This window comes from Benincasa hispida, chromosome 1 (assembly GCF_009727055.1).
Source record: "Benincasa hispida cultivar B227 chromosome 1, ASM972705v1, whole genome shotgun sequence".
In the NCBI taxonomy this organism is placed as follows: domain Eukaryota; kingdom Viridiplantae; phylum Streptophyta; class Magnoliopsida; order Cucurbitales; family Cucurbitaceae; genus Benincasa; species Benincasa hispida.
Window position 1 is genome coordinate 33,172,364 of NC_052349.1, and position 72,089 is coordinate 33,244,452.

The window sequence follows — 72,089 nt, forward strand, 5'->3', positions numbered from 1 at the left end:
AACTTATATAGAAGATATCATGCATGTATATACTTTAGGAATTAACCTAAAATTTAATTATAACAATTATATTTAAATACGATGCATGATCTTGCTTAACCTATGATGAGATTTTAAACTATATGACATACCATATGCAATATATAAGCAACACAATTTAAACATACATCTCATGCACATTAAACTATATTAGCAACAATAATATACCAAAATGTGGCACCCTATTTAGGATTAACTAAATCGATACCATCAAATTATATTAATTTAATTATTAAAACAAAAAACAACAGGAAAACAAAGGAAAACAGCTGAGCTGCTCTAACCCACAACTCGAATAGGCGCACCTCACGATCTTTATATTATACTTTATATTAATCACATTAATATAAAATTTCCTTTAATAATTTGAACCATTCAAATTATTCCAAAAATTAATTGATCCTTATTTTAACCTTAATGAGCTAGTAGGGGATCTAATGGACCTACATATTATGTAACAATACGACCCCCCTAGGACTCAAGTTAGGCCGTTACTAAACACATGCATGCATCGAACTTAAAATGATACCCTTTTATAGGGAAATAAATGCTAAATAAATAAGGTAAATTCAAAAGACCTTCATTAAATTAAAATATTAAAAACAAACAATAGGGTACCCATAAATCATAAATGATAATAAATACGTTTGAAAACAAATCTTAATAGTAAGTTTCAAACATCAAAACTGAAAGTTGAAAAACATGAAAAGAAATCTAAATATCATGAACGGAAGAATAAAACTAGTCCCAGTGGCTCGATCACGGATTCCACTTGTCAATCGTCAGTGTATCTCTACCTTTACCTGAAAACAACAACATGTGAAAGGATGAGTATAAAATACTCAGTAAGTAACCCCACTATTGGGGTCAAGCTAGGTATCTATGTCCTCTAGATGCCTACCTCTGGTGGAAACATATAAACTTCTCTAGTTCTTATGGGACACATACATACATAAAAACTTATTTTTATTCTACTGTAGTTAAATATGCCCACTACCTTCAGTAAGTCTCGTAGGATCCACAACCTCTGGTGAATCCCAAAGGAAACACAACCTTTGGTGGATCCCAAAGGAAACACAACCTCTGGTGAATCCCGAAGGAAACACAACCTCTGGTGAATCCCAAAGGATAATACCACCTCTAGTGAATCTCGAAGGAGACACAATCTCTGGTGAATCCCGAAGGAAACACAACCTATGGTGAATCCCGAAGGATAACACCACCTCTAGTGAATCTCGAAGGAAACACAACATCTAGTGGGCATCTAACTAATCAATGAGGACACTATCACAATCTCAATATCACAAGTATCATAACATGGTTTTATAACATGCATATACACCTCAACATCATAGCTCTACAACATACATATACGCCTTAATATCCTTAAATCAAATACAACCTCATGGAATCAAATATCATCTCATGCTAGCATTCAAGTATCTATGTGCACAATTAATTTTTCAGATCCTCATACAAGAACATACATGGGTTATACTAAACTATCAGTCTATCATGCTACCGTTCTGTCATAATATTAATCTATACATCTAGTGTCTGACCCATGGGCAGTTTCAGTAGTAAGATTACTTACCTCAAATTTGGTCATAAATTAATCCAAGTAATTAACCTTCTTACAATTCTTGGAAGATTTTGAATCTACCCTATAACATACATTACAAATATTAATTTAGCACCCTTAGTCCAAAAATAATAAATCCAAAGTTTTAAACTCATCTTTGGGGTTTAAATCCAATTAGCCAAATTAAACTCTATATCCCTAAATTTAACTTACCGAAGTTCTGGCTTGACCCTAAAATAAATTCCAAAACTCAAACCAAAAGGCTAACCTGAACATAATTTGAGTAAAAAATTAATAATTTAATTTTTTTTCATAAGTACTTTTAACCCAAAAGACACCCAACCCAACTACTCACTCAAACTTAACCATTTCTGTCGAAAATTGGTTTCTTCCTCGATGAGCAATGTCCCACAATTTTCTGAATCTCGCTTATGAAAGTCCAATCATAATGGATTTTAACCAACATGATTTCAAAACAAAACAACATCCAAAACTTCAAGGAAAACACCTAAAACTAAAGTCTTACCCAAAAAAGATCTGATGGTAACCACGACAACGGTAAAGGTTGGGCGGCGCGCGGTGAAGATCGAACCGACGGCTGGCCGGAGGGAGAAGTGGCAGCGAGCAACGGCGGAGGTCTTGGACGAGCAGCTCGGCCTCAACAAAACAAAACTAGACGGCGTCGGGCAGCTGCTGAAGGTGCGGTCGAACCTTCAGATCCGACGCAGGTGACCTCGGGGAGGTGCGACGGCTCACGAGGGTGAGCGGCACACTACTTCGGATGGATGCGCCGCTGGGTCTGAGGCGTCGATTGGGTGCGATACGACGTCGACCGGCTGGTGAGATCCGACACGAGCGAACAGGCGATGCAGCTAGAAGAGACGAACGACGCTAGGGCGAGGTTTGTGGCTGGCGACAGGAGTTAAGGCGGCTGTTAGGGCACATGAACAGGAAGGGGAAAAATTGGGGGGAGAGGGGGGTATCTGCATGAGGAAGAAGAAGGGAAGGGAGGGAGAAAAAGAAAAAGAAATAGAAAAGGAAATGAAAGAATAAAAATAAAATAAAATTTATTCTTTTCTTAATCCATATAAATTCTTTAAATTCCCTTCCTTTAAAAAAGAATTAACTTCTACTATTCATTTCTAACATAAATAATTTCTAACGTCAATAATTAAATTCCCACAATTACACTTAAAGTCCAACATTCCAAAAATGCCTTAAATTAATAAATAATTACTGAAATTACATTAATAATAAAAATTCGGGGTGTTACATTCTTCCCTCCTCAAACAACTTTCGTCCTTAAAAGTTCATTCTTGAAAAAGCTCCAGGCACTAGGCCCTCATCTCATCCTCTCGCTCCTAGGTAGCCTCCTTGAATTGGTGATTCTGCCACAGGACTTTCACAAATGCAATCTCCATGCGACCAATGTTTTTACCTCTCTGCGAGAATCTCTACAGGTTTCTCCTTGTAGCTCAAGTTGTCATTCAACTGCAAAGGCTCAAAGTCAACTACATGGGACGGGTCTATCACATACTTTCTCAGCATCAAAACATGGAAGACATTATGAAGTGAAGACAGTGCTGGAGGCAATGCCAATCGGTAAGCTACGGGGCCAATTCGTTCCAAGACCTCGAAAGGTCCAATGAATCTTGAACCCAACTTCCCTTTCCTACTAAACCTCAAAATACCTTTTATAGGCACCACTTTTAAGAACGTTTTATCACCAGTCTCAAATTTCAGGTCCTTACGTCTCACATCGACATAGCTCTTCTGTCTGCTTCAAGCTGTTTGCATACGAGCCTTGATCTTTTGTATTGCCTCATTCGTGGTCTGCACTAGTTCAGGTCCTAGCAATTTCCTCTTTCCTACCTCATCCCAACACACAGAAGACCTACAATTCTTTCCATATAGGGCCTTAAATTGTGACATCCCAATAGTGGATTGGTAACTGTTATTATAAGCAAACTCCAATAAATGCAATTGAGCATCCCAGCTTCCTAAAAACTCTATGGCATAGGCATGTAACATATTTTCCAATATCTGATTCAATCGCTCTGTCTGCCCATCAGTCTGTGGGTGAAAAGTTGTACTGAAATCCAACCGGGTCCTCAAAACTGCTTGAAGAATCTTCCAGAAGTTAGACGTGAAACGAGGGTCTCTGTCCGACACAATGGACACAGGCACTCCGTGCAATCTCACTACCTCCTTCATGTATATTTGTGCCTACTTATTTACTGAAAAGGTGGACTTTCCAGGTATGAAATGTGCTAATTTAGTAAGTATGTCTACCATAACCCAAATCACAGTGAAACATTTGACTGTACGTGGCAACCACACAATGAAGTCTATAGACACATGCTCTCACTTCCATTATGGCGCTCAATGGCTGTAATAAGCCCCCTGGCTTCTGTCTCGGGGCTTTCACCTTCTGGCACACCAAGCACTTACTGACAAACTCCACAATCTCTCTTTTCCAATCATTCCACCATTAATAACGTTTCAAGTCATGATAAATCTTAGTGCTGTCGGGATGAATCGAAAATAAGGAACTATGAGCCTCTGACAATAACTCATTCTTAACATTATTATCTGCTGGCATGAACAAATTTCCTTGATAGAGGAGACCACCTTCTGCTGATACCGAGAATTCTCCATCCTAATTTGACTCCACCTTACGAACTCTCTCCTCCAGATAAGGGTCACATCGCTGCGCATCAATAATTCTCTGCCTTAGACTCAGTTGCACTAACAACTGCGCTAACCGTGTCGTGACCTTCCCCTCTGCCACTGCAATCTCTGCCTGCTCTAGCCTTTTGCACAAATGAGTCTGTTTAGTAATGAGGGCTGCTGAATGAGCCACCTTTCTACTTAGGGCATCTGCCACTAGGTGGTAAAAAACTTCACAGTTATAATCCTTCACCAGCTCTGACCACATTTTTTGCCTCGTGTTCAACTTCTTCTGAGTGAAAAAGTACTTTAAACTCTTGTGGTCGATGAAAATCTGAATCTTCTCTCCATATAAGTAGTGCCTCTAGATCTTGAGAGCGAAAACCACTGTTGCTAATTCTAATTCGTGTGTAGGATAATTCTGTTCACGCTTCTTTAACTGACGTGAAGTGTAAGTAACTACTCTGCCTTGTTGCATCAATACGTATCCCAACCCATTCTTGGACGCATCACTATAAATGACAAAACCACCTTATCCATCTGGTACTATAAGAAATGGGGCTAAAACCAACCTCTACTTGAAATCTTGGAAACTGCTCTCACAAGCTTCATTCCAAACGAAAGGGGCTCCCTTCTGGGTCAACTGAGTCAATGGTGCGGCTATGAGAGATAAGTCCTTTACAAATCGTCTATAGTAGCCTGTTAACCCCAGGAAACTGCACACCTCACTGATTTTGATTTGACGAGCTCAACTCGTAACTGCCTCAATCTTTGCAGAATCTACAGAGACTTATTCCTTCGATACTACATGCCCTAGAAATGATACCTGCCTCAACCAAAACTCACATTTAGAAAAATTAACATACAACTTATTGGCCCTCAATGCCTCCAAAACTTTTTGCAAATGCTCCTCATGTTCGACCTCTGTCTTGGAATATACCAAGATGTCATCAATAAAAACAATCACAAAGGTATTGAGAAATTCCTTGAACACCCTATTCATTAGATCCATGAACACTGTTGAGGCATTCGTCAGACCGAACGACATCACTATGAACTCATAATGCCCATACCTCGAACAAAAAGTTGTCTTGGGTATGTCACTGTCCTTTATTCTCANCACTATGAACTCATAATGCCCATACCTCGAACAAAAAGTTGTCTTGGGTATGTCACTGTCCTTTATTCTCAGCTGATGGTATCCTAATCGGAGATCAATCTTTGAGAACACCGTAGCTCCCTGCAACTTGTCAAACAATTCATTAATCCTGGGGAGTGAATATTTATTTTTTACGGTCACCTTGTTCAGCTCTTTGTAATCAATGCACAGATGTAACGATCCATCATTCTTTTTCACAAACAAAACGGGTGCACCCCATGGTGACATACTAGGGCGTATAAAACCCTTGTCCAACAACTCCTGCAACTGGACCTTAAGTTCCCTAAACTCTGTTGGTGCCATCTTATATGGAGCTTTCGAAATTGAGGTTGTGCCTGGCTCCAACTTAATAACAAAATCTATCTCTCGCTGTGGGATAGTCTGGGAAGATTCTCTAGAAAAACGTCTGGAAAATCTCTTACTACTGGTTCTGAAGTCAATGCAACTTTAGCCTCTCTAGTGTTAACCACACTAGCCATAAAGCCCCAGGATCCTTGGTCAAACAGTCTACTGGCCTTCAATGCTGAAATCACTTTGGGTAGAACCACGATCCCAACCCCTTTAAACTTAAAACTAGCTCCTGTAGGAGGGTTAAGATGGCCTCCTTACAAAAGCAATCTATGCTGGCATGATTAGCAGCTAACCAATCCATGTCGTGTATCACATCAAAGTCACGCATATTTAGAATTATGAAGGTTACATCTAATGCATGATTTGCTATCTCTACCTGACATGCCTTTATATTTTTAGTAACTAACATGATATCTCCGATGAAGTGAAAATAGACAGTGCAAAGAGCAAAGGTTCTGACTCTAACATGGCATGCCTTACAAATATGGAGGATATAAACGAGTGCGATGAGCCAAAATGAAACAAAATTAAAGCATGGTGCCCCGAAATAGGAAGCGTACCTTCACAACTATGCCTGACTTCTCGGCTTCATGCCGAGTGGTAGAAAACACTCTACCTTGCTACTGCTGAAGACTCGGGCCTCCCTAAAACGAGCTTACGAGCTGACCCTTAGGTTCAGACATGTTCTTCCTTGAGCATTTCTCTGACATATGCCCCTTCTGACCACATCGAAAACAAACCCCAGAGCCGTCTAAGCAACGTCCCCAGTGACGCCTACCACAAGTAGTACAGATCGACTTATCTTCGTTGACAGTCACAACTTATGAGTTCTACTGCCCCCACTAACGTGGAGCATTAACTGTGTTCTGGTTCCTTTGCTGATGCTCAGGAGCCCTTGGCTTAGCCTTCCTTTTCTAACCTACAGAGGTCCCAATCCTGAGCAATTTTTTGTACTCCTTTTCCTGCCTGGGAGTCAGCATCAATCCTCACGGTGGCCCGCATTGCTGCAGCATACATCTTGAGGTCCAAGGCATGTACCATACCTCACAGTCCTCTCCTTAGACTCGGGATGAACCTCTTTGTCCTTGTTGCCTCAGTGGCTACTAGCTCAGGAGCAAAGTGGGACAACTTATCAAATTCCTGCTCATATTCCTCTATCGACATAACTCTTTGTTTCATGTTCAAGAACTCTGTCTGCTTGTTGTACCAGGTGTTGGCCAAAAAATACTTCTCATAAAAACGCTCCTTGAATTGCTCTTAGGTTGTAAGTTCCCTGCCAGTATCAATCATTTTCTTTGTTGAATGCCACAAAATCTCTATGTTGCCAGTCAACATGAAAACTGCATATTGGAACTTGTGCTCTTCTGAGCACCTCATATAATGGAAAATCGTCTCAATTGATGACAACCATATCTTTGCTTTAGTGGGATTCCCCAACGATCCATCAAATGAGTGGGGGTTAAACTTCCTGAAATCCCTCAAATGCTTAGCCTCAAGAGACAGGCTCTGCATGTCTTTATTCTGCGGCCAGGTCTACTGCAACTACTCAGGTGGCATCTGTTCTTTCTGAGCCTAGATCTGGGCAGTCTATCCTGCCATCGTGTTACGGATCAACTCCTGCAGTCTTTCCATTAGGGAGGATGCAACGACTTCACTAATTCTTACTTCCATTGCCTTCTCATCAACTTGGGTCATAGGTGGATTCGGAGCTGTCGGGACAGTCTGGCTACCGTTGGCTCCTTCATCCTGCACCCATGGAAAGGGAGGATCCTGAACTCGTGAATGTTGCACTTGGGGGTCTTGAACCCCTCTTCTAGCAGTCTTTCTTGCTCTAAGTTTAGGTGTCATGTCCTGTCATAAACTCATAATTTAGCTTTCTACCTCTGGGTCTTTCTCAGAAAACTGCTACAGAAACATTACATCACTAATCTCATATTTATACTTAAAACTTTCATTAGTAGGACATACCTGGCGATGATGAGGAATCCATTACGGGACTACCTAGACTTACATGGTAAGTCAGTCTTCAGAACCCAAAACATGGGCTCTAATACCAACTGTAACGACCCGACCCTTTAGGACTCGAGTTAGGCCGTTACTAAATACATGCATGCATGGAACTTAAAACGACACCTTTTAATAGGGAAATAAATGCTAAATAAATAATGTAAATTCAAAAGACGTTCATTAAATTCAAATATTAAAAACAAATAATAGTGTACCCATAAATCATAGATGCTAATAAATAGGTCTTAAAACAAATCTTGATAGTAAGTTTCAAACATCAAAACTGAAAGTTGAAAAATATGAAAAAAAAATCTAAATATCATGAGCGGAAGCATAAAATTGGTCCCAGTGGCTCGATCATGGATTCCGCTTGTCAATCATCGGTGCATCTCTACCTTTACCTGAAAACAACAACATGAGAAAGGATGAGTATAAAATACTCAGTAAGTAACTTCACTACTGGGGTCAGGATAGGTATCTATGTCATCTAGATGCCTACCTCTGATGGAAACATATAAACTTCTCTAGTCCTCGTGGGACACATATATACATGAAAAACTGATTTTTATCCTAGTATGCCCACTACCTCTAGTAAGTCCCATAGGATCCACAACCTCTTGTGAATCCTGAAGGAAAGCACTACCTCTAGTGAATCTCGAAGGAAACACAACCTCTGGTGGATCCCGAAGGAAACCACCACCTCTAGTGAATCCCGAAGGAAACACAACCTTTGGTGAATTTTGAAGGAAACACAATCTCTGGTGAATCCCGAAGGAGACCCAACCTATGGTGAATCCCGAAGGAAACACAACCTCTGGTGAATCCCGAAGGATAACATCACCTCTAGTGAATCTCAAAGGAAACACAACATCTAGAGGGCATCTAACTAATCAGCGAGGACACTATCACAATCTCAACATCACAAGTATCACAATATGGTTCTATAACATGCATATACACCACAACATCATGTCTCTACAACATACATATACGCCTCAATATCCTCAGATTAAATACAACATCATGGAATCAAATATCATCTCATGCTAGCATTCAAGTATCTATGTGCACAATTAATCTTTCAGATCCTCATACAAGAACATACATGGGTTATACTAAATTATTAATCTATCATACTATCGTTTTGTCATAATATTAATCTGTCACGCTAGCATACATCTAGTGTCTGGCCTGTGAGCAGTTCTAGTAGTAAGATTACTTACCTCAAATTTGGTAACAAATTAATCCAAGTAATTAACCTTCTTACAACTCTTGGAAGACTTTGAATCCACCCTATAACATACATTACAAATATTAATTTAGCACCCCTAGTCCAAAAATAATAAATCCAAAATTTTAAATTCATCTTTGGGGTTTAAATCCAATTAACCAAGTTAAACCAAATGTCCCCAAATTTAACTTACTGAATTCCTGGCTCGACTCTAAAACAAATTCCAAAACTCAAACCAAAAGGCCAACCTGAACATAATTTGAGTCCAAAATTAACAATTTAATTTTTTTCTATAAGTACTTTTAAACCAAAAGACACCCAGCTCAACTACTCACCCAAACTTAACAATTTTTGTCGAAAATCGATCTCTTCCTCGATGAGCAACATCCCACAATCTTCTGAATCTTGCTTTTGAAAGTCCAATCATAATGGATTTTAACCAATATGATTTCAAAACAAAACAACACCCTAAACTTTAAGGAAAACACCTAAAACTAAAGTCTTACCCAAAACAGATCTAACGGCAACCACGACGGTAGTAGGGGCTGGGCGGCGCGTGGCGAAAATTGAATCGACGGCTGGTCAGACGGAGATCGACGGCGGGCTCGGGTGGTGGGTTGGACGAGCGGCTCGACCTCAACCAAACAGGGCTGGGCGGCATCAGGCGACTGTTGAAGGTGTAGTCGAATCTTTAAATCCGGCGCGGACGACCTCGGGGAGGCACGATGCACTACTTCAGATGGATGCGCGGCTGGGTCTGAGGTGTTGATCGGTAGCGGTGCGATGTCGACCGATTGGCAAGATCCGGCGTGAGCGAATGGGCGATGCAGTTGGGAGAGAAGGAAAAGAAAAAATAAAAATAAAATAAAATATATTTTATTTTATTTTATTTTGTTCTTTTCTTAATCTACATAAATTCTTTAAATTCCCTTCCTTTAGAAAAGAATTAACTCTTGCCACTCATTTCCAACATAAATAATTTCCAACGTCAATAATTAAATTCCTGCAATTACACTTAAAGTCCAAAATTTCAGAAATTTTCTCTATTAATAAAAATTACTGAAATTACATTAATAATAAAAATTCAGGGCGTTACATATTAGAAGCTCCAATGATTCGAAATTGAATCAATTAAACTATTTAATTAATATAATCAACATTCACTAACTATGGGTCACTCTATTAAAGACCCACAAAAGTGCGCTCTTCATACTGTAGATATATTTCTGTGTCCACAGACACAACCAGCCATTAGTAAGTCAACTTCACAAATTGCTTGTAATTACAACTAGGTCAAAATTACTGTTTTTACCCCTATAATTACTTTTTTCTCCTTAACTTCCATTGATTCGCTAAAGAATAATCTATTTATGGTCCTACCATAAACAAATCCCTCTCGGGCTAATGAGAGGGAGGGGCCTCTTGTTCAAGACCTAGAGTCAGCACTTAAAAGAGCAATTCATCTACTTTTCCTGAAAGCGGGAATGAGTGAACTCCATCCTGTGGAGTTATATTCCTAACTCATTACTTGGATAAATCCCCAAAATGGTAGGCTTATTGAGTCGACGACATGGGCCACTCTTGCCTATACAAATTAAAATATTGCACTCATAGATAAAAGTCCATAACTCACTTAGGATTAAGATTGAGTTACCCAGGTGATCCTATGAAATGTTAGTCTCTTCAATTAACGGTGTTATAAAAAGAGATTAAACATTTTGTGGTCCGGTCTTAGACAAACTCTTTGTGTAGAATACCCAACTTGCATGTCTCCACATGAAAGATTTGAATCGAATCGTTTATAACATTTACAAAGTGGGCCACATACGCAATGTTACCAGGATAAGACACCCAACCTTATCCTTATATTACAGATCTTTTAGGTTATTACTTGAATACGATCCACTTGTATATCTACCACATACTGTTTAAGTTACATTAAATAAGCTATGATCACAGTTTATTGGATTGAGTTAATGCAATCTAAATGCCAAATAAAATACTTCTTATTTTATTAAATAAATAATTTGTTATTTGTAAAATACAAACTACGAGACCCATGAGATTTAGGGCACTAATCCCAATAATTCAATGTCTATTGTGACTAATGCCATGTCACAGTGACACTACTCTTTTTGGGCATACTCCTAGTCTTTTTTCTCCCTCTTTTCAATGTTTGGTTCGGTTTTAATTTCCTTGAGTAAATTTGGTCTACTTTAGCTATTTTTTCTTAAACTCTGAATATTGATCTTAAATGCACCCCTGAAAATCACTAAGGAAATAATGTACAATATTTGCTAATATAGACATTCGATTTTGGTTTATTAATAAAAAAAACTAAAAGACAGACAATATTAAATAAGATCTTAAATCTGATGAATTTTGTCTTTCTTAAAAAAAAAAAAAACTCATGAATTTTGTTTATTTTAAAAAAAAAACGCATGAATTGAGTAAGATATCTTTTTATGAAATAAGTAAGAAAATATTTTTACATTAAGGTCACATTTACCCACCCGTAAACATAATAAATCATTGGTAATATAAAAAGTAAACCCCATTTGATTACGTTTGATATCGTTTACTTGTATATTCGTAATTGTAATAAAATGTGAGGTCCACTTCAAATTTTGTAATCAAAGAACGTAGTCAGATTGAGATATTGAGGGTGCTTAATCTGATTATGTTTAAAATTTATGTGAGATATGCTAGCTGTTATCGTTACCGTTATAGTTATTGTTACTATTACAATATTAGATTATGAAACTGCCATATTTATAGTCACTTTTATTGTTACTATTACCTTTATTATTACCGCTAGACCTAGCAATAACAGTAAAGATAACCGTAATAGTAACCATAAGTATGACAAATTAGAATTAATAGTAATTATAATGGTAATGGTAACAATAAATGTGACAAATTCATAATTCTAAGTAAATAATTTCAAAATCAACTTAATTACGTTTGTTATTTAGACTTATTATGATTGGGCCATCAATAGAATTTCATTATGATTATACTACTTTTCATTATGATTTGGTAAGCGTGACCTAAAATTTAAAATCATTCTAACCAATGAGATTAATTTCAAATCATTTGAAATCCTACCAAACCATGAGCATCCAAACAAAAACATACCACAAATGTTTTAAGTGGGAGTATCTATGAATTGTTAGGGGTACCGGGTATATTTAGATATTAAAAATATCTAATTTTCGATCAAGTTAAATTTTGTAAATTCTTTATTAATTTATTTTTTGTCTGAAAATTCTGAAACCTTGAAGTGATCATTTCCTATATGGTAATTTAGCTATTTTTTCGTGCACTAAAAAAAATTAGCTACTTTTGTACTAAAAAAGCTATTTTCAATTGAACAAAAAAGAAAAAAGAAAATGAAAAAAAAAATACTAAGAAAAGTGAAGAGAATCTCCCTCATATTGAACAAAAAAGAAAAAAATTCGAGAAATTAACATTGTGGGCTGGGCGACGTGTTTGATGGGCCCGACTTTTCGGCTGATAATCTATTTGGGCTTCTTTGGATGGTGGTGGGCCGATTCGTTTTACAATTCAAATCTGGTTAACTTTCTTCGTCGAGAACTATCCAATAATGGAGTGCCACGTTGGCAAATCTGACACGGCAATTAAAATGACGAAAACACCCTCAAATAGTATTCAAAATGACAACAATGCCTTTGACTGGCCATGCGGTTTTTCCTTCCACTGCGGAGTCTTCTCCATCGTCGCCGAGCTTGAGAGGCTCACTTTCGAAACTTCATACACTCGGCAACCTTCGGTCTCTGATTCATCACCTAGTTTTTTTCGAACCCATCAATGGTGGAAGCTGTGTATTTCAACAATTGAAGTGAACATCGTGATTGGTTTTGATTTGTTAATGGGGACGAGCTGTTTTAGATCCGCGTGTCGACCTCTGATCGTTGTATTGTTTTTGGCAATCTATGGAGGTAGTGGAGTTTTTGGTGAGATTCGAAAACCCAAGAACGTGCAGGTTGCGGTTCAAGCCAAGTGGTCCGGCACTTCAGTTCTCCTAGAAGCTGGGTACTTTTGCTTTCATTCTCCCTTTCTTGTTTTTGTAATCGTTGATTTGAAGCTACTGTAATGAAATTTTAATGAGAAATTCTAGTTGAAGAAAATTGAGTTATGTAGATGAAATCCAGCACCATTTGTTGTTAATGTTTTGGAGATATCGAGAGAGGTGGTTTATTATTTGGTAGCGGCAACTTTTAACCATTTTCGGATTTGTTGTTTAGTGAGATCCAATTTTCTCATTCAGGGTCGTGAAAATAATGGTCATTGAGTGCAATGCGTGTGTATGAGCAATACTTTTCATTTCGTTGGTGGCATTTGTTTGTTTTCAAAGTGGACATGTTCATAATTTTATTGTGGTCTTATCTGAAAGATGGCTTGTTGTATTTTACTTTATATTTCATTAAGGCTTTGAATAAAAAATGCCAGAAAGTTTCACTGCTAATGTGGAATTAGATAATTATTGTCAGCCAATAATTACAATATTCATCTTAACTGTGAATGAAGTTTTTGGTTTTACACAATGTAGTGACTTCTATATTCTTTTTGAGTACAGTGAATTACTTGCTAAAGAAAGAAAGGACCTTTACTGGGAGTTTATTGAGGTCTGGCTCCGTGAGGAAGGAAATGATGCTGATGCTTCTACGGCTAAAGCTTGTCTGAAGAAAATTTTAAAGCATGGACGTTTTCTTCTAAGTGAACCCCTGGCCTCATTATATGAATTCTCTCTCGTTCTAAGATCAGCATCCCCTAGATTGGTTCTTTACCAACAGTTAGCCGATGAATCGCTTTCCTCCTTTCCTCTACCTGAAGAAAATAACTCCAACACTGTTGGTGAAGGAAATGAAAACATTAAAAGAAAAATGTCAGATACTTCAGTTGTTGGACTCAAGCCAAAAACTCCTGCCGGAAAATGTTGTTGGGTGGATACTGGTGCGTCCCTATTTTTTGATGTTCCAGAATTGCTGACTTGGCTTCAGAATCCTGCTGAAAGGTTAGTAATATTAACCAACCTAACCTTAGGTGGAGGAGTTCTTGTAGATATTTCACAAGAATAGTAATCCTATAATTGAACCCAGTATTAATATTCAACTGGGACAAACCATTTCTAGGACATAGTAGCCAACTCAACCTGACCATTTCACAAGAATAGTAATACTATAAGTGAACCCAGTTTCTAGTAATGGATTCTATGGTTGTGGCTTTGTCTTTGTGCCAGATTATATGGAAAGAAGCAAGTTGAAACAACCCATTGTTATCTACTTATCTTTAAAACTATTTTGATGAAAAAGTCCACCAAGAAATTTGAAAGTACGTATGAAAAGTTTTCACCTAATCAAAGTCCCTAACTGGAAGGCCAGTTTCTCATTATGATTTCATGAAGGAATTTTAATTGGCTATTGGTGGATGGAACAGGTGAATTTGATTATAGATTCGTAATCTGGATAATTATTTCATTTTCATTTGTTGCCTCCTTCCTGACCGGAAACATATTTAAACGACTTTACTATTTTCTACATTATCTTTTCCTTGATATGGTATTTTTTTAATTATTATTATTATTTTATTTTTTTGCTGTCAGTGTTGGGGATTCTATACAGCCACCTGATTTGTATGACTTTGACCACATTCATTTTGGTTCATCTTCTGGAAGTAGAGTAGCCATCCTTTATGGAGCCCTTGGAACTGATTGCTTTAAGCAATTTCATGTCATCCTTGTCAAAGCTGCCAAAGAGGTTCATGCCTGTTTTCCGATTGTTTGTTTCATGTTCATTATTCTTTTCTTTTATAATTTTTTTTTAAAGGAACATGGAATCGTCTTTTCATAGAAAATATGAAATTACGCTCCGGGGGGGNAATCCCTCGTGCCAAAGGAATTACATGTATGAAATTCCAAACACCGACTCTTTATTTCATTGAAAGTATTATGCTCATTATTCTCATTTTCTAATGGCCAGGTAAATAATAATGGGATTAGAGAAAACAACTTTTTTTCAAGCCACGATGGCCACCTACATAGGATTTAATAGTCTACTATTTACCTTCACAACTAAATATAGTAGGGCCACCCTGTGAGAAGAGTTGGGGTGCGCGTAAGCTAGTCTAGACACTTAGGGAGATTCATTAAAAAAAAAATCTCATTGTATTAACTAAACTTAAGGTTATATTTTGTTATTGGAACTATGAGGGTAGATCTGATTTTGATTCCAGAACTACTGTGTGTTTATTTGCAATCTAGTTTATTATGTGAAATGTTGCTAACTCTATTGATGATATAGCTAATTGTCACAGCACTACTTTTTACAATTTTTTTGTTTAATATCTATACACTGTATATGCTGTTTGATTAAATTTTCAGGGAAAAATTAAATATGTTGTTCGACCTGTAATTCCTTCTGGGTGTGAAGTAAAAATTAATTCCTGTGGAGCTGTTGGTGCAAGAGGTTCCTTGAATTTGGGTGGTTATGGGGTAGAATTGGCTCTTAAGAACATGGAATATAAGGCTATGGATGATAGTGCGATAAAGAAAGGTCAGTTCAGTTTCCCAGTTTATTCTGAGTTTATTCCAGCTTCAATGAAGCTGGCAAATGGTATCTTTGAATTATGTTCTTTTGACATGCTTTGATTTATTATGAACCAGAACTCCTTACTAACTGTGAATAAAACTACAGATGAAGGTTTGAAATCTCAAATCTGTAAATACTTTTTTTTTTTTTTTTTTTTTTGGGTATTATAGTGTTTGAAGTTTAGGATTTACATAATTTTTCAGTATATATTTCTGTTTCACAATAAAACAAGAATTACAAGCATTCAGGAGCTTTCCTGGCTAGAAGGCAGATCTTGGATCAAGCTCTTATAACCAACGAGGCCATCGAGGATGCTCGTATGAAGAAGAAGGGATTTGGGTTTAGATGGAGAATGTGGATGTGGGGATGCATCAGGAATCAGCAGTATTTCATCTTAGTCAATGGTACTCCAAAAGGGTCGATCCAAGGGGCTGGAAGGAAATATCATTGAGTCCATTAGGGTTGGTTTGGACGAGGTGGCCCTACCGCATCTCTAGTTTGCAGATGATATGATCTTGTTTTGTTCTGGAAACAAGGATTCTTTTTTCATTCTTAATCACATGGTGGGCTTTTTTGAAGCTATGTCTGGCCTAAAAATTAACAGAAGTAAGTGCCATATTTTGGGGATCAACAATGACCAAGCTAAGATTGAGAGTTGGGTGGAGGAGTTTGGGTGTAAGGTAGATTCTTTCCCTTCTTCCTACCTTGGTCTCCCCTTGGGAGGTAATCTGAGGACCACGGCGTTTTGGGATCCCATTTATGAGAAGATTCGAAGGAGGCTGGCGAAGTGGAAGAAAAATTTCTTCTCCAAAGTTGGGAGGTTAACGTTGATAAGATCGGTTTTAAGTGGTATTCCTGTGTATTTCCCTCTTTAGAGTCCCTAGTCTGGTTTGTAAGAGTCTTGAAAAATTCATAAGGGATTTCCTTTGGGATGGGTTGGATGAAGGAAAAGGCTCTCATCTCATCCGTTGGGAGACGATTGAGAGGCCTGTGAATTTTGGGGGGGGGGGGGGGTGGGGGGGGGGGGGGGGGGGGGGGGTGGCTGGAGAGTTTTGTAACTTTAAAGGGATTCACAACAAAGCTTTATTGGCTAAGTGACTTTGGCGCTTCACCCTTGAACCCAAGGCTTTGTGGCGTAGGATCATTGCGAGTAAGCATGGCAATCATCCTTTTGAATGGGTGGCGAAAGGGGTTAAAGGCACACATCGAAACTCGTGGAAAGACATTTCTTTTGAGTTCCCTTCTTTTTATAACTTTGTTTGGTGTGTTGTGGGGGACGACAGAGATACGTATTTTTGGGAGGATCAATGGGTGGGGGATAGTGCTCTTTCTTCTGTCTTTCCGCATCTTTATCATGTATCTTCCTTAAAATATCACCCGATCTTTGATTTCCTAATCTAAACTTAGAGCTTTGTGTCCTTTTCATTCGGGTTCCGTCGTTATTTGAACAATAGGAAACGACGGAGGTTGCCTTTCTTCTTTCTTTATTGGAGGGGAGAAGGGATATTCGCATCTGGAATCCGAATCCTAGTGAAGGGTTTTCTTGTAAATCCGCTTGCTACTGGATCCCTCTCCCATTGGAGTGTTTGTGTTCGATGTGATTTGGAGGATTAAGATTTCTAAGAAAGTCAGGTTTTTTATCTGGCAAGTCTTGGTCGTGTGAACACTTTTGATAGACTTGTTAGGAGAAGAACTGCTTATGGGGCCTTTTTGCTGTATTCTTTGTCGGATGACAGAGGAAGACCTAGATCATCTCCTTTGGAACTATTACTATGCGAGGACTTTGTGGAGTCTTTTCTTATCGAAGTTCAATGTTTGCTTTGTTGGGTAGAAAGACTTCCATGCGACGATCAAGGAGTTCCTTCTCCATCTGCCTTTCAAAGAGAAAGGCCGTTTTTTATGGCTGGCTGGGGTGTGTGGTATTGTTTGGGATATTTGGGGGGAGAGGAATGATAGAGTGTTAAGAGGTAGGGACAGGGACTCTGGTGAGGTGTGGTCTTTAGTGAGATTTCATGTGTCCCTTTGGGCTTCGGTTTTGAAGCTTTTTTGTAACTATTCTATAGGCAACGTTTTACTTAGCTGAACGCTTTTCCTTTAGTGAGGGTGTTTTTGGTGGGCAGTGTCTTTTGCTGCTGTATTCTTTCATTTTTTCTCAATTAAAGCAGTTGTTCAAATAAAAAAAACAAGTATGGCTCTCAACTGAATAGTTGATTTCCTCTTGAAAATCTCTTTATCTCTAGAACCTCATGACATTTCCCAATTTGGACATTTGTCGAATCTATTCAACTTCTGCAGAAAAACCAGTTAGTTGGCAGTTAGATATTCACCTTTTTTTTGGGATTTTTGTCTTCCATAAGGCTGAAATGAAGGTTTTAGTCATTCATAAGGCTGAAACTAACCAGGTTAGTGTAAAAATTCATCTTACTTTGGCCAATTTGAGGCTCTTTTTGTAGCTCCTGCTTGAGATTGGTTTCTCCCATAATTTGTATTATTTCATCTTATCAATGAAACAAACACATGGTGCTGGATAGGTGGCTGATGGAGGTTCTTTCAGGGTGGCCTTTGCCTTTTAAAGATAAAGCTAAAGTGCTGTGGAAGAATTGAGGAAGAGCTATTCCTTGGGTTCTTTGGAAGGAAAGAAATTCTATAATTTTTTCAGATAAAAAGTCGCTTTCTTTTATGATATTGACATTCTGTATAGCTCACTGCCTCTACCTGGAGTGCTCAGCATAGGTGTTTTTTTTTTTTTTTTTTTTTTTTTTTTTTTTGTGATTACTCCATAGACTCCATTATCTTAGATTGGAAGGTCTTTTTGTAATCCTTCTCTTCGGAAAAGGGATGCCTTATTCCTTTGTCCCCTATGTTATTTTGTTTGTCTCCAGTTTTTTTAATGAAGTTCTCTGTTTTTTCTCTTTTCTTTAACCAATGTTTCTCATTAAAAATAAATTGCATTCTATCTTATTAACGTGAGGTCTCATACTAGTTGGGAAAAAGGGATATAGCTTGATTATGTAGGCAGGTATTTTAAAATGCCTAAGGCGCACTAAGGCGCAATGACCCTCTGGAGCCTAGACACAAGGCACACATAAAGGCGCAGGCTTTTTTTTTTGTGAGGCGCACTAAATAATAAATATATATATAATCTTATATATATAATATATATATATATATATATTTATATATATATATGTACATATATATATTTACACAACCAAAACATAGATGAATAGAAATGTGACTTAAAGAAGAATATAAAAAAAAAATAAAAGATAGATAAGATTTAAATATTAGTCATTGCCATTCAACACCAAGTAAGTGAAACGACACAAAAAAAATCACAAATACAATTCTAAAATCCTAAATATCGAACTCATCTTCACTAAATAGGTCTTCATCCTCATTCTCTCCATCATTCGATTTATAACCATCTGTATCTTCTTCGTCGGTCTCAGAGTCATCCAAATTAACTGGTGTGGGGGTGGGTTGGGACCGTGGTTGTGCGGAAGATGAAGATGAACATAAAGCGTTAGTCTTATACTTAGTTCTTGAGGTACTGGCTCTAGAATAATAGGTAAGTTCTTTTGCTCCAATAACTGTTGAAACATTGCTCCATGTTAAAGAATCGTCGTCGAAAACAAGATCATCATCCTCCTTTGAATCGTCATCCATTCTTCCAATCAGCCACTTATTACTATCATCCATCTCTTTTATAGAGATAGGGTCGATGATGTCCCGAATATTATATCGCTTCAGTGCTCTATTATATTTTATGAATACCAAGTCATTCAGACGACTTTGAGCAAGTCTATTCCTTTTCTTACTATGAAGCTGCAAGTATACACAATAAAAATCTCATTGTCAACTTCAATTACATTCACATCTAGAGGCACTACAAATAATAAAAGATACCTAACCTGTTAAAAAATGCTCCAATTACGTTCACATCCAGAGGCACTACAAGCGAGACCTAAAATTCTCATAGCAAACTTTTGCAAGTTTGGAGTTGATTGTCTGAAATCTTCCTACCATTCTATTATAGATCAAAACTATATTAGTAGCTTTCAATTCGAAATGATATTCAATATACTTTAATCAAAGACTTAAAGTTGAGTTTACCTGGAGATATTTTGTCCCTATGTCTTATTGCTAAAGACCTTCTAAATAGTCCTTCAAATTTCTTGTATTTTGTTAGCTCTCCAAGTATTTTGTCTTGAATGTCCAAGGAAGCAACCATCTTTGTTATACATGAATACAACCCATTAACAATTTCATCATCAACTTGAATATTTGGATTTGAATAATAGAATTCTAGGTTTAAATAATATTTTGCTGCATGCAAAGGACGATGCAACTGAAGCTTCCATCGTTGATCAATTATTGTAAAAATATCTTTGTACTTTTCTTCCTTACCATTGAAGGCTTTGGCAATGGCCTCCTTAGCTCTATCCATAGCCTCATAAATGTATCCCATAGGAGGCTTCTTCTCGCCATCCACCAACCTAAGTACTCGCAATAAAGGGTTGGATACTTTAAGAGCAAATACGAAGTTGTCAACAAAATTGTTTGAACAACCCATTTTCCTTGTTGTTCTTTGCTCCATTTGCTATTTTTCCACTCATCCGAAGTAAACATCTTTCTCAAATTGATTTTCTGACGATGTAAACTTGATATTGTTATGCAAGCTGTAGCAAAGTGAGTCTTAGCTGGTCCAACTAACTCCTTTTGATTAGTAAACTACCTCATCATGTTTAATAATCCGGGACGAACGTGAATGAAATTGCTAACCTCCATGCCTTTTTTCAGTGTTTTACGAATATGTGGGATCTTGTATATACCCTCCAACATCAAATCCAAGCAATGAACAGCACATGGAGACCAAATTAATTGGGGTCATTTTGTTTCTAACAATCTCCCTATTAACAAAGTAAAATAAGAACATATTTAGGCTTCTTAAATGTATAAGAACAAGCGTAAGACTAACGAATTTTTAAGAAAGAGTTGGTACTTTGCATTCTTACCTGCCATAACATTTGTTGAGGCACTATCTGTAACAACTTGTGTGACATTGGCTTCTCCAATGCGTTCTACAAAATTTTCGAGTAACTCAAACATTTTCTTTCCATCCTTCACATAAGATGAAATATCGATAGACTCAATAAACATGATGTCTTTAGGACTATTAACTAAAAAGTTAATTAATGTTCTATATCTTCTATCTGTCCATACACCAGCCATAATAGTACATTCAACCTTGACCCACTCTGCTTATGGTTCTTCATCAACTCATTTGTGGCTTCTAATTCCTTTTTCAAACACGATACTCTCAACTCATGATATGATGGTGGTTTCAATCCAGGACCAAATTGCCCAATTGCTTCAATCATAGGGGCAAAACTTTCATAATTGCAGGCATTGAGAGATATTCTCGCGTCATAAAACCTTCGAGCAATCCTTTGGATGGTGTGCCCCCTCATTTCCTTTTTGTATGCCTCATTCATCGTAGTCTGTTTTCCCTTTCCTTTGTCATTCTTTCTATCTTGCGCCACATTTTCCGAGTTTGGTGTAAAATATGCATCCATTAGACCTTTTTGTCTTGGCTTCTTTGAAGCTGGTGCCACTCTTTTATTTGAATTACTTATGCACACTTCATCTTCGTCCTCGTCGTCAATACCATAGTTTTCCTCATCAATGTCCACAAACAAATTTCTTTGATCTTTAATCTCACGTGATCCAGACATTTTCTACAGGTTGTGGTATTTCTATAACCACTAATAAGGTGTTGTTTCATTCTAAAAACTCCTCCTTTTGTTACTTTTGAACAAAATCCACACACTAATGTATTTACATCTTGATCATTTTGCAATTTTGCATATTTCCATGCCGGATCCTTTCTTAAATCGTCCTCAGCCATCTAATTATTAGAAACATAAATTGATTGGTAACTACCTTAAGAAATTGATCACAAAAGTGAGGATTTGGGATTTGGGAGTCAGGATGTACCAGAATTTTGATGACGGCTGCTGTTTTGTAAAGTTTTCTTCTCTGTTTTGAAGCCTTTCTTTGTTTTTTTGATGAAAAACAAAGATACCAATGTGGTAGCAAAGTATTGGTGTTGTTTCATTCTAAAAACTCCTCCTTTTGTTACTTTTGAACAAAATCCACACACTAATGTATTTACATCTTGATCATTTTGCAATTTTGCATATTTCCATGCCGGATCCTTTCTTAAATCGTCCTCAGCCATCTAATTATTAGAAACATAAATTGATTGGTAACTACCTTAAGAAATTGATCACAAAAGTGAGGATTTGGGATTTGGGAGTCAGGATGTACCAGAATTTTGATGACGGCTGCTGTTTTGTAAAGTTTTCTTCTCTGTTTTGAAGCCTTTCTTTGTTTTTTTGATGAAAAACAAAGATACCAATGTGGTAGCAAAGTATTGGTGGCTGGCAGCAAAAAAAAGCAGGACTTTTTTCTCTTTTTTTGAAGAAAAAACAGGGCTGGACACATGCACGTCATACTCTCTTTTTTTCTTAAAGATAAAACAGAACTCTTTTTTCTAATTTCATTTGGAAGGAGAAGAGACAGTTCTGAATTTTTTTTTGAACTACAGTTTGGAAGGAGGAAGAAGAAGAAGAAGAGGAAGAAGAGGAAGGAGGAGGAGGGACAGTTCTGATTATTTTTATTTTTATTTTTTGAAGAGACAGTGAATGAAGGAAGAAGAAGAAGAGGAGGAGGAGAATAGAAGTTCTGATTTTTTTTATTTTTTTCTCTTGAAAGCAACTGTGAATGAAGGATCAAGGAAGAAGAAGAAGAAGATTTTGTGAAGAAAGAAGAAGAAGAGAAAGGGGAAGAAGAAGAAGAAAAGACTTACTGACTTCTTGGAGATGAAATCGTGAAGAAGAAGGAATAAGGCTGCCGTTGTTCGTATGTATCATTATGATGCCAAATTAGGTTTAAAAAATTATATATATATATATTATATTAAAACACAATCTTATTTGCTTTGGTTTAACTAAATGCGTATTTATATTTAATATGTATTTAGTAAAAAAAAAAAAGATAGGTGCACCTTTCGTCGTGCGCCTCGCCTGCCACCGTTGCGCCTTGCGCCTAGGCGCGCGCCTGGCCGCGCCTTTCAAAACACTAGGCTTGACTGTGATTTAGTTGGGTGGGGTCAAACATTCTACTTTATTCCATCACTGGCTAATTTGTTAAAAATGATTTTTCTGGGTTAAGATGCCTTCAAATAGCCTTATGGATTGCAGGTGTCACTTTGGAAGATCCTCGGACTGAAGACCTCAGCCAAGAAGTTAGAGGCTTCATATTTTCCAAGATTTTGGTGTGTTTTCCTTCAAATTACTAGTATTTTCTTTATAAAATTATAAAAAAATAGTTTTCATTTGTTTAAGATTGCTATGTTATATTATATCAAGCAATGGTTTGGATGGTTTGCAATTTGCTTCAACGGTCATTAAACTTATATTAGTGGTTACATTTTCTTTCATTATTTATTGTCTATTGAGCACATTTTCTACAATTATTCAGCTCATTTTTAAAATTGAAGTGGGGTTTCACTGTTAGTGTTCTTTTCTTCATTTTTGGACAAGAGACAACATTTTTCATTGATGAAATGAAAGGAGACTAACGTTAAATTCCTAAAAGGGAGTGAAATAAGGAAAAATGGTAACAATATAAAAATAATTAGAACAAAAAACAATCTGAATAAAATGATAAAAAAAGTCACAGCAAGAACCTATTAAGCAAAGATAACGACCTTACTTGAACTGGATATGTTCTATAGGTTGTACATATCTGATCTGTTCTATAGGTTGTACATCTGTGTCCTTGAGTTCTAAAAAAAAACCTATTAAGCAAAGATAAAGGCAGCCCAATTTAAGTTTATATCTCGAAGAGAGTAGCTCTCATAAGATTGGGATTAAGAGCACATGCGAGCTGGTTCATGAACATCCATACAAGATCTAGCTTTTAGTGTTCTTATTATAATATTTATAAATGCCTCTTGGAGCTATTCTCATCTAACTTCTTATGGATTCCATAGTATCAAGGATTTTAGCTTTCTTTCAAACTGAAATATTGAACGTACCAGGTGCCTATTTCTTTTGATTGTTTTTGTAACCGTGCATAGCTTACCTCCCTTGGTGGTGTTACAATGCCAGGAATTCTTTTGCAGTTATAACTTCGTAATGAAAAATAACAAACAAAAAGAATGAAAGATGGAAATAAGAGAAAAATATTGCACGGAGGATAAAAAGAAGGCCAAAGAGTAGTAGAAAGGCATGACTCTAGAAATGGGTTCAGGAAGCTTCAGGTTTGATGTCTGTTAAGTCTTTGTTTAGACATGTGGCTTTGTCCTCTCCCACAAATAATAAGCTACACAAAGCTTTATGGAATCAAGTTGTCCAAGGAGTGTTAACATCATTTGGGTTATGTTTTTAGGAACACTCAATTGTTCAAAGAAAGCTGCCAAATCACTCACTTTGGATAGTGATGATTGCCAGCATATCTTCTTTGATTGTCAATTCTCTTAAAGAATTTTGGAGACAGTTATACTAACTGTTTAATCTCCATTGGATTTTGTGCAATGACTACAAGCAAAATGTGATTCAACTCTTAGTAGGCCTGCCCTTAAAAGCTCATTTTCATCGGTCGTGGGTTATTTTTGTTAAAGCTATCTTTCAAAAATTTGGTTAGAACGAAATCAATGCATTTTTCAAGACAAGTCATTTCCTTGGTTTGACTGTTATGAGATTGTTCTTGTCAAAGCTTCTTCATGGTGCTCTCTTTCCAAACTCTTTGCAGACTATTCTATTCAAGATATTAGCTTAAATTGGAATGTATTTATTTGTTCTTCTATCAATTAGTTAGCAATTTAGTAAGTTTTTCTTGCTAAGTTCTTGCACTGCGCTTGAATTTCATATGTTGATTAGTCTGTTATTATGATTCCTATTTTGTTTCTTGAGCATTAGTCTCATTTCATTAATTCAATGAAAAGGTTTGTTTCCATTTGAATAAAAAAAACACCAAGTGTAATTCTGAATTGCTCCTTCTCATTCAAAAGCTCCTCTAACTTCATGAAAGGACTAGGATTCATCTTCACAAAAATCACCCATTAAAAACAACTGGTTATTTTTTAGTACCTCATAGTCAAATAAATAACTGGGTCGTGTTCTCGGTCTAGGAGACCTACGAATAACAATCTCTGTGTCTTCATATACCTCAAAATTTTCTTCAGGACTTATATTAATTCCTTTTTCATTTGATGCGTCATCAGTAAAAAAAGCCGACAAGTCAACTACATCTTTTTTTGAACTTGCATCTATTTGACATGACGAAACTTCGTGAAATACCACATCATGAGAAATAAAAACTTCTCATCTTTGGATCCATACATCTCCATCTTTTCATTGGGTTTCTGATGATTAGTACCTCACTGCCTTTGCTCATGGAGGTAAGTGATCTATGATGTGATAAATTGACTAAATAGTTGTTGCCTAAAGCTCCTTTGGAAGGTTCTTTTCATGTAGCTAAGACAAGCTCATGGAAGTAAGATATTCTAATTTATGATTAGCAACTCCATTTTGATATAGAGTGTCAGGATACGTCATTTGGCGTTGAATGTCATGCTCTTTGCAGTAACTCTAAAACTGATCAGACATATATTCTCTCTCATTATCTGTTCAAAGACACTTTATTGGCAACATAAATTCCTTCTCCACTTGCTCCATGAATTGGATAAACTTGGGGACAGTCTCACTTTTTTTTAACTTCCAAAATATACATCCCAGTGAACCGAGAAAAAATGTTCACAATGGCCATAACATAACTATAACCACAATAGTTAGGTGTTCTAGTTGGTTCCATCACTTCGGAATGAAGTAATGACATTAGACCAATAGATCTATTATTTGAATTTGGAACTGGAAGACGATGTGACTTACCAAATTGACAACCAGGATAAATCACATCATAGTGTATTTGTCTAAAGAGAGGGAAACCATCTAGAAGCTTCTTCATAGAAATTCTTTACAACTGGTGACCTACATGTGCCAAAGTGTTGCATCGTTATTATGACCTGTCTTTTCAACATATGCATCACTTGTAGACAAAACATAGAGGAAATCTTTTCCCTTCCCAGCGGGCAAAACATCACCTTCAAATTTCTTAATAAAAAAAATAATTTTCCAACATTTGGGCCAAATGAACGTACCTCCTAGAGTCAGCAATCTCAGAAATTGAAACCAAATCCTTCTTTAAATCTAGAACATGATAAACATCTTCAAGAGACACCACTAACACATGATGAACCATTCTCAACATTAACTTGCTCTTCTTCAATAACAGGATGTAAGAAATTATCATTCATCATAATTACTCTTCCTCTTTGGTGAGTACATACAATAAAGAGAAGAGAAATATTTCCAGTTGCATGATGAGAACAATCAGAACCAACAATCCAATCTGTATTGTCTGGGATTTCGATAACAAGAAAAATTGTCCAAGACAAGAAAAACGACAAAAGTGGTCAAAACCAGTATAGTAACGAGGATCTACGAACGATCAGAAGTTCACTTCTTTTCTTTTTTGGATACCTGAGTGGCTTTAGATGCAACAATTGAGGCAGCAGCGGCAATTGGCTTTTCTCCTAGGTCAACCGTTCCTTTCTTTCCTTGCTAGCCTTGTTCTTTGCTCTCTTTGACTTAAATTGATATGATGTTGTCATCTCTCTTGCCTTCTCAGCATTTGATTTGTGGATGGTCTCCATTAGCACACGTTTGTTCTTGAAAACATTACCCTTCACCTTCATGTACATGTCATGGTACATATGTTTGTCAATCTTCTTGGACTCCCTATACTTGTGGAGTAATCTCCTCAGAACACACATCCTCCTCATCTAGAGAATCTTGGTGGGCAATCTAGCTTCTCTGGTACCCTTACGCTTACCGTATCCGAAGTGACATCCTTTCCTCTTAGCCTCCTTCATTCGACAAGCATGGGAATGAGAGTGAATCTTTGTTGGCTTCCTGACAATGAACTCATCTTTCACCAACTTCCTAATGTTTTGCTGAGAATAGGCCATAGAGATTTCATTGACTTCATTAGGATCTAGGCAGACCTAGTCTCTACCACACTTGAGAACACCAGCAGCAAGCCATTTTTGAAGCTCGAGCGAAACCATTTCTCTAAACCTCCTTTGTGCTGCTGCAATCCAAGAGCGATCCAATTTGTATTTTAATCTATAGAAACATTAGTATGCAAAACATCCGACAATCACTTTTGATGTGCCCCGGCTTGTCGCACCTAAATCATCCCTTCAAATTTCCCTTGGATTGCCTTTCAATCTTGAAATCCTTGTTGTCATTTGAAGAATGCTTGGAAGAATAATTAATCTTTCCATTGCCTTTTGCATAAAAATTGGCTTCCACTTCGAAATGAGGCTGGACTTCTTTGCATCTCCCGAAGACTTCAGAATGAGGCTACTTGTTATTATCAAGCATTTGTTTCATCAATGCTTCTTGATCTAAGAGCAAATTTTCCAACTTAACGATGAAAGGTTGATTTACCCAACTTTGTATTGAAGAAATAAACAGCATAAATTGTCTACAAATAAGATAACAATACAAACAACCATCACTAATAGGTTCCTCTTTGTCCAAATCTAAAGTATCAAAACGCAAAGTCTTAATTTTCAGAAAAAAAATTCTGAAACTGAAAAATCACCTTGAGTTGTTCTAGCAAGTTCGTTTTCCAAATACTGCAATCTCGTTGTGCTTTTTTGCAGGAACAACCAATGTCTTCACACTATCTTTAGAGAATTCTCATCATGAACATGCTCAATATACTCATTTCTATTAGAACTTCACAAAGCAAATAAAGCTTTGCCACATTTACCTTCCACTTTTCCTGTGCCTTAACATTCTCCAGAGTATCTTCTAGAATTGAATCATCACTGGAAACAAGATCCCAAAATTCTTGTCCTTATAGAAAGGCTTCCATACATAGCCTCCAATAGCAATAATTATCATCGGCAAGCTTGTCTACACGAATATTGTTTCCACTGTTCATCTTTATCGAATATTTAAATTCTAAACACAACAAAAAACTTGAATGCCCTGATACCATGTAATGAAAAATAAGAAACGAAGAGAATGAAAGATAGAAACAAGAGAAAAATATTGCAAAGAGGATCAAGTGCTTCATTTGAGTTATGTGTTTATTGAAGTGGAAATATTACAATCATTTATATGAAAAATAAAACCTAACCACTAATAGGCTAATTTCTACCACTAACCTTAAAATTTTCCTCCATCATTCCCACTAAACCATTAGGCAACTTCCCTCCAATTTTGTAATGATCTGACCCCTACATATCAAGGTCTGACCATTACGACATACATACCTAGACTTTTCTATCATGAGATAAGTTTTGGTAAATTTTTTTTAAAGGAACACATTTAAACTTTTATTAAGTAGTAAAAACTTAAAAGGTTCCTTTTACAAAACACCGGGATCCATAAAACGTTAGCGAATGGAACAAAATGCATATATGCCCAAAACAGTAAGTTTGATGGTTGACCCCTTGAGCGACGTCCAATCATGCCACCTATATTGTATTCTTACCTACAAAGTCTGTAAAATAGGATGAGTATATACTATATCCAGTAAGTAGCTCTCACTTAAGGTAGTGACTGCACAATCACATGCAACATGTCATGAAAACATATGATGGGACCAAAAATATAAATTTATCATAACATGAGGTAATCGGATACGCTTCCAACATAAGTTCCTCTGTCCTAATAGGAAGATGTGGACTTAAGCGGAAACTAACCCATCTAATGATTAGCAGGTCATGCAGTCAGTAGGGTTGGAGTCGCATCCAACATCAACCTATTAACTTAAACATAAGATTGGAATAGAGGGGTGCGACTATACATACCCTGCTAGCCTTAACATAAACATAACGTAAGATTGGGTCTAGATAGGTGCAATCATACATGTCCTGCTAGCCCTGGAAGCATAACCTATATCCAATTAAAACTTGATCTTAACATAATCATGAACAAACATAATGCATGGGATCCCTTGTAGAGAAACGTGTTTTAAACATGTAATACAATGTAACAATAACAACACAATAATACAAACATATCAAAGGCACGCTACCATAAAACACTTAAAGAGAGTGTGAGATAAGCTACTTACCTTGATTGCGATCCTATTTATTCCTTATGGTTTGATCCTATAGATTCCACAAAGAACACTTATGATTAAAACTAGTTTTAAGACTATTGGATTAAGGAACTTAATGAATTATGATTATTAAGTCTGGAGGGAATTAGTAAATTACAATTTATTCTTTAATAATGATGATGATGATAATATAATAATAGTAATAATAATAATATTGTTAATACTATTATTATTATAATTAATGATAGTAATAATAATAGAATTATTAATATTAATATTATTATTAATAGTAGTATAATATAAAAGTAATAATTGTGATATTGGTGTTAGTAACGGTAATAGTAGTTGGAGTAGAAGTAGTAGTAATAATAATAATAAAGAGCATTATTAATACCAATAGTAATAGTAATAATAGAAATAATAGTAACAATAGTATTATTAGTATAGTGATAGAATATTTAACATAGTATTAGTAATAATAGTAGGTGTAGTAAGAGGAGTAATAATAATAATAATAATAATAATAACAACAACAATAATAATAATAGTAATAGTAATAGTAGTATATAATAGTAGTAGTGAAACTTCATACTTTGTTTTGGATTAATTTAATGTATGTAGCTTATGGTGTTTTATTATTTTAATATTATTGATTTGGTCTAGGTTACAAATAACCTAAAAACATAGGTAGATTATTGAAGTCTTATAAAACATTCGTTAGTATTGAAGTATCAACTTACATTTTTGTCAAATAAACAATAACCAATGAATAAGGAGGAAGCTTGCTCAAAGATTAATTACTAATTATATATATACATATATATACACACACACACACACACATATATATATATATATATCAACTGAGTTATTAAAATTAAAGATTGTTGTTAAATTATTTCAATTTCATAAGTAAAAGCAAGAGAAAGTGGGAGAAAATATATTAAATTAACTACTAAGGCTATATTCCTATTTATTAACTGAGTTCTTAAAATTAAAGAAAGTTATTAAAACAAGAGAAAATGGGAGAGCATGTCTATTGGAGATGCCAAAAAAGTTCCTCAATTTTGTTCCATGCCTTAGTGGATTCTCTAGTCTCCTATTTATAGGAGGCACAACCGACTCTCTCTCCTCTTGTTATTTATTTATTTATTATTATTATTTTAACCGACATATGTATATGTATAAATTGTATTATTTATTTTATTTACCTTTTACTTGCTGACATATGCATGATATTATATTTTTGTTTTATTATTATTATTATTTATTACAATTTTATTTACTATTTATTTAATTATGTTATTTATAATTTTTATTTCTCCATCTTTCTAGATTTTTCCTTCTTTAAAATATATTATTTTATTTCTTAAATATCTAATTGCTTAGATATTTATTGATTTGCTAAATTACTATTTTGTTTGCTATCTTATTTAGTTGCCAATAAGATTTATGGAACAATTGTAGCTTTAGTGTCTTCCTTCACTATGTAGACTTGGAACAACTTAATATAGAATCTTAATACATAATTTCCATTGCCCTTGGTTTTCCCATTTTTATGAAGTTATTTATCAAGTTTCTTATAAGGGGAAAAAAAAGAAAAAAGAAAAAAAAGGGGAAAGGAAATGTACCAGTGCAGTTCGTTGGAAGAAAAAATTATGCCCCATGATACCTCCTGGAATGTATTTTCACGGGGACTATTTGGTCTGTTCTTTGGCCGTAGGAGCAGTAGCTGCTGCGGGCTTTTTTTTTCCTTTTCTTTTTTGTAGTTTACTGTTCTTCTCTCATAATAAAAGCGTGTATATCATCTCTTAAATATGAAGTTACTTGTCCAGAAAAAGCAGAAATAGAAAGAAAAACAAAACAGTACATCTTAAATCTGCTTCCACATAAGTTAATCTAGTAGTGTTGTTAGACTACCTGTGGTTCATTTTAGCCAGGTAGACCTTATGGCTTATGCAACTAAGGTTGAAAAGATCTATATGCTCAATGTAGGAACGGAAACCAGAGTTAACATCTGAGATCATGGCTTTTAGGGATTATCTACTGTCATCAACTGTTTCAGACACGCTTAATGTGTGGGAACTAAAGGGTAATTGAACTTTGAAGTTTACTATTTGATACCCTCTTGGTGTCCGTGTTTCAAAGCCTAATTAATTGCTTTCTTTTGGTAGATTTGGGACATCAAACTGCACAGAGAATAGTGCAGGCCTCTGATCCTTTGCAGTCAATGCAGGAAATAAGTCAAAACTTTCCTAGCATTGTTTCTTCATTATCTCGCATGAAGGTAAATGCTCTATAAGGTACCCCTGCATGAATTAACCTTATGGCGTCAAATATCTGTGCCATCAATATTACTGGTTTTTATGTTGATTGTCTCGCAGCTCAACGATTCAGTTAAAGATGAAATCACTGCTAATCAACGCATGATTCCACCTGGCAAGTCCTTAATGGCTCTCAATGGTGCTTTAATCAATATTGAAGATGTTGACCTCTATCTGTAATGCTTATGCTCCCCTTGATATTTCTCTTTCTTTCACTTGTAAACATTCTAGACTATGCAATGACATTTTTGGTTATCTGTAGTTCCAGATTCTTACAATTTGAATAGGGTTAACGATCGCTCATTATTTTAAATTTAGTGGATCATGCACATACATGTATCTGTTTAGTAGGGAATACTGTTTACATTTTACACAGAGATACTGTCATCCTATCCTGTTGTGATCATTAGTTAGGTTCCATCCATTGTTCACCAATTTTTTAGTTTTTTTTTTTTTTTTTTTTTTTGAAACGAGAATGAGATTTTTTCATTGTTTTTAGCTTACGCTGGTGGGATCTCTTAACTCTGCTGCCACTCTTTTATAGGTTGATTGACATGATCCATCAGGACCTATGGTTGGCAGATCAATTTACAAAACTGAAGGTAAAGAATTTTATTCTCTTTGTGATTACAAGGAATCATATTTCAGCATTTAAACGATGAAAACTTAATGTTCTCTGTATATTTTATTAGAGAATAGATATATAATTAGAAATAAAATGGATTACAGAGCAAGATCAAGGAATTTGACTTCCTCGGAAATACAGAACAGGAGTGAAGAATCTGCCCTAAAGAAATTTTAGAGAGATTTTAGATTTTGAAGCTTTTGCTTTAATATCTCTCTCAATCAATTTTTAGGATTGAAAAATTATAAATATAAAAGTTAGAAACTAAAATTAACCTTCATGAAAATTTCTGGCTCCACTCCAATTGAAAGACACTATAATATGATCATCAAACGTATCATTTGGCTGAGTTCTCTTCTTGCTCCTTTTTGTTTCATTTATGTGATATGCTCACTCCAATTCCTCTTTGAAGGTTCAGAGAAGGTTAATTTTTTTTTTTTTTGGGGAAAAATATCAATTCACACCTCTTGGGGTTGTATCAATTTAAACTCGGAACTAATAATTGTATCTTTCATAAGTGCATAAATTTACACCCTTCATTCATTCTGCTTGGATGAATATCGTGTGACTTATAATTTTATCATTCAAACTCCTGAACTTTCATTAACAACAATTAAGACTCTCAATTAATATTTTTTTTGAAATTGTCTATGCATCAATTCTAATCATTCATTTGATCAATCCAACATTTGAAGAACTCTATACATGTATTAGAATTAGATGTATGGACGATTTTTATTTATAATTTTACGAAAGGGTCTAAATTGATTCACTTGTAATAATTTAGAAGTTCAATTGTAACAATTATATGTTTTGCATAATATTTTTCAAACTAAGTCTGAAGAAGGGTGTTAACTAATATTCGTACCAAAATTCAGAGTTTAAATTGATATAACTCTTAAAGTTTGAAGGTGTAGATTGCAAATTTCTCAAATTTTTTCTTGGAAGTCATCCAAAGTCTCTCTTTCATGTAATTTTCACTGTTTTGATGACTAGTTGGACACCCTTTTGGTAACTCCACAACTTTTTTCCCCTACATTTGTAAAAAGATATGTGGCATAAACTTGAAAGGTGGGTGAGTGTTTGAGGAAGGGTCTGATTTGAAGAGTTTTGAGTGCTATTTTCCATTCCTGTTGTCAAAGAAGGCAAAAAAAAAAAAAAAAAAAAAAGAAGAAAAAAGGGAAAGAAAAAAAGAAAAAAGAAAAAAAAAAAAAGAAGGAGAAGAAGAAGAAATAGAAGGAGAGAGAAAGAAAGAATCTTGTGATGTGCACTTTCAATCCTTTATCCATCATCATTTATTGATAAATATCAAGAGTTAGTTCACTATTTTTTTCTTTTTATCGAATGAAAAGATCCTATTCTAATCAAAGATATAGCTAATGCATTATCTAAATACCAATGTTGATATCCCAGTGTTATTGTACTAATTCATTATCCAAATACCAATGAATTTTTTATCTTTTAATTTCCTGATTGAAGATGGATTATTTATACTTATGTTTTCATTACTCAATTTTTAAGCGTTGAAACACCTAAGGTTAAAAGTGTTTTAATTTAGTTGAAGTCCCATTTTGTTTGCTAAAGAATTGATGTTGCCGACAATCAGATTCCTCATCAAACTATTCGGAAACTTCTGTCAAGTCTACCCCCAGCTGATTCCGACTTGCTCCGTGTGGACTTTCGTTCTTCTCATGTGCATTTCCTCAACAACTTGGAAGAAGATGCTATGTATAAGCGATGGAGGAGCAACATCAATGAGGTAATTTAGTAATGTATCACATTTTCATTTTCAATGCTTTGGTGGTCGGTTAGTTTTATTTCATTTTTCATTCTCTAAGTACAGATTTTAATTCCTGTAGATTTTGATGCCAGTCTTCCCTGGACAACTTCGTTACATCCGCAAAAACCTGTTTCATGCCATTTATGTTCTTGATCCTGGAACAGTTTGCGGTCTACAGGTCTTTGTTTTTCCTGAACCATTTCCTTCTTTACAAAGATGTTGCTGCTAATCATTTACTTCTCTTTAATAATAAAATCCAAACATGCAGACAATTGACACGATCCTGTCATTTTACGAGAACAATTTTCCTATTAGATTTGGGGTATTACTGTTCTCTTCCAAATTTATCAAGCATACTGAAAGCAATGATGATGGGTTAGCTAAATCCGAGTCAGATACGTCCAGTTTGGTAACTTATTTTTGTTTTATTCTATCTTTTACTGGTTCCCAATTTATATCCATGATTTACAATATCAACAATATTTCTAGATTTCTCCTAATCAATAATCACACTGTCCAACTATTAACAATTTAGTACTTTGTTGGTTTGAAGAACTTGAAAGGATACTCCGTATTATGATGAATGTCTGTTTTTGCAGATGATACAGCTGTTCATTTATTTAAAGGAGAACCAAGGAATTCAGACGGCCTTTCAGTTTTTGAGTAATGTATGTTCTGCACCTTTCTTCACATTGTTCCGTCTTGTTGGTTAGCATCTTCTTAATCAGCTAATTATACACTCAACTTGGGGGGGGGGGGGGGGGGGGGGGGGGGGATTCATTCTTTTGTTGTACCTAATGATATGTTTACTTTTATCTAAAAGTTTAGTCAATGCATTGCAGTACCTTCTTTCAAGGGCCATTTGCGAGGGGAAAGTTACATTTCTTGGTTAGACCTTTCATCTCTAGGAAGTCTGAAGTCGGACTAATTGCTACTTTGCTTTCTTCAGAAATTTGTCCGATTCTCTGGCCTGGACCAGCTTGTTTCATTATATACTCACTTCTAAGTTATACCTTAGAAGTCTTTAGTCAGGCTAGAATTTCAATTTCTAAATGTAGATTCATCAGTATGAAGTTCATTCGGCCAGTAGAATCCTCAATAAATGTAGATTTATTAACGTGAGGAGTACATGTATACAAATTTCAAAACCCTTTCAAATTCTCAAACCTAACACTTGAGACATGTCAAAACTCTCTCAATTGTTCCACCATAGCACTGTCCATTCTTAGATAGGGGGATAACAATTTTTTTTGGCTCCATGATTGGAGAGGTGATATAGGATACTTGCCTTGCAGAAAGATTCCTAAAATTTTTTCCTTGGCCCTTCGTATGAGATTTCTCTCTATCAAAGAAGCTCGCTTTATTTGAAATGATTGCTTGAACTCTTCTCTTTGAATACCCTCTGGTTTCTCTCAAGTTACACTTTCCAAAGGGGGCCATTATGCTTGTGGCAAGCTTGTTTTTGTACATTTTTATGGGGAGGTGTGGCTCAAGAGGCACAGTGGAATTTCTGGAGAGTTGGAGAAGTTGTTGGAGAAAGTCTGGGAAGTGGTATGGTTTAATGCATCTTTATGGCTTCTTTTAGTCGGACTTTTTGTACTGCTTAGCTTGATGTAATTCTTTTGGATTATAGCCATTCCTGTAGCTAGTTGTGGACTTCTGGGCTTCTTCTTTTTCTTCTTCTTTCTCTTTTTCTTTCTTTCTTCCTTTTTTTAAATTTTTTTTTATACATATCCTTGTAGATTGTTATATATATTTGTCTTTGATTCATATAAGTTCCTTGCTAATAAACGTGGGAGACTAGTTATTGTAGCTTGACTTCCAATGCTTTGGTACATTTTCGCTATACTGGATTACATACTGCTTTGAAGGCTTCAGACAGGTTATTTTGCTGAACATACTGAATTAAATTAGGTAAACAAATTACGGCTTGAAGCAGATGGTTTAGCTGATGATGCTCCTGAAATACATCATGTTGAAGGAGCTTTTGTGGAAACACTTCTGTAAGTTCCCTGAATATGTTGAATATTAATGGATGTTAAAGTTAATATTACGTATTGTATTTTTTTCTTATGGTTACTAATGTCAATCTATTTATTACCAATAATAAAGAATAATGAACTTCTTTCTGTTTTCATAGATCGAAGTCAAAATCTCCTCCTCAAGACGTGCTACTAAAGCTGGAGAAGGAGCAAACCTTCAAAGTTCTGGCTGAGGAAAGCTCCATATTTACTTTTTCTCTTGGCTTATCTAAATCGGAGTGTTCCCTCTTGATGAATGGACTTGTATTTGATTCTAGCGAGGTAATTTTTAAACTTTTACTATATTTTACCTTGTAGATCAAATATTTTGACCATACAAGGTTGGTATTGTTTTATTGGGCATTGCTGTTTTCTTTCAGTTCTTTTAGTGTTTGTCGAACATTTTATGATCATCTCATACCAAGTCCATAACCATCACTTTCTGCAAGTTGGTTAACTTTATTTGCTTCTAGATGATATGATTTGATTACAAGTGAATACTCTTTGGCTTGATTTGCTAACTCTTACCTCTCCTCTGTACATAATGTTTTGGAATCTATGTTGATCAGGAGTCTCTGATAAATGCCATGAACGAAGAGCTTCCTCGGATACAGGAACAAGTTTATTATGGACATATATCTTCTCGCACTGACGTGCTTGAAAAATTCTTATCAGAAAGTGGCCTTAGTCGATATAATCCACAGGTTAGCTATCGACAAAATGCTGTATGATTGTTGGATCTTTTTTTTGTGCTGATTGATCGAGAAGCTTTTATGCAATTTGATACATCAACAAGATTGTTTTTTTTTTCCAAAAAAAAAGGAAAAAAGTAGCTTGTGTGTTTTATCTATTTCATTGATCTTATTGCATCATTATGTCCAATTGTTACGTAGATTGTTGCTGAGGGGAAACCACGTATTGTTTCTATGTTTGCATCCACTCATGGAGGGGAGTCTTTATTGAATGACTTCAACTATTTGCATTCTCCTGGAAGTAAGAATTATGTTCTCCTTTTTCTATCGACAAATCTTGTTTCTTATAAACAAAGCATACCCTAAATTTTAGAGTGTTTAACTTTGAGAACACCAATTCATGAGATTCCATTTCTATTTACCAGCTATGGACGATTTGAAACCTGTGACCCATCTCTTGGTCATTGATGCTGCTTCAAAGAAAGGAATAAAGTTGCTGAAAGAAGGCCTACACTATCTGGTTATTGCATTTGTTACCTGCGTGATGAATTTTCTTGAACTTTAGTTTATTGTCACAGATGTTATCAATTGAAAAATTTACTCTTTATTAAAATTTTAATATTGGGATGTAGATGAGTGGATCTAAAAGCGCTCGTGTCGGGTTCCTTTTTACTACTAGCAACCATACCAGTGAATCCAGTTTACTTCTAGCGAAGGTGTTTGAGATTAGTGCATCATTGCACAGGTTTGTTCAATTTTCTGTTGTGATGGTTCACTTTTCCTTTTCCTGGGGTGGTGTCTGGGGCTATGCAGTGCATATGCTTATGTTAGCTGTCTAACACTAATTATTTTTCTTTTTGCCTATTCTTGCAGCCACAAAAAGAAAGTATTAGATTTTCTAGATCAGCTGTGCTCTATATATAGTCAAAAGTTCATCCCTGAATCTTCAGTAGCAGTTGATAGCCTTCAAGAGTTTATTGAGAAAGCCTGTGAGCTTGCTGAAGCTAATGAGTTACCACCTAATGCATACAGAATAGCTCTCTCTGACTCCTTCTTTGATGAACTGAGAAAGTATTTCAGCCAGGTACACTACTTTTTGTTAAATTGTGTGGTTAGTTCCTTAATCAAAGTTTTTTTCTTAAAAGAATGTTCCTAAATCAAATGAAGAAAGTATTTGAGCCAGATATAGCAATTTTTGTTTAAGTGTGTGGTTAGTTGGTGCATCAATGTTTTCTTCTTAAAAGAATGTTCTTGAATCAAACTCAGAAATAAAAACGTATTTGAATCGGGTATACCAACTTTTGGTAAATTGTGCGGTTATTTCCTGAATCAGAGTTTCTTCTTTAAAAAAATGTTACTGACTCAAATTGATACTTCTCTCTTTCTCTCTCAAAATAAAATAAAACAGAACTTTTGCAGTCAGAGCTTTTTGATAAAATAAACTACTTTTCTAAATAAGTGCTCCCTGTTCTGTTTTTCTTATAAAAGTGTTCATGTTTGACACGTTTTGGATACAGCTCCAAACATTTGTCTATGTGAAAATACATTCCTTTTTTTTAGATTTCCTTTTTGTTAAAAAAAAATTGGACACGTGATAGACACGTGATAGACACGCATAGACGCACATAGATACATTTAAAACTCAAACCTATCAAGTAATCTGCGACTGTGTTTGAGAAAGGCTGTCGGCAACCGTGTTGGTTGGTCAAAGGCAGTCAGCAATGACATTGGTTGGTCAAAGGCATTCTGTGGTAAAGCAGGGGTGAAGTTCGTTGAAGGGAAGATCAAATAAAAGAGGGTTGTGGAGGAAAAGAAGGGAGGGAGGGAAAGTATAATTGTGGGGGAAGGAAAGGTGTTATTTATGGAGAGAGATTTTTTATTATCATATATGAAAAAGATCCAATAATGGATAGTTATAAGAGAAAGGAATTTGAACTAAGGGAACTCATTAGAAAAGGAAAGAAAATCAAAAGAAATAACTAAGATAAATGACTAATATTTAGAATTAATCATGCTATATGTACAGAAATCTATTGAAAGCATTGGGGTTACATTTTTTTTTTTTAAATTTTTAAGTGAGAACCCTAAAACATTGAGAAGCTCTTCCATAACTTCCTCTGGTCTGGAAACAGGAACAACCTAAAACATCTCCTCAAATGGGATCTTAAAATAACCTAAAACAACCTAAAACGCTTTCTCAACTGCCCCTTTATAGCAGATATTTGATCGGAATTGATTGAAGCCTTTCAATGGTTCATGGTCCCCACAATGACTCTCGCAATTTGATGCTTATTGGTCATGTTTTCAAGCCCAACAAAGAACATATTTGGGAAAATATTGTTTCGGCGATTTTGTGGAAGGTCTTTGCAAGATTATTTCAAGAAAAAGCCAAATCTTCTAGGGATGTTTTAGAATATGCTTTATTCAACGTTTTCTTTCAGTGTTAAGATACACAAGCGATTGAGAGCCATGGTTTCTCTCTCCTTTCTCATTTCAAATTTTAAACATCTTTTGTACTTCCTTTGATAGGGCCTGATGTAGGGATATTTTGGAAAATTTCCAATTGTTTAGTTGATTGTATTTTTTTATCATTTGTCTTGATTAGTTTCATTTTATTAGTTTTTTATTACGTGTGAAACTACCCTTCCCCTTTGGGTCTACTTAAAGGGGTTTAGGATTAGTTAATTAATTAAGTAGTTAGGTGTGACCAAGCCCTTTCCTCTTGGGCCTATTTAAAGGGAGCTTGTTATCATTTTTCATAACTTTTGAATAAAACTCTTTCTCCAAGATTACTCCAAGAATCTAACTCTTCATCAGGGTTCCTTTTGTACATCTTTGTATTTCATTCAATCAATGAAATAGTCTCTTATCCAAAAAATAAAAAATGAGAAACCTTTTAATAAGCAAGTATTTTTGTGGGTTTTTAATGGGATATTATTCAAACGGAAAGTAGAATCTCTTGCTTTGTTTGAACTTGGGCAGCAGGATTTCTTTTTGGCATGATTCTTGGCTAGATTATTCTACTTTAGGTTCACATTTTCCATGCCTCTTTAGAGTTGCTTCCAATCCCAATGGTTTGGTCTTAGACCAATGAGATGCAGTTAATCTTTCTAGTATATCTCTTTTAGAGGGTTATTGAAGGATGATGAAGGGGTGGATTTTCAGCATTTATTGGGTTCATTAGAGGACAAAGAGTGGTTGACTTCCTGATTCACGTAGTTGGAGGTTGGAGTCTTCAGGACTGTTTTCTGTTAACCTCTTATAAGCATTTGGCTGCCTTTTCTCCAATGGACAAACGTCTCTATAAAATCTTGTGGAAATCTAAATACTCTAGACGAGTTAACATCATTATTTGGGTTATGATTTTTGGTGTGCTCAACTGTTCTTATACTCTTCAAAAGAAGCTTCCATCTCACTGTTTGTCTCTCTCAATTTGTCCTCTTTGTTTGGCGGGATAAAGAAGGGCTTGAACATCTTTTCTTTGAGTGCCCTTTTTCCAAGGCATGTAGGTGGAAGTTGTTCTCGGTGTTTAAACTTCAGTGGGTGGTCTGTGATGTGTTCAAGAATAATGTTATTTAGATTCTGGTTGGTCCTTCCCTGAAGCCTCAGTCCCAGATTTTATGGTCTAATGCAGTGAAAGCTATTCTCTCTGAAATTTGGTTTGAAAGTAACCAACGTATTTTTCAAGACAAGCCTTTACCTTGGTTTGATGGTTGTGAAGCTGCCTGAGTTTAAGCTTCATCTTTGTGTTCTCTTTTCAAACCTCTTGGAGACTATTCTGTTCAAGACTTATGCTTAAACTGGAATGCATTTATTTTACCAGCTTAGTTATTTTGTTTTGTTCGCTATATTATATTATTATCCCGAGTGTACTTGGCAAGTTTTGTTTTGTTTCGTTTCTTTATATTTTGAGCATCAGTCTCTTTTCATTAATTTAATGTAATTCAATGAAAAGTCTTATTTCCTTTTAAAAAAAAGAATATTATTAAAATGCAAAAGCTTCCGAAGGGGATCGGGCTTCTCCTTTTGTAAAGGAAGGATTTTTTTTCCCTTCTTTTTCTTTTTTTTTTTCATTTTTCTCTTTTTAATTAAAATTTTATTTTTATCTTTATAAGAAACAAGATTAATAACAGACCTTCCACTCTAAGTGAATGATGTCTAAAGTGTAGTTACAAAATGACTTGCGTTGACCACTACAACTACGCCATAAACTGAACAAAAAAAAAAGAGGGAAGAAACGACTGATCTAGGAAGACCTGCACATTCTCTCTTTCCAAAGGAGCCATTGGATAGCCCTAGCAACACAGTTCCAAAACACTCTGAACCAACCAGTCACAATCGGAGGGAACTCGGCTTACAACTCTGAAGGCCAAAAATTGTCTAAAGAAATTCCACATATCAGCAGAGAAGTCACAATGAAAAAGCAGGTGGATGATAGACATCACTTTTGCACCACATCACACAAATGTTAGGAGATACTCAAGCTTGGGAGTCGTCTTTGTCAAAAAGCCCTCCTCTCAGCCTCAAGTCCCACCCGTTACTAGACCACATATCTTTAACACTAATAGTCTTGGCCTTTGATATTGTGAAAATATTGGGGAAGAGGATCTTCAAAGGCTGATCAGCCATTTATCATCCCAAAGCAGCATACCCTCACAACGGCCCACTTTAAAACTACAATTATTCTAGAAAAAGGAGAAAGCTTTGGCTATGTCCTTCCAAGGACCAAGGAAACCTTTTCATTTTTTTATAAGCAAGCCCTTCCCTTACAAAATCCTCCCCGTACTTGCTTTTAATCACATTTCTCCACAAGGCAGACTTTTCAAGTTCAAAACACCACATATATCCATATGACTAGGGTTTTATGCATCATTTGAATCTTCATTCACAAATTTTCTATGATAATTGTTCTTTTGGCTAAATTATAAAAAATGTCTTTGAACTTTGTATTTTCTTTGTGTTAAAAATTTTTCTGAACTTTCATAAGTTTCAAAAAGACCCTTAATCTTTCAAAAAAGAGTTAAAAAAAAAATATCCTTACTGTTAGTTTTGGATGAAAATCAATAGTGTTTTTTTTTTTAAAAAGTACTCCAAACCTTTCAAAAGTTAAAAAAATATCCTTAAAACTTTTTTAAAAAAGTTATACCCTTACTATAAGTATACGAACCGAAACTGTAATACCTCATTGCAAAAATACCTTTAAACTTTCAAAAGGTGCTTTAGTACCTTTACCTTTCAAAAAATAGTTTAAAATCCTCTTATTGTTTATCTACACTCCAAAACCTCCCTCTCCTATTTCTTTTCCGTCTCCCATTTCAATCTATGACCTGATACTTCTCTACTTTCCCTCTTTTTTCTCCTCTCTTCTTCAATAACCTCTTAACTCCCCTTGAATGTTGTTACAAGATAGTACGTTTGTAGTTGGGTGTGTGTTAAATTGTAAGCTTTAAGGGGAGATCTTGATTTTAGAATTTTGTGGGATTTTATGCTTTAACTTTGAAGTTTTGGTTTGTATTTTGTTGTTGAAAAAATTGTTGCAAGAATTGCACAAATGGGAGAAAAATGAGAGTATCTATATTGAAAAAATTGATATGGGAAAATTACCCTTTTAGTCCCTGGTTTTTAAGAATGTGTGCATTTAGTCCCTCATATTCCAGATTGGCCATTTTAGTCCCCAAGTTTTTAAGAATATGTTTAAAAGGTCCCTCTATTAAAACTCCAATAAATTTAAACAAAAAACTTGACTAGATGGGTGATGCGGCTTGATGACTTGGAAAATTTTATATTTAATAACCATGAGCGCACGAGTTCAAATCTCACCCTCTCCACTCTAGTCTCTCCCTCTCCTCCCCTCCTTTTGTTCTCTCTTAATCGTGGGAGAGAGAAAAAAGACTGATGTAGCCTAAGAAATAAAAAGAGAGAAATCTCTAATAATAAAATCAAATTCTTTATTATGAATCAAAAAGTTGTCCATACAAGAAGATAATCTCTCTATTTATAGAGAATTGAAAAGCAAACTAATCCTAATCCTAATTAATTAAAGAACCTAATCCTAATCCCAATCCTAATAAATTAAGGGAACTAATCATAATCCTAATCAATTAAGAAAACTAATCCTAATCCTAACCAATTAAGGATTTAACCAAGATATCCTAACTTACTATAATCTTACCACATCATTCTATCCCTCCTTAAAAAAAAACCTGTGCTCAAGTTTTAAAACGAAAATGAAGGTAAAAATAAAAAAGTAAGACACTCAAACGGACACATCTATGAACACCAGGCATCAATAACAACCAATTTTCACGACCCACGTCAATATATTGGATATTTGATTCTTGAAAGGGAAAATTATTTCCACCAATACTATCAACAATGAACCCAAGAATTAAGTTGTTCAAAAAATCCTTTGTTGCTAAAATGTATACAGACTTTTCAAAGAATCGAGGAAAATGATTTTCAATTATCTTCAAATTAGGTTGCCCATGAGTATCATTTTCATCCACACTTGAAGAATTCACATACTCCCAATATTTCCTCAAATATAACCTTGATCTTGGTTGTTCTTGAATGATTCTTGGTAGATCTTGGACATTTCTTGTATACCATTGGTGTTGTTGATTCTCTTGTTGTCCTTCTTGGTGGCCAAGACTAATTTTTGCTTTATTCTCTCGTGGTGGAGGTAGTTGTAGTTGGTTGTGTGCCTCGGTTAATTGATTTAACCAAATAGACACATTCTTTGCAGTGGCTTCATCTTCTTCAACAACTTCATCGTTGATTTCATCGATTAATTGTTCCTCATCATATGGTTCGAATTGAGCAAACTCTGTGTTAGTTCCATTGATTTTTTCTTCTTCCAACGCAAGCTCCTCTTCGATCTTTCTACTTGCCTTATTCAACTCATCTTCAATTATTTATTTTTTTAAATTTTTTCTACTCTATTTGTTTTTTGCACAATTTCACAGCCCATTTGGATGAGTTCTTGTTCTTCTTGAGTGAGTAAATGTAATTCTGGATGATTTCTTGAAAAATCTTGAAGATTATAATTATGCCTTTCTTGAATTTTTTTCAAAAGACCCCAAATTTCATCCATTCCCTTCTGAAAGTCTTCTTGATAGATGCTTGTATTTGAATATTTATGTTTTCTTGAAAATGTTTCGGCCTCCGTATTGGTGTTGGAATGATTTATTGGTGTTCTTTGATGTTGGTCATAATAATTTCTTTCACACTCTGAATCATTTTCTGAATCATCTAACTCCCAATTCTTATGTCGATTTCTTGAGAAACCAGTTTGATTGGATCATCTTGCTCTTTATTGATAATGTCGCCGTGTTATTCAGTTCCAAACAACATTAGAATCTTCATTGAAATCGCTAGAATTACTATAATCAAATTTCAAATGTGGGTAATGATAGGTTCTTTGAGAAAATTGAGCACGAGCAAAGTTATTATATCGGAATTCTTCTTCTGAATCACTTGAGTCAGAATCCCAACACTGCTTTTGGGAGTAAATTTGACCTTCTTGCCTATATCAGCTTCTATACTTTTTCTTTAGCGTTTTCCTTGATCGGTAATAGTCCATTCTTGCAAAATCTTGAAAAAAAAATCAGTATCTTCTTTCTTTCCTATAATTTGAAGGGTTCCCCCTATATAGATGTGGACTGTTCAACAACGAGTATAGCTCACAAAGCTCCCTCTTGCGATCGACGTTGCCAAGAGTTTCCCGGTCTTCCAACGGCGGCAGTCAACTTTGGCCCAGACGGTTGCTCTAATACCAAATTGATGTAGCCTAAGAGATAAAAGGAGAGAAATCTCCGATAATAAAATCAAAGTCTATATTATGAATCAAAAGTTGCCCATACAAGAAGATAATCTCTCTATTTATAAGGAATTGGAAAGCAAACTATTCCTAATCCTAATTAATTAAAGAAACTAATCCTAACCTAATAAACCAAAGGAACTAATTATAATCCTAATCAATCAAGAAAACTAATCCTAATCCTAACCAATTGAGGATTTAATGAAGATATCCTAATTTACTCTAATCCTACCACATTAGAGACCCTCTCTTTTTTATCTCTCTTCAACAACACCATTTTCTGGTTTTTTATTTCCAACAATCTCATCTTTGTCATTGTTGTTGTTTAGGTGTTGTCTCTCTCCCAACACAAAAGTTTACATCTTTATGAAGATTACTCATCACCAAACCCAAAGTTAGCTTATTTTTCAAAGCTCTTCATTGTTAGTATTTTGATGAAAAGAAAGAAACCCCAGATGAGAAATTGGAAATTGTGATTTAATGTCGACTATTCGATTCTCCATTGGCAATAACTTATTTGTGGAGGAAGCTAAAGAAAGCCAAAAGAATTGTATCAAAGGAGAGCAAGAAAATGATGGGGAAGAGATCGGAAAGTGTAAAGTATGAAGCAAAGGAATTAGAAGAAAATAAGTTTTCAAAGAAGACAGATGAAGAATTGAACCAAAGAGGGGAGGAGTTTAGGGGGTTTTAATTGACTTTGGATTGTTAAATAGAAGGGTGAATCTAGGGGTTTTAATTGGGATTTATTTGGGGGCTTGTTGGATGGTTTTGATAGGCTCAATGAAAAATGTGAGGATGTTGAGGGTTTTTTTTTTTTTCATTAACACTCCCATAGAGCCAATTATTAGGATGAAAAGAGAGGTTTTTCTTTCCCACTCTCTCTCTCATGATTAAGAGAGAAGAGAGGGGAGGAGAGGAGAGAGAACGAGAGAGAGAGGGAGGAGGAGAGGGAGAGAGGAGAGAGAAATATTAAAATATAAAATTTTCTTAGTCATCAAGCCTTGTCACCTATCTAGTCATTTTTTTTTTGTTTCAATTTAGTGAAGTCTTTAGTAGAGGTACCTTTTAAACCTATTCTTAAAAACTTGGGGACTAAAATGGCCAATTTGAAACATGAAGGGCTAAATGCACACATTCTTAAAAACTCAGGGACCAAAAGGGTAGTTTTTCCAATTGATATTTATATAATTTTTTTTGAAATTGATTTGTTTTGAACTCAAGAAAATTTAAAAGAAATTGATCACTATACTAGCGATAGGAGCATTTTAATTTTTTATTTTTTTAAAGGCTAAGAGTATTAATGAAACTTTTGAAAGTTCAAGGATATTTTTTAGATAAGGTATCGACAATTTTTGTTTATATACTAAGAGTAAGAGTATTTTTTGTTTTTTGTTTTTTGTTTTTTGTTTTTGGATTTTGATTTTATTTTTTGTTTTTTTAAATTTGAGGGTATTTTTGAAACTTTTGAAAGTTTAGAGTATTTCTGAAAAAAAAAAAAAAACTAACAGTTACCATCAAATACGGTAAAGGTATTTTTGAACTCCTTTCGAAGGTTTAAGGGCAATTCTGAAACTTCAAAAGTTAGGTATTTTTTACTCAAACTACAAAGTTTAAGGGTACTCTCTATATTTTAGCCTCTTTTTTTAACACACATTTTTTATAATTACTTTTAATAATTAGTAAAAAAAAAAGTATTTTGTTTTTTTTTTTTAATTCTACCTAAAAAAGTGTCCCCAATATGTATGTGTCCGTATGTTTCATTTTTAGAAATTGGTGTGTCGCTGTGTTCGTGTAATGTGACTAGTGTCCTGTATCCATGTCCGTGCTTACCTTGTGTGTTTAATCTATGTATTTCCTATCAACTTATTTGCTCCATCTCAAAATCTTCACTCTGCTCTATAGTATTATGTTATATTTTGCATGCATAATGGTTTTCAGGTGGAACATCTTTTGTCGGGGCAGCTTGGCCTTGAATCTATTGTTAATGCAGTTATCACCAATGGAAGAGTGAGTCCTTTTCACCTTTGGTTTTAAGTTTTGTAAATTTGACTATGATTTTCCAGAAATATATGGCTTCATATTGTAGAACATTTTTAATTTACATTTCATTCACTCATAGGTTACACCTGTTACTGATGAGAGCTCATTTTTGAGTCACGACTTACATCTACTGGAAGCAGTAGAGTTTAAGCGGAGAATAAAACATATTGTGGAAATTATTGAAGAAGTGAAATGGGATGACTTTGATCCTGACAGATTAACAAGGTTTACTTCCCCACTTCCTCAGTGCTTGCCCCTTATTTATGTATTTATTGTAAAAAAAAGAGCCATGAAATAATATGCCTTTGTTTTTTACAGGTTTAAGTACTTTTTTGGTTCTTTTATTTATTTATTTATTTATTTTTTTGTGGGGGGGTGGTGGTGGTGATCTTATTTCTCTTTTATTGAATTTGTTTAAACTTGATTGAAACTTGTTTTTCCTTTCCTCAAACCTCAATGGCTATCTACCTTCAATCTCTTTGCTCTTTTATTTTCGTGATATCTGCCATGGAGAGAAATTAACATGGGAATGCTAGCATGGCTCCTACTAGCTCACCTTTCTTAGAGGATGGCCTGTGGTAGGAAATAATGGATGTACCATCTAATTTGTCCCCTTGTTTCCATTTTTCCCCACATAACTATTTTATAACGTAACACTCTTTATTATCTTGATTTTTAATCATTGCATCCTCAGTTAGGAATATATTTATATTATTTTTTGTATATATGTTTCCCCCAAGTATTTCACAGCTTGGTTTTCCCCCTAAAGGAAGCAAAAAAAAAAAAAAAAAGTTCTTTAAGTTTCTTTTCATTTTTTATTCTTTTTGTGCTTAATAAATGGAGAAATTACGAGGTATTAAGTGGATAAGGCAATATTGAAAGTTTAAACTACTGCTAGAGATATCATAAAATGCATGTATGGAAATAATAAATAACTGTTCGTTGATCAAAAGTAGTACAATTTTTAACTATCCTCGAGTGATTTTGACATAGTTAACTCTGTTTCGTTCCTTATCTTTTGTACTTTACACATTTAATGTAAGCCCCATCCGATTTTCAAAATTTGAGCTTATAAACACTACTAATTCCACCTAATAGTGTTTTTTTCCTTTTTTAATTTTTTAAAATTTTTTTTATCTACTTTCAAAAAATGCTCTCAAAATTTAAGTCAAGTTTTGAAAACTAGAAATACTATAAAATTTTCATTTTGGAAATTTTGGAAACTCTAGTAAAAAAATGTGAGGAGACCAACATGGTTTTCAAAAACTTAAAAATAAAATTGAGTCATCATCAAACAAGGCCTTATATTATTATTATTTTATTTATACATACACACATTTATACACACACACATGTATATACATGCACATATATCAATGCACACACACGTATGTACATACACACATATACATATACATACATACACATATATCTATACACATGCACATATATTTTGTTGTAAGAAAATGAGCTTTCACTGGAAAAATGGAAGTATATACAAGGGTATAAAATAAATAAGCCTCTTTGCTCTTTGTCCCCCTAGGTGTGGGGGGAAGGAATTTGTCTGTCTGAGATCCTAACTCTCTAGGTGATCCCTCTCCGTCTGGCGAGTTTGTTTTCTCTGTCCTCTAGAGAATTAAGATTCCTAAGAAGGCGAGATTCTTTATTTGATAAGCTTTACAGGACGTGCGACACTTGGGATCCACTCTCGAGGAGGATGCGTTGTTAGTGGGCCCATTTTATTGTATTTTCTATCGGAAGGCACAGGAAGACCTAAATCACATTCTTTGGACATGCAAGTTTGTGCCTTCCATTTGGAACTTGTTCTTCCAAACGTTTGGTTTGATGCTTGCCCATCATATGGGCACCAGAGATGTGATCAGGGAGTTCCTCCTCCATCTGCCTTTCCGTGAGAAGTTTTGTTCCTTATGTTTGGCAGATGTGTATGCTATCATATGGAATCTTTGGGGATTGTTTGGAGCGTTTCCATCCGCCTTTCTGTGAGTGTTTAAAGGGTTGGATAGAGAGTCTAGCAATGTTTGTGCCCTACCCTTATTAGTTTCCATATTTCTCTCTATGCTTTGACTCCAAAGTATTTTTGTAACTATCCTATAGGCATTGTTTTGCTTGATTGGTTCCATCTTTTTTTAGTGGGGTCCTTTTTTGTGGGCTTAGTTTTTTGTATGTCCTGTTATTCTTTCATTTTTTTTTTCACTGAAAGTGGTTTGCTTCATATAAGAAAAAGAACCCAAAAAAAAAAAGCCCAGCAACATTTAGGATTTCATATTATTCCACATGCAATTCATTGGTCATATTTTTAGTACTTGTAGTATTTAGTGTTTACCCGTTTGATTTGTATTAACTGTTCATGATATCCCACACTACTGCAGCAACTTCCTCAGTGATGTTATTATGTTTGTTTCATCCTCAATGGCTCAGCGGGAGCGAAGTTTCGAAAGTGCACGCTTTGAGGTTTTGAATGCAGAATATAGGTAAAGATTTCAATCTTAATGTATAAATTATTCTTTCCTTTGAACTTCATCAGTATTAATACAGAATAGTAATCCTTGTAATGATATATCAAAATTTATTGAAAATCTCAGCATTGTGATTAACTTTCTTCTAATTTGAGTATTAGACTCATTTCATTACTTCAATGAAAAGTCTAGTTTCCGTTTCATTAAGAAAAAAAAATTGTCATCAGTGGCCGTGCGGTACACTTCAAAATTCCAATTCTTTGGCCTCCCTCACCCTTCTCTTTATTTTTACTTTATACAGTGCCGTTGTAGTAGATTATGAAAGTTCTAGCATCCATATTGATGCTGTTATTGATCCACTAAGTCCATCTGGCCAGAAGCTATCATCAATTCTTCGTGTTCTGTCAAAATACATACAACCTAGCATGAGGATCATATTAAATCCAATGGTAAGATGTTCTAAACCTTGTACATTAACATCCCAAGGGTGTCGAGCGTGCCTATTCTATCAAATTCAAATGATAATTCTTTGATAATTATTAATTTCTTGAGGAATTAACCTTGTCATGTCTTCTCCATGGCAGAGTTCGCTTGTTGATCTACCTCTGAAGAATTACTACCGCTATGTTCTGCCTTCACTGGTAATTATTCATGAAGGCCTTTGGTTTATATGAAATTAAGTTTTTCCCCATAAATGGTGTCTGAGTTGTTCATGACAATTTCAGGATGATTTCAGCAGTACGGATGCAACCATAAATGGGCCTAAAGCATTCTTTGCAAATATGCCATTGTCCAAGACGTTAACGATGAATCTTGATGTTCCAGAGCCATGGCTTGTTGAGCCTGTTATTGCTGTGTATGTTTATCCACTAACCATATATTCTCGATTTGTAATCATATAAGTTCGAATGGTTTGTTTTCTTTGAACAATACCATATCCCGTTTGATTTCAACTTCGTATGTTTCTTGCATCACGTTGCAAATTTCAGTCATGATCTGGACAATATTTTACTCGAGAATATTGGGGACACAAGGACGTTGCAAGCGGTGTTTGAACTTGAAGCTCTTGTTCTTACTGGTAAGCAGTGCATCATATTTACATATAAGGTGGAACATAGATGTAACGAAATCTTAAAAAACAAGGTTCAGTGACTGTATTGCGACATGTACTACTTCATTTTCAGGCCATTGTTCAGAGAATAATCAAGAACCTCCCCGAGGACTCCAGTTAATTCTTGGTACAAAGAGCACACCACATTTGGTTGATACTCTTGTAATGGCAAATCTGGGTTATTGGCAAATGAAAGTTTCTCCTGGAGTTTGGTACCTGCAACTTGCTCCTGGTAGAAGTTCTGAACTTTATCTTCTGAAGCAAGGTGGGGGTAAAAGTCGGGAGAAAACATTGTCAAAACGTATCATTATTGATGATCTGCGGGGTAAAGTTGTTCACATGGAGGTAGAGAAGAAAAAGGGAAAAGAGCACGAAAAGTTGTTGGTTCCTGATGGTGGTGATGACTTGCTGGGGAATAAGAAAGTGGGTGATCATTATTAAGAATTAATCTCGTCTTTTATCAGTTAATTTACAAGTTTAGTCCTTGACATTTAGGTGTGTGTCTATTTTTTTTTGTTAAACTTTAAAGAGTATCTAGTAGATCATTGAACTTTCATATTTATTTTTCACCCAAAAAAAAAAAAATTTCAAATTTCAAATTTCGATTTTGTATTCAATAGGTCCCTAAACTTTAAAAAGTGGGTAATAGGTCTCTTCAAATTTCAAATTTGTGGCCAATAAATCTTTGAATTTTCAATTTTATGTCGATAGATCTTTAACTTATTTCGGATTTTTTTTTTTATTTTTTATTTTTAATTTATTGACCCACGAGATGCAAAATTGAAAAAAATTTAGGGTTCTTTTAGATATAAAATTCAGATTAATTAGTCTTTTTAGAAATTTGAATTTTTCATAGACCTATTAGACACAAAATTGAATGTTCAAGGATTTGGTAGATAATTTCTACGTTCAAGAAACTATTAGACACAAGCTTAAAAACTATATCTTATTTAACCTTTTTTATTCCAATGTTGGTGAATTACATTTCTGGTGCATGATAGATTCGTTGGTGGAATTGTGGCTCTTTTTCTCTTTAATTAATTAACTTATTATTATTATTATTCTTTTTTGCAGGAAGGGCATAATAATTGGAACTCTAATTTTTTGAAATGGGCCTCTGGTTTAATTGGAAGCAATGATCAATCAAAAAAGACTAAAAGCACGTCTGTGGTGAGTTCTCAACTTATCTCTTTGCCATCTTCTTGTATTGATGTAAATTATGATTCAGACTTTGGCCATACATTTTAATAATACCCTTGGAGCTATTGATGTAGAACTAAGAAGCACAAATACTTCTAATTGTGTAAAGAATCTGTATCATATAAATATCTGATATCGATACGTCTAGATACGTGTTTAAGACGTGATTTGAAGTATTTGATTTCTTTTTTTCAAATTTTCAGATACAGTAACCCCTTACAGAAACGTGAAGTGGATACTTTGGGTCTTTTTTTTTTTTTTTTTTCATATTTAATACCATCCACTTAAAAGCCCAACCTACAAGGCTACAACCCATTTTATTTAAAAGTCTACTTAAATTTGGCAGTCCCAAACAAAAAAAATTGGAAATAAAAAACAAAAATGCAGAAAGAAGTATAAGGAAAAAACCCTAAAGGCATTTAAATCTTCGTTCTTCTCTCACTATCTGAATCACGATTCACAGCCCCCTCTCCCTTTATCTTCAAATTCATTCTTCAATCTTCATTTTCTACTTCTCTCTGCTGTCAGCCCTACACCTATCTTCAAACCATCATTTGGCCTCGTTGGCGCCAGTTACGATGCCATTGGGTTTTTAAATTTTATCTTAATATTTTTTCACTCTTCTCAAATCTACTTTAATTTAACTTCAAAATAGTATTATAACAATTAATTGGACAATATCATATATATATATATATATATATATATAACCGACTTATCTGTATCTTAATTTTTTTAAAAATTGACGTATCGTCGTACCCTATCGTATTGATATCTGTGTGTGTGCTTCCTAGATGTAAAGTTTTAGATGAACCTTTATTTTTGGATCCCTCTCTATTTTTTATATCTATTTTTTGTTTAGTGCCAATAGAATATCTCTTTCTTGGAAGGGATGCCTAATCTTCCCCTTGTAGGCTTTTTAAAAATTATTATTATTGATAATCAGGCGGATCTGTTTGTAGTTCTTACATTTCTGATTCGGTAAATTATTCTAATGGTCGTTTAGCAGTGTTACAACCTTTTCTCCAAGCCAATCCACTTGAATCAAAATTTTGTTTTCATATGAAAAATTGTTCTCTTCTCATCTTTCCCCTCCTGGATTCTACTCTTATATTTAATCTCATTATTGTGAATATTACATTTATAAGAACTGTAGTCTCTGGTGTTCTAAAGCATATGGCAGTCTTGTTATGGAAATTTTGTTCTAAAAATATGATTGATTGTATTTTGCATCAGACCAATTCCTTAACTTTAAATGGTGATATTTGGCCTTTCATTCATTTAATTTTTTAGATACGACATGACATTTGATTCATGAAAATTTAGTACAAAGATGGATAGCTACCACCCATATTACCAAAGGTTTGTGTGAAGAAAAGGAAAACGCCAACTGGCATTTAATTAAAATGAAACTATTATCACAAAATACTTTGAAAGATCCCACCAATGATGCCAAAAAATCCAGCAAATTTTGAACATCTTCCAGGTCTTCTAGCCTCATTTTAAAAAATCCAATGGGTTTTTTTTTCTTGGAAGATCTTTTTATTTTCTTCCGCAAATAGCCTTGGGGAGGAAATTCTCTGATGTAAAACATGTGGAGATCTAGAAGAATAAAGATAAAAATAGGGCCTGAACTTTCCAAAACCCATCTTTAAAAGAAAATCAAATGGCTGATTCGATGCATAATTTTGAATTGAATACTGGAATGAAATCCACTCTTCAATTTTATAATCAAGAAGGCCGTTGTGAACATCAAGTTCTAGTTTCCCTCATTAATCCACTCTTCAATTTTATAATAGTAATGATCATTCATTGGACATCGTGCTATTTTTCAAGCTACTAGTAGCACGAATATGAAGAATATGGTTAAATATACCACCTACTGTCTCAACTCTAAGTTTTTGGGTTTAGTAGTGATTTAGCATTAAAACATAAAAGTTACTCATTTGGTGATTACACTTACAAATAAAATTTACATAAACAAAATTTGGCTCCTCAAATGAGTTCAGATTTTCCTCATAGGCAAAGAACAATAATTACGAGCTTCTTTTGTATCCTATTTCATCATATCAATGGATTGCTGTTTCGAGGATAACTTGGCCAAAAGGCTACGATTCAGATGATACTTGGTGTTTTATTTGATCTAGCTATGCATTTAACAGGTAGAATCAACAAAACACCGTATGCGGGGAAATTCTTGTTTATGCTCCTATTTTAGATGTTCTTTAATTCTAATCTTTACTCATTCTCTGTAGGAGCAAGGAAAAGGAGGGCGCCATGGAAAGACAATAAACATTTTCTCCATTGCATCTGGACACCTGTAAGTGTAACGTTACTATATGATCAGTTTCTTTCGGTAGTGCAAGTTACATTTCTGTAGTGGTCTATACCCAACATTGAACTTCATATACATTGACCAGTATCGATAGAAGATATAATTATAACATAGAATTGCAGAATGATTTCCTTCTTTCCTTAAGTTCATTGAAAGATTATAAACAGACAATACAGAAGAAAAGAGCCGAGCACAAAAGGAACTTATACGTATTCATTATCCAGTGCTGGCTTCAAGCTTTCTTAAAGATTTGTTTGTTTGTTTCTTAGAGTCAAGTTGATACAAGCTTGGTTGAGTGACTATAATAGTATCTCACATAATAGTAAAGGTTTTTACGTGTCTTATGGATATCGCCAACATAGTGAAGTACCCATGATTTTTAAGTGACCTGACCTGGTCCCCTAGTCTGTCTCCATTCACTTTGAGTTCTAACAAATAGTTTCTTTCTAGTGCTTTGTGTTAATGATGTTCTGAAAAATTCAGCAGGACAAATCAACAATGGAAATTTGCAATAATCGAGTCGTTGCACCACAATTTCTAATCACAGAGACAAATTAAAATTAATATGCAATTTGAACATATAGATGCTTGTAATGTGCATGAATATATGAGGTAGCTATTATTATCATCTTTAAAAAAATATAGATCATGTTATGTTATGTTTTAGTGCTTTGCTTTATCATTTGTTTCCTTTCTTTCACTTGTATCAGCTTTCATAATCTTAATGAAGTGGCTTGTTTCTTGTTAAAAAAAAAATATATATATATATATAGATAATTTCTTTTTGGCAGTGAACTTTGTCAATGGATATTACTTTATGCAGTCTATGAATCTGTAAAATGGTCCACTTTCTAATGATATTTCTTGGCAGATATGAACGCTTTCTCAAAATCATGATCTTGAGTGTCCTAAAGAATACACGTCGGCCTGTGAAATTCTGGTTTATAAAGAATTATCTATCCCCTCAGTTTAAGGTTAACATAGCCACTCATGCTCCCTTTCTTTCTTTCTTTCTTTTTTTTTCTGTTTTTGTTTTGGTTTTTGTTTTTGTTTTCTGAAGAACATTTTGTTTAGATACCTAATACCTGCGCTCTCTGGTGACTTAAGCAGGATGTAATTCCACTCATGGCTGAAGAATATGGTTTTGATTTTGAACTAATTACTTACAAATGGCCTACGTGGCTGCATAAGCAGAAAGAAAAACAGAGGATTATTTGGGCATATAAGATTCTATTTCTTGATGTTATCTTCCCTCTTTCGTTGGAAAAGGTACCATGTCCATTATGCTCCAAACTTCCATGATTTCTCGTAGCTTATTTTTAAAAAGAAACGAATATCAAAATGTTAGCTTAACTTATTCATAACTTGATCATCTGTTGCATGTTTATTTACTCATCTAAAAGAAATTGTTCGTTTGTTACCTGCAGGTCATTTTTGTTGATGCTGATCAGATTGTCCGGACAGATATGGGGGAACTCTATGACATGGATATCAAGGGAAAACCACTAGCATATACGCCCTTTTGTGACAATAATAAGGATATGGATGGATATAGGTTTTGGAGACAAGTACATATCAATCTCCTTCCCTGTTAATTGTTATCAATAAGTATTTTTCAATATCACCCTGTCCTCACTATTTCCTTTAATGGACAGGGCTTCTGGAAAGAACACCTACGTGGGAAACCATACCATATAAGGTAGAGACTGCTGTAATGTATTGATTGAACTCCATTGAGATGCATGCTCATTCATTAATTCCACTGATATTTCAAATTCCAACTTCATAATGGGTCGTAAAGTTCTCATTCCTCCGAGAAAAATGCCATCAAGAAATCTTATATTGTCTCCTATATTTCATTGGTTGTTCAGTAGAGTCAACTAGAATTCCGTAATTGACTGTAAAAAGTCTGTTTCTTCAGAAAAAGAATGTGTAAAAAGTCTGTGGATGTAGTCTTTAACGAAGTAAAAAGTCAAATCTCCATCTGTTTTTGAACACCACTTCCCCTATCTCTGGAAATTATCAAATACCTTGCAGTAACTAATAATATGATGCATTAATGTTTTTCTTTCCGTTTCCTACAGTGCATTATATGTTGTTGATTTAAAGAAATTCCGAGAAACGGCAGCTGGAGATAATCTAAGAGTTTTCTATGAATCTCTAAGCAAGGATCCAAATAGTTTATCCAATTTGGATCAGGCAAGTAAATTTTACATCGTTTATCGCCTCATTAGTAATAGCATATCAAGTGATACTTCATTAGCATTGAGATAATGTTTGTCAAGTAAAATTTACATCACCTGATATTTTATTTTGTCCCCATTCTATGGTGCACTTCCATATGGTAAATGGAGATAATGTTCATGGTATTTATTTCTAGTTATATTCTGCGTTCTTTTCAGGATCTTCCCAACTACGCTCAGCACACTGTGCCCATTTTCTCTCTACCACAAGAATGGCTCTGGTGTGAGTCGTGGTGTGGTAATGCCACAAAATCCAAGGCGAAAACCATTGATCTCTGTAACAACCCCATGACCAAAGAACCGAAGCTTCAGGTCCGACTGTTGTTTCTTCATATCATTTTCTATCTTTAGAAGCATAATAACGTTTATATTGTATGCTTTTTCATCTTTGCCATTTATTAAAATTAGTTGCATTTATCAGGGTGCTAGAAGAATTGTTCCCGAATGGCCAGATCTTGATTTGGAGGCCAGAATATTCACAGCTAAAATATTAGGTGATGTCAACCCTCAAACACCTGTTTTATTGCCAGATCAAGCCGACAATCCTGCAAGTAAGAAGCCTATTAATGAAGATGTAGAATCAAAGGCAGAGTTATAATGAGATCATTTAAGTTCTACTAAATTAGACTAATGGGAGGATTCTGCTTCTCAATTCAACATCTCCTACTTCTACCATAAGGTAGCCTTCTTAGAAATAACTTGGAAGCCAGATGGACACATGCCTCTGTAGGCTGATATTGCAGTGAAGATTTCATGGAAGAGTTATTTTATCCGTTTTCCCCACCTTCTCTAATATTTTGAATATTAATAACTTATTGAAAAAAGTTGGCAATTTTGATAAAGACATGTATAGTAACAGCTGATTTTGTAATTTAGTGAAGTTTAGGAAGAATTTTCTTCTCATTATTCCCATTAGGAAACTTATTGTTATGCTGCTAGCAATATTTCATATTACCAAAATGTGACTGAAATTATGGAAATTCTTCATTTATGTTAGAAGTGCTTGAATAGTGTACCTCTTCTGATCATTATATGAATCTAGAAGCTATTCCAAGTCAACACACGTCTACACTTTCAAAGTCAAGTCAAACACAACTAAGTGCTTGTATTTTGCAATTCTATATATTTTGGGTTACATGGAAAAAGGCTTTACAGAATGATTTGGATCTCAGGCAAGGAACAAGTTTTCTTGCCTTTGAGATATTAGATCAACATCTTAATCCAAATTTAGGTTGATTCCATAATTGTTATTGAGGCTTTGGAAGGTTTTGGTTGTTTACAAGTTATATTAGATGAGAACTACTGCTCAAATTTCTCATTTGCAAATGCCAATTGATAGTGCATATTGTTGAAAGTCTTAAAGTTCTTTTTGCTTTCCTTGATGGTGGAGCTTCATTCTTTGCTGGCGCACCAAAATTAATGGCAATTCATACGAAATTCCAAAGGACTCAGAACAGCTCACTCAAAAGTAAAGTCTGTCCTTTAAAAAAAAGGAATAAAAAAAGAATAAATAATCAATAATTAGATATGAGTTGCAAAAAGGAGCTTCAGTTCATAAATTTGAGAAGATCTCAAATCATCCCTTGAAAATGGTCGTCCATTATGGTTGTTCCCAAACTTTTAAAAGTCAAACACTAGCAACTACGACAAAGACTCCCATGTTAAAGAATAAGGTCAATGTCATGATTACAAAAGGTCGAATGATCAACATCAAAACAAGTATTAAAATTCCACCAACTCCTAAACTCCCCCAACACCTTTTTGGTCCCTCCTCTCGATATCTCAACGTCTCTCAAGAGGTATTTGGGACTACTCTAAAGAATTATGAAGTTTAGGGAGTCATGAACTCTTTGAAGCTACAGTGTAAAGAATTGATAAGGCAGTAGTAGGATCCACAAACTCTTTTGAATCACACAAGGAGCGGAGTTCGCAACTCCTACTTCTCAACTCCTTGGACCAAACACACCCTAATATACACCCCCTAATTGCTTCTATTGCCTCTATAAACTATAGAGACCACCTGTTACTCAGACGAAACTAAGAAAACAACCGACATATTGAAGAGATATTCAGTTGCTGTTTAGAGTGAAGACACTACAGCAAGCTTCTCGGTTACATTTCCATCACAGTTTCATTGAAAACCTGCATACTCCCATCAGGATTGTGAGTGGGAAATTATATATCATGATGAACTCCACATTCAAATTTCCTTTTACTATTGCAAAAGGATGCCAAAGTCTGTTTCTCCTGCCATTGATTTATTTGTGAAATGAAAAATTTGTTTGTTCAACAAAAAGGATAGAAAAGTTTCTATAGAAGAAAAAAGAGATGGACAAGAAAAATGTACATCTTTATACTTGCTATAAATCAGTGAGATATAAGAACTAAAGCTATACTTGATGACATCTTTACAGACTCGAGTAAAATTTACATTACAAGAGAAAATTTTAATTCCAAAGCATCTGCTAATCCTAATTAATTCCAATTCTAAAGCTCTCAATGATCAAATGTTTGGTTAACTGATTATGATGGAGGTTGGAGGTTTTTGGTCTCACCAGTTTCAACTTCTCAGATTCTCCAGTTAAACCTCCCTCTCCAAGACTCCCATTCTGTAGTAGATATCATTTCATCGCAGGCTCAGAAAACGACATCCAGACTGCATTGGATAATCTCGAATGGCAGCGAATGGCAGCCTTCATTTGAGTTGCTACATAAGAGATATAACAAACTCTTGAAGCATTTTCGCCTAACCAAAAAATCAAGATATCTTCTGAGTTTGATACTGAATGTGATTGGTCTTCTTGTTCATCTGAGCATGTCACCGTTATGCAATTCAAGTCCGCTTAATGTTGGTGATATACTGAAGTTGCTGCCGTCACCAACAAATGAAGGATGGCCATAAGGCACTGGCCGATCAGAAATCTGGGGAACTTCAACGTCACCTTCCAACATTTTCAGAGCTTCCATAATGGTGGGCCTCAAAGCCACCATCACATGAGAACATAAAATTCCAACAGCAATGAACCTCTCCATTATCGCTTTTGGATTTGAATTAGAAGAATCTCCATCTTTCATTAGAGCAGGATCTAAAGTTTCTCCTATTTTTCCAGCTTTCACCAAGGACCAAGCCCAATCTGTGATCAAGAATGCACGCGGAGATGACGACAAAGAGAAATCAAGAGCTTTTCTCCCACACATGATCTCCAAAACAACTACTCCAAAGCTATAAACATCACTCTTCTCTGTTAGTTGTCCATAAAGTGCGTATTCAGGTGCTAAATACCCATGAGTTCCTGCAACTCGAGTTGTTAGATGAGACTGTCCTTCCCTGCTCTGTTTGGCGAGCCCGAAATCTGCCACTCTTGCTCTCATGTCTGCATCTAGCAATATGTTCGTCGCCTTGATATCTCTGTGATATATGGCAGGTTTCACTCCGTAGTGCAGATAAGCTAAGCCTTTTGCCACATCCAAGATAATATTCTTCCTTTGAGGCCATGTCAATGATTTTTTTACAGTTCCAACTTGATCAAATAGTATAGGGAACAAATAGTCATCAAGATTTCCATTTGGCATGTAATCATAAACAAGGTATCGCTCACTTGCTCCCTCATCATGACCACCATCCCCATCGATCACACAACAACCTCTAAGTGGAACAAGATTCCTGTGCTTCAGATTACTGATTATTTCAACCTCATTGCAGAACTCTGCATTGCCTTGAAAATCTGATTCAATTACTTTCTTGACTGCCACCATACTTCCATCAGGTAATGTCCCTTTGTAAACCAAACCAAACCCACCTCTCCCGATGAAGTTTTTTGAAGAAAAGTTATCAGTTGCTTTCTCAAGCTCCTGAATCTTGAACCAAATTGATCCAGTGTTTGGCCTGGCATGTGGCCTAGACCCTTGTTCATCCAGCTCAACATCAAACTCTAAACTAGACTTATCAGCCAATTTTTTCCATTTGTAAAACCAAAATCCTATTCCTAACAGAACAAAAAGGACCAAAATTCCAACAGCAGCAGCAGTAAGGCCATAAACTAGAGCAGAATGGTTACTTTTGGAATCCTTTTCAATACTCAATGGCAAATTAAGTATGCAATCTAACGCACTGTCGCCTTCAGGGCCAGATTCATTCACAATACCAGCAGCATAAAGAACAGCAAAGTAAAAGCAATCCATAGAATGAGATTTATTACCATCAATTCCAGTCAAAATAGCTTGAACTTTCAAACCAGCAGCGAGACAAGCATCACAGCCAGGACCAACAAGTTCCGACCGACAACCAGAATCGAGCGGCGAGTTCTGGCCAACTTTCGAGACCCAATCTCGAGTCGTTTGAATCCCAGCACAGACATTAGCAGAGATCACAAATTGCAAAGGATTAAAGCAATGGGTAACAAGGTCGCCGGGAAGGGAGAGCGAGGAGAGCTTCGATTGGTAATCGCGAAGGCAGGAATTGGAGGTTTCGAGGTCTGGGAGGTTGAAAAGAGAAGTCTCTTTGAGGTGTTGGGCCAAAGCAATTCCAAACAAGGACAAAAGGGTTTGACAACAAGGGATTTTGGAGGTATCATTCATGGCGGATTTGGCAGTGGTCTGGAAGAAAGGGTTCCGGCAAGCAGTCGCATTCCAAGGGATTCTGAGGACATAGTTGAGGTCCATTGGGCAGATGGGGTTTACGATTGGAGTGGCTGCTGAAGTTACAGTTATTACAGAGAATAAACAAAGAAGGAAGCTACTGAAAATCTTCATCGTTTCCCCTTTTTGCATCGAATTCTTTACTGGGTATACTGAAATTGAGATGTGTTCCCAAAAAAAAGTATTAGAAAAGAGAAATCCGGTGGTTGTTCTTTGAAGTGTCGAAAGAATTTTCCACCATTTTTCTGGTTTTTTGGTCTCTCTCTTTTGTATTTGGTGGTAGTGGTGGCTGGAAAGGTGGAATTTTTTCGTCGTCTTCATCCATTTTCATGGTCCTTCGTGGAAAGTGAAAAGGGGAAGTAGTTGGTAACTTGGCAATGGATTTGATAAGCATAAAGATTAGTGGAGATATTGGATTTCATCTTTAGGATCACGAGGAAATGATTGACGTTTGTTAAAATTAACAATTCGCCAACCAACTAGTTTATTTTTACTCACTCACCTTAATTCACTTCAACTATCTCTTTTTCAATGATTCTACTCATTGGATACCGTCAATAACTACCATACCACCCTCTAACAACCAACTCTGATGATCACATTTGTACGGCCAACTTGAGACTCCAATGAAAACTGTCTTCGATGATCAACTCCAATGCAATTACCTTTGACGACCAACACCGATGTTTATCTTCGGTGGCCACCTTCGATGAAAAACCACCTTTGGTGATTACCTCAGGCACACAACTTCAACCACCAACTCCTTCGTTCATCTCCAACGACTAATTCTAACGACCAACTCGATCGATCCTATATACTTGAAGAAAAAAAATCCAACTGGCAAAGTGAAAATGTTTTTAAATACAAGTTTAAAATTATCACTTTATGGTATTTAATAGTCGTATTTTATAGTAATTTGACATCGAGGGATTATCCGAAGATGATCAGATCATCCTTATAAACCTAAGACATCTAGAAGACCGACAACTTTTTGACAGTCTCACCGCATTCTAGGAAGAGGTATTATTTGTGTCTATTTGGTCGGATTGATTAGCTTGACCATCTTAATGAATAATATATATATATATATATATATATATTGTATATATATGCATGAAATTGACTCATTATTAGCCATGTTTATATTTATTTTGTGGACATGTAAATAGACCACAGATGAAAACCTTCTTGATCATGTTCAACTCATACATTCCATGACCGTTAAAGTATGTTGTAGAATTGTTAATTATATAAATAATAATATTTTATCTACATCAAGTACAATAGTTACATAAAAAAAATCGTGATATTTATTTCTGAATAATACTTAGGTGAAGTCGGGTTGCACCCATCTATTGCATTTGCACAAACCTGTACCCAATAAAAAATGTCACGTGGCAATTTTTTATTTTTTAAAAAAATTGATTAAAAATGTTTTTTTTTTTTTTTTTTTTGTGTGTGTATGGGAAAGGGGAAATATAGGGGATTAGGTGCATCTTAGCCTAGGCTACACCTAATCATTGTTCTTTATTTTTATTTATTGAATTCACATCTCAAATGAGTAAAAATTTGGGAAGTAAGTGTTTTGTTGAATAGTGAAACAAAAAGTAAAGGAGAAAAGAAAAACAAAATAGTTATTACCAACTTTGCGCACCAAATGCACCACAAATAGCAAGGAGCATTGATAACTTGTAGAAATACAAGTTATTGTTCTCTCAAAGTTGGAATAATTAGGATCTTTAGTGATATAAATGCACTCATCATGAAAGAAAACGCATGAAATTTCATTCATGTAGTAAACTCATAAAAAAAATATCTTTTTTAAGTAAAAAACTACTTCATTAACGCATTTCAACACATGAATCAAAGAAATTTACTAAGTATTGCAGCCAAGGTCAATGCAAGGGGTATGCGTTCGAGAATATTCGACGCATGAAGGGTATATTGGCTCGTGCATTTCTTGTCAAATCACCACTTGCAAACATGGACATCTGACTAGCGGCGTTTGAACATTTCAGAAGTGGCAGGTAGCTACTCCAAGGTATGAAATTTAATGCATGTCCAATCACCAAATTGTCGAGATTTGCCTATAAGGAGAAGCCACCTTCAGAATCAGAGTTAGACAATTTAGAGCCAGCCAGTTAGAAACTTTTCTTTTCAACACCAGTAGATAACATTTGTCGTTTGCAAGCAAGTAATAGGGAGGAAGATACCATTTAACCGTTGATCAAGAGGTGTCGTTGGAGAGAAACTTGAGAGAGATATCTTTTTCAACTCATCTACCATGTTGGTTCTAGCAAGCATAAAAAAACAAGCCAAAGAGGATAATAGATTGAACTCTCTGGCTTGATTTCTACTTTTCACACTTCACTTCCATTCACTATTTCATTTCATTAAGCTGAGATTGTTTGTATAAATACTGGTTATCTTTAATTCAATCTTAAATTTGACCATTTATCACTTCTCCATCTGTTTACCTTCAAAATTTTATGTGTTTATGAAATTATCTGACTTAATGAGAGCATGAAATTTTTTGTTTAAGTCTCCCTAATAAGTTGATTAAAGTAACTAAGTAGTTAGGTCATAGAGAGTAATTTAACTATTGAACGCATTAAGTCAGGGCATGAAATAAGTCTAGAGATAGAGTTGCTCATGTCTTTTGTCTGTTCTTTATGACTAATGTATGCACCCTAGAGATAGGATTACATGTGGCTTTCGCATCGAGAGATGCTAAACTTAGCATGAACTAGAGAATAGAATTTCCAACACATAGCATATACATTTAGATTGTAAACAAGCATCTGTATCATCTTCATCTCATCTTCATTGCGCTCACATAGGCTTGCTAAATTTACCAGGAAATCAATGCATACCATTTACACTTAGAACAATTCATCCATAAATCCCTTTCTCCTTCTAAACTCCTATTTCTTCTTGCATGTGTGTCATTAGCTCAGTGAAAATAACCAACATTTCTCAAGCTAATTAGAAAAAATCTATATTAGATCCAAAAACAAGGTCTGCGTTAGAAGCATTCTAGAATCCCTGCGTTGGACCCTGGATTGACTAAGAAATTGGATTAGATTTATACTTGGGTCTGACTTGAGAGAACTTGTATGGATTCACAAGGTGTGCACGCATCCACTACCAATGCATCCCTTGATTCTTTTACCTAGAAAGAAATCACTCTTTCAACCATCTCCATCCATCATATTCATTTATCACCATTCTCCTCCATCATTTTAAGCATGTTTAGAATCAAAATCACGAGGCGAACAAGTTTTTTTTGGCGTCATTGTTGGGGATTCAAACAATTAAGCTAACCATTTGGCTTTTGTATCTTTTGAAGAAACTTTCATCAAAGGAGTATTACAAGTTAAGCCTGAACTTGTGAATGTTTTATGAGTAAGGAGAGTACTCCTAAACTTATATACGACCCTGAAATTGAAAGACCCTTTAGACGAAGAAACATATTGAATCTCCATTGAAGGTTAAGGCGATAACAATAGAGACAACAATAATAGATGACATATGACCAGATGAATCAGAACTTGACTCAACAGCTAGCAAATGTTGCTCTAAATTTGATCCTAATGGCGAACAATAGTACGCATCCAATGCGTGAGTATGCGTCACCAGTACTATATGACTTTTCGCCAGGGATCATCTACCCAAAACTTGATGGGACGAGGTTCAGAATGAAATAAGTTATCCTCCAAATGCTTGTTGGGTTTTATGTCCTAAAACTCGCAGTTTGTAAAAGTCAAAATATTCTATTATCAATAAAAGATGTTATTTGACATTTTTTCAATAAAGGTATTGAATCTATTAATTACATTCATAGAGTCTAAATCCAATAAACTAAGATCCATGGATATTACATGAATACTTGAACTTTATGTAGAGACATAAAGATGGATCAAGTTCAAGTAAATAACCAAAACGGTCTATAGTACATGATTAAGGTTTGGTACCTTATTCTAGTAACACTATTGAATGCAGCATACTCTGTAACTGTTACAAATTGGAAAGATACTACAAATGAAGTGATCCAAATTTGTTCATGTATTGACATAAGGAGTGTGGACGTCCTATGCAATGAGTTTTCATAAGATCGGACCAAGAAATAAGTCACTCTTACTTTATAACGTTGTTTACTGTTTAAGACTAACTATTTCGCTTAGATGATCTAGGTAACTTGATCTTAATCCTGAGATAACTATAAACTCCTGTTTATTTGGGATTATCCTTAGATTTACATAGGTGAGGGTTGGATCAACAGCGCCGGCTCAATAAGCCTCCCATTTCAAGGGTAAAACTGGGTAGATAGCTGGGGATATAGAGTGCAAGACGAAATTCATGCCTACCCAATTTAGGGATAGGAGAAAGGTTGTTCTCTAAGTACCGAATCTAGGTCTTGAACAAGAGGCCCCACCCTCTCACTGGCTCGAGAAGGATCTGGTTTAGTGATTGGATCATAAACCAATTGTTCATTAGAGGATCAACTGAAACTTAAGGAATGAGACATAATATCGAGGGTAAAATAGCACATTGACCTAGTCGGTATTACGAACAACCTGTGAAGGGTCGACTTACTAGTTATGATTATATCGCGTGGAAACAAATATATCTACAGTGAGGAGAGTGCAACTATCGATTATACCTCGACTGTTCCATTCAAAAAGTATTTGCATAAATCCAGATTTCGGTAAATAAAGGAAATCATTCAAATATAAAAATCAAGTATATGATACATTTGATTTCAACTTCCACATCCCTACAAAATTCACACCGTGAGATTCATACAATGCTTCGTGTCGATTATACCTCGATTTCTCCATTCGAAAAGTGTTTTGTAGTGGTCAAGAACAAGGTAAACAGGGGAAGTAGTTCATAGTAAGTGGGTGAAGGATATGTGTCAACATATCCTGCGGTCTCTTCCGTTAGTTTAGAACGTGAGATTCCTATGTTGTGCTTGCTGGTTTGCTTTAGGCGGCCCTTGCTAGTCGTATAACAACGGTTATCCCCTCAGGGGTTGTAACATAGGATTTGGAACAACTTAAACTCCAGAAATGGATAGGATTTCTTAGGTCCATTCCCAACCTTGACTCTCCATTACGGTAGCATAGTTGGGGCCGACCTCTGATGTCTGAAAATGGAAGGTTACACTTACAAAATTACTAAAGTGTTAGTAATTTCAAACCGAAAATGGTAACTAAACGACTATAGGAATAAGAGTTATTCTAGAGATAGTATTTGGTCAAAATTGTTTGCTTTAGTAAAGGAGTATCTGACTGCCCCTCGGTCGCATGTATTCTAACTCACTATAGTATCGTTGCAAATAAATAATGGTTATGGGTACATTATGTAAGACCCTAACACTAAATCTAAAGTGAGAGGTTAAATAAAGAAGAAAAATCCTAAGTAAGAATATTGGAACAAAGGGTGGAAAACATTAAAATTATCCAAAAAGGTGACCAAAAGTCCAAACGCCTAAGAAGGGCCTAAAACATGTTGCATGCAAGAATGCATGGAAGATAGAAGCAAGAAGATTTGAAAAATGGCTAAGGGTTGCATACAACCAACGCAAAGGCATACATGAGCCATGCGGGCACAGGCAGGAAGCATGCATCCAAGTGAGCATGCTAGACGCGCAGCCCATGCGTCAAGGACAAGCACACAGGCCGTGTGTCAAGCGCGCAGCCCATGCATCAATGGTGTATACCGAGCACCCTGCCTATGCGTCAAACGAGCAAGCGGGCAAGCCATCATATGCGTCGAAGCGCTGTCAAGCAGCCATGCGTTGATGCGCTATGCTAAGCGCACGGCCATGCAGCGAGGCACGCCCACGCGGCCAAGAGTGCCTATGTGGCCGAGCGCGCTTATGCGGCCAAGCGCGCAAGCGCCTAGGCAACATGCCCATGTGTCGATGGTCAGCACCGTGCGTTCATGATTAATAGGCTAAGCAAGCACACCTGTCTCTTATACACATCTAGATGTGTATAAGAGACAGGGCTAAGCAAGCACACCTAGCAAGCCATGCGTCGAAGGTGAGCGGCCACCCTATGCGTTGATGATGGCCGACACATGCGATGGCTAAGTAGGACTTTGATGAAGGAAAGGTGAGTTGTTATGCATTAAGGATAAAAGGTAAGGCTAATTGATGGAAAACTTCAAGGGAAGATGCCAATGGTATACAAGCTTAAGTCCTAAACAATTTAAGTAGAGAAATATGTTAAGTATTTAAGTGATTTAGGTGGCAAAAGGAGGATCACACAAAGTTCTAGTAGGAGGTGGACAAAGGAGATTTCATGCAATTGAAGTTTTATCACCCCAAGCAGGAGGTGTATGAAAGAGATTTCATGCAAAAAAGGAGATTTTGGCTAGAAAGCTGAAATGAGAACAACTCAAGGCTAGGCTGGGTAGGCTAAGTGTAGACAGCTCCAAAGTGAGACAAATGGGAGTTAAGTTGTCACCATGGGGTGAGTTTGGAATGGCTATAAATAGAGGGGTTGGGCAAGAGGAATTTATTCATACCATCACCTAAATCTTGTGTTGAGAGCATATTTAGAGAGTTACGTTTGAGTTATTAGGCTGCTAAGTTGATTGGAGATCAAAAGAAACAAAGGTTGCGTTGGTGAGACATTGAAGTCTGCCAGACGCACAGCCAACCCACACCCTGCGTGCACGCCTTGCAGCGCTACGTCCGCCCGTCCGCGCGCCTCGCTCGACGCATCCGGCGTGCTATCTCAGCGCAGCTACCTCCCTCCGTGCGACGCATCACGGCCAGCGCAACGCACGCCCAATGCATCAATCCCCTGTGCGACACAACACACCCACCCTGTCTACTGCTTAATGCCCAGCTGCCTACCATGGTCCAAATAACCTCTAAAGAGGCTAATTTTAGGATTTTGGCTAAATTGGAGTAGGATAAGCTGGTATTTTTATTATATAATGATATTTTGGCTATTTTGACATTATTTATGGATATAAAAAGTATTAATTGAGGAATTTCCATTGATGTGGAGGAATTCTCAAGGAGGTATTCTCAAGGTGATTTTAGTGGAAAACTTGCTTACGGTGAGTGTTTACTTAGTTTTATGCGTTGATCATTATTTTAAAAGCACCACTCACTGGGCTTAGTAGCTCACACTCTTCCAAATTTTTTCTTATATCCCCCCCCCCCAATAGCAAAACAGAGTGTTCAGGAAGTAGTCTACTAACCACCAACACACCAAGACTTGGTAAATTCTCAGGGCACAAATCAGATCATGTAATAAAGAATATAGAAAATTGAACTATGTGTATGAAAGTTAGATAGAGTGTCATAAACATGTTGAAATCTTTAATAGATAAAGGGGAGATGTTAAATTTAAATGTTGTCTTGGAATACTACTGGTGTACCCTCACGCTCCCTTCCAAGTCTTGCGGGCTAAGGCTAAGGAGGGGGTGTGACACATTATTACTTGTTTTGCCAAAAATTTGATTTTGGATTTAGTTGCAATTTGCTAATTAGAATTTTTTTAAAATTTTCAGCATGTCGAAATCTTCTAGAATACTTGCTTCCGAATTAGTTAACGGTAAAATCGAAACGACATATAAATTACTTGCGGTTAATGGTTCTAAAAGCGTTTTAATAGAGGATTTTCCTCGATCTCCCAATTCATCTCATGTTTTGAACTATATAGATGAGAATGCAAACTTCGAAAAACAAGATGAATATGATTTACTTGTTATCGAAGCATGTCTAATGGAAAACAATAAGACCTCGATAATTGATTCAGGTGCCGCTAATCATGTCTGTACTCTATCTCAAGAAACAAGACAAAAGGTGAAAGAATCTTTAAGGTAGGGACCAGAGAGGTTGTTTCAACTAAAGCAGTGGGAGATATGAAGTTATTTTTAGAAGATAGATACATTTATCTTAAAAATGCTTATTACATTCATTCTATGAAAAGGAATCTAATATCTGTCTCTTGTTTGCTAGAACAAAATTATAGAGTTTCTTTCGAAAATGATGAAGTGTTCATCAATTCAAGAAATAACAATATTTGTTCTGCAAAATTGGAAAATAACTTATATTTGTTAAAACCAACTGAGATAAAGGTCCTTTTGAACATAGAGATGTTTAAAACTGCTAAGACTCATAAGAAAAGGAAAGTCTTTCCAAATTTCTATCTTTGGCACTTGAGACTGGGTCACATAAATCTCAATAGGATTGAGAGACTGGTTAAGAACGGACATCTAAATAAGTTAGAAGACAGTTCATTACTACTGCCATGTGAATGCTATCCTAAGGGTAAGATGACTAAAAGATTTTTTTTCTGGAAAAGGTCTTAGAGCCAAAGAACCCTTAGAGATCGTACATTCTGACCTTTGTGGTCCGATGAATGTTAGAGCTAGAGGAGGGTATGAATTATTTCATTAGCTTTATCGATGACTATTCTAGGTATGGGCCTATTTACCTAATACACCAAAAGGCTAAAACATTTCAAAAGTTCAAAGAATATAAGGCTCAGGTTGAAAATCAATTAAGTAAATATCTTAAAACACATCGATCAGATCGAGGTGGTGAATATATGGACATGGAATTCCATAACTATTTGATAGAACATGGAATCCAGTCTCAACTCACAGCCCCTAGCACACCTCAGCAAAATTGTGTGGTAGAAAGGAGAAACAAAACCTTATTGGACATGGCTCGTTCCATGATGAGTTATGCCCGGTTACCAAGTTCTTTTTGGGGTTATGCAGTTAAGACTGTAGTGTATATTCTGAATATGGTTTCCTCGAAAAGTGTTTCTGAAACACCTTATGAGCTCTGGAGAGGACGTAAAAGAAATTTACATTACTTCAGAATTTGGGGTTGTCAAGCACATGTGCTGGTGAAAAATCCTAAAAAGTTAGAATGTCGTTCAAAAGTTTGCCTATTTGTAGGCTACCTAAAAGAAACGAAAGGTGGTTTCTTTTATAATCCTCAGGAAGACTAGGTATTCGTATTGACAAATGCAACCTTCCTGGAGGAAGAACACATGAAGAATCATCAACCTCGCAATAAACTAGTAATAGAAGAAATGTCAAGAGAAACAACAAATATATCAACAAGAGTTGTTGACAGAGCAGGTCCATCAACAAGAGTTGTTGATGATACTGGTATTTCACATCATTCTCAAGAGTTAAGAATGCCTCGTCATAGTGGGAGAGTTGTGCAACAACCTGATCGGTACATGGGTTTAACTGAAATTCAAGTCATCATACCAGATGATGGCTTAGAGGATCCATTGACTTCCAAACAAGCAATGAATGATGTAGATAAAAACCAATGGATTAAAGTCATGGACCTTGAAATGGATCTATGTATTTCAATTCTACCTGAGATCTTGTAGATCAACCTAAAAGGATAAAACCCATCGGTTACAAATGAATCTACAAGAAAAAACGAGACCAAGTTGGTTAAGTTACAAACCTACAAAGCAAGATTTGTGACAAAAGGGATTACCCAAAGAGAGGGGGTAGATTATGAAGAAACCTTCTCTCCAGTTGCCATGATAAAGTAAATTAGAATACTCTTGTCCATAGCTACATTTTATGCTTATGAAATATGGCAAATGGATGTCAAGACAGCCTTTTTGAATCGCTATCTTGAAGCGAGTATCTATATGTCTCAACCATAAGGGTTTATTGAACAGGGTCAAGAGCAAAAGGTTTGCAAATTTTAATCGATCTATTTATGGGTTGAAACAAGCATCTAGATCCTAGAATATGAGATTTGAAACTGCGATAAAATCTTATGGTTTTAAACAAAATCGTTGACGAACCTTATGTTTACAAGAAAATCGTTAACAAAACTGTCACTTTTCTGGTGTTGTATGTTGATGTTATTCTAGTCATTGGGAATGAAGTAGAATTTCTAGTTGACGTTAAGAGATGGCTGGCTACGCAATTCCAAATAAAATATTTGGGAGAAGCACAATATCTTCTTGGGATCCAAATAGTTCAGAATTGAAAGAACAAAACATTAGTATTATCTCAAGCATCTTATATAGACAAGATATTTTCTAGATATAAAATGCAAAGTTCCAAGAAAAGAATGTTGCCTTTCAGACATGGATTGTTGAATTAATTTGTTTAGATTTTGCGGATTTGCCCCACAAATTGAACTGTGTGTTTGAGGTTGGTGTCAGGGGCTTTGACTCAAGCCTTTGCATATTTAGGAGGGAGTTTCAGCTATTCGTTTTCTTTTGCGTGGGCCTAAACCCAAGGTAAGCGGTTTACTAACAATTTGCCCTCGAACTTAAGCATGCTTACCACTGGTTCTATTTGGAATGAAATATCTTGATATGTCTATATATGGATGGATGAATTGTGAACGGTTATGTAGTCTTAGCATGATGTATGATGTTAGATGAATGCTTATGTCTGCATAAGATTACAATGACTGTTAATGTTGCCATTGAGCTATGCACATCGCATGTTGTGAGCCTTCGGGCCCACACCCTATGCTTATGTACAGTGTCCTTTTGGGACCACCACTTATGTTTATGATTGTGCCCTCTAGGGTCACTACTTATGAAAGCATGCCTTCGAGTTCACTCCTTATGTCAATGCCTATGCCTACGTACGATGCCCTTGTGCACTTGTGTCNGAGGCTGGATATCTATGAGACTTCAAGAAATATGATCCCCCGATGTTTAACAGGTCCCTAAAAGACCCCACAAATGCAGAGTTGTGGTTGTCCACTGTGGAGGGGATTTTTCAGTACATGAGGTGTCCAGAGGAGCAGAAGTTGCAGTGTGCCGCTTTTGTTCTCATCGATAATGCCAAGCGCCGGTAGCGCTCAGCTGAAAAAATGATAGAAGCAGTGGGGTCCAAGCCACGTGCTGTCTCTTATACACATCTAGATGTGTATAAGAGACAGGCTTATGCCCATACTTATGCCTACGCGTACGATGCCCTTGTGCACTTGTGTCCCAATGGGAAGGCTAACAGATCACTGAGTGGGCCCAGTAGTGGGTCGCTTACTGAGTATACTTTTATACTCATCCTTTTCCTTTCATGTTTTTCAGGTAAGGGTAAAGATAAATCGACGCATGACAAGAGAGATCCGTGATCTGGCTATTTGGACGAATTATTGTTTCTGCACTTAGGTTTCATGTACTAGTGTCTGGTTTAGGAGTCGGACATTTTAAAATCTTATGAAGTATTCCTTGATTTCATTTATTGATTTATTTAATTGTTATTTATTTTTAAAGTTGGGTTAAGGGTACCCCGAACAGTATTTTTAGGTTTTCTTTTCTCTACTTATTTGAGCATTATTTAATGAAATGGATCTCTTTTATTTAATTATTCTTCGAGAAAATGTATTGCCAAGCCTATGCATGCATAATGTAGTGTCCTAGAAACATACTAGTAATTTGGGTCGTTACAATTGGTATCAGAGCCTAAGTTCCAGGTTTTGTAGACTGACTTACATCATGAGTCCAAACTGTTTCCTATGGCCACAAATGTATCTCTCGTCATCGCCAGGTATGTTGTTTAAAATTCTTTAGGGAAATATATATGTAGTCTTACCTGTTGTGCAGTCGTTTGATGGTTTACCCTACCAGCGTTTATTAAAGCGTTACGTGTGGTTATCAGGTATGGCACCACGAACTAGAGGAAGGGGCAGTCGAGGTAAGAAAGTAGTTGGGGAGCAGGACCTTGACATCCAAGAATCTGAGGTGCAGAGCCAAGAAGTGCGGGACCCGCCACCTCGTGACCCTTCTGGGTCAACCTGGCAGAAGGTTAGACCTGTCTCTTATACACATCTAGATGTGTATAAGAGACAGAGAAAGTAGTTGGGGAGCAGGACCTTGACATCCAAGAATCTGAGGTGCAGAGCTCTTATACACATCTAGATGTGTATAAGAGACAGAGAAA

The 72,089-nt window shown here is 35.6% G+C and overlaps 2 protein-coding genes, 1 long non-coding RNA gene and 1 pseudogene across 4 annotated transcripts; 1 reads left to right on the top strand and 3 right to left on the bottom strand.

The window, feature by feature from the left end:
• Positions 1-681: 681 nt before the first annotated feature.
• On the bottom strand, positions 682-9,632 carry LOC120068377. Of its 2 annotated transcripts, XR_005479185.1 has the most exons (6): positions 9,546-9,632; positions 9,375-9,447; positions 9,233-9,287; positions 9,032-9,101; positions 6,362-8,209; positions 682-842 (listed from the first exon to the last, which is right to left on the bottom strand). It is a non-coding gene; the product is annotated as an uncharacterized LOC120068377 (long non-coding RNA). The 2 variants fall into 2 exon arrangements; XR_005479184.1 differs by lacking the exons at positions 6,362-8,209; positions 9,032-9,101; positions 9,233-9,287; positions 9,375-9,447; positions 9,546-9,632 and adding exons at positions 2,148-5,364; positions 5,437-6,351.
• Positions 9,633-12,931: 3,299 nt separating this feature from the next.
• On the top strand, positions 12,932-56,560 carry LOC120073575 (UDP-glucose:glycoprotein glucosyltransferase). Its single transcript, XM_039026399.1, has 37 exons — positions 12,932-13,095; positions 13,640-14,077; positions 14,666-14,819; positions 15,443-15,614; positions 22,919-22,992; positions 30,861-30,957; positions 31,040-31,152; positions 31,250-31,365; positions 31,734-31,791; positions 33,421-33,573; positions 33,674-33,772; positions 33,863-34,003; positions 34,194-34,262; positions 35,509-35,597; positions 35,735-35,897; positions 36,185-36,319; positions 36,509-36,608; positions 36,733-36,827; positions 36,940-37,052; positions 37,181-37,391; positions 46,065-46,133; positions 46,246-46,391; positions 48,557-48,658; positions 48,945-49,092; positions 49,228-49,284; positions 49,369-49,499; positions 49,633-49,721; positions 49,828-50,177; positions 50,829-50,924; positions 53,210-53,274; positions 54,161-54,263; positions 54,400-54,558; positions 54,717-54,857; positions 54,945-54,988; positions 55,374-55,488; positions 55,692-55,844; positions 55,954-56,560. The coding sequence occupies exons 1-37, from the start codon at positions 12,932-12,934 to the stop codon at positions 56,128-56,130; spliced, it is 4,899 nt and encodes a 1,632-aa protein (XP_038882327.1). The 3' UTR covers positions 56,131-56,560.
• Positions 26,240-27,141, bottom strand: LOC120073581 (annotated as a pseudogene).
• Positions 56,561-57,759: 1,199 nt separating the features above from the next.
• On the bottom strand, positions 57,760-60,546 carry LOC120088261 (probable receptor-like protein kinase At1g11050). The gene has a single exon (XM_039045418.1). The coding sequence runs from the start codon at positions 60,489-60,491 to the stop codon at positions 58,338-58,340; it is 2,154 nt and encodes a 717-aa protein (XP_038901346.1). The 5' UTR covers positions 60,492-60,546; the 3' UTR covers positions 57,760-58,337.
• Positions 60,547-72,089: the final 11,543 nt, after the last annotated feature.

Excerpts from the sequence above, each read along its gene's own strand:
- LOC120073575 (XM_039026399.1), top strand. The coding sequence starts at position 12,932 with ATGGGGACGAGCTGTTTTAGATCCGCGTGTCGACCTCTGATCGTTGTA. Across the intron at positions 49,285-49,368 it reads GCTATGTTCTGCCTTCACTG|GATGATTTCAGCAGTACGGA; the intron begins GTAATTATTCAT and ends TGACAATTTCAG. Across the intron at positions 54,559-54,716 it reads TCCCTCTTTCGTTGGAAAAG|GTCATTTTTGTTGATGCTGA; the intron begins GTACCATGTCCA and ends TGTTACCTGCAG.
- LOC120088261 (XM_039045418.1), bottom strand. The coding sequence starts at position 60,491 with ATGAAGACGACGAAAAAATTCCACCTTTCCAGCCACCACTACCACCAA.